Genomic DNA, 64,296 nt, shown 5'->3' on the forward strand with positions numbered 1-64,296 from the left:
ATGAAAAAGGTTGTTAGAGACTGGTAAAAATTTGCTGGGGGACTAAGGGGATAAGCCAGAAGTCCTGTGGCTGGACAGACGTTCCGTGAGATTACTGGAGGAGGGAGTACATTGATGCTACTCTGTGCAGAGAATAATTACTTATTGGGGAAGTTAGTTATTCTGTGGCCCAGAGCTCACGCAACTCGGCTGTAATCACATGGATGGCAGTGTGAAGCCATGTGATCGGAAACTGTTTCTTTATTTGACTTTGGAACAAAAAAAAAACAACTACCAGTCATAGGGGGAAAAAAATACACTGAAAGATGACTGTGTGCTTGACTCGGCAGTCTCAGAGTTGAAAAATGTGAGTATTAAGAGTATCTGGACAGCTGAAATGATTCAAGATAGCATAGTGCTGGCATTGCTAAGGCTCTGGTCTGAATGTGGGACGTCGGAATGCTGGGCAGTTGTGTCTGCTGCTGCCACATGATGCTGATCTGCTGTGTTCTAGGAAGGAGGCAGGAGGACAAACAGGAGTCATGACTCTGTTTCAAGCTCTTAATTTTTCATGACATTACAAAGTGGTTGAATAATTAGGCTTTCTTTCTGTCAGGTTGGAAAATGGAGTATCAACATACGAAATTGGCACTTTAGAATTTGTATTAAATGAGCTTGATTCCATACAGATTTTCCTTAGGAGAGTATTTTGTGCTTGAACTATTCGAAAGTAAAATTATTCATAAGTGGCACAGCTGATTCTTTCCTTACAGTGTGCTTTGAGACTTTACCAAGTTTTTACTTCTAAATTGGAGAGGGAAAACAAAATATCTTGTTTCAACTCATAGTGGGCTTTGTGTTTGTAATGGCTGTTGAACTGAACTAGTTTAACAAAGTATGTAGATAAACTTCTGTGTACTTAGAGAAGAAACTTTTAAAAGCTATTTAAACATGTAAACACAATTTGGTTTCCAAGTCAGATTTTCCAGTTAGTAGACTTAAATATGAGCCATAGATACTGTGTTTATTTTTTAATATTTTAAATGTATTTGTGGATAGATTACACAAGTGTGTGCCTGCAGATTGCCATAATTCTGCATGTAGTACTATGTCTGGGATCACTCAAAGCAAAATTTGTGTTCTGCTTTACTTTTTATTGGCCTTAAGACTAATTCTCATATTTCTGCTGTTAGAGAAACAAATATAGTAGAGATGCTCTTTTCAGACAGATTAAAATCTGGCAGGCTAGTACCATTATGGGGATACAGAGAACACTGCTTCTAGCTTATATTTGTGAACAGTCCATGTCAGAAGCTATAAATTGCTAGCGACTGTTCTGGTTTTGGTTTAAATTGTGTCTGTATCAAATAATATCATACACTCTTCTGTTGAAAAAGACAGTGTTTGGAAAGCCTAGAAACACAGCAATTTTCTGAGACAATTAAATTGATAGTTGTTTCAGGAAACTGGATCGGAAGCTGTCTAAGCGGCACCTGATTCATCCTTGTTCTTTTAAATCTTTCAGATCCACATATGAAAAATAATTCTAACAATAATTCCTCAGGGCTTGGTTTACAGCAGTTCTAAAGTTTTATGATTTCTTGTATTTTCATTTATAAAGATAATCCCCTTTAGCCTTTCCCTCAAGCATCAGTGTCAAAGTTGCATTTTTTTCTTTCTAATATTCTCCTCTCCGTGTGTGAACAAAATAACTTATGATGGATTCTCACTGTCTTGATGGTTAGAAAATGTAGTGGTGCAAATAGTAGCTGATTGCTAAATTATTCTTGCTACGCTTCAGAGAATGAGTTTGTCTTTTGACAGTCAGTAAATATGCAGAAAGAATAATGCAAAGACGCAATCCAGCATTTGTGACCAGCTGATAGCTGCAGAAGATTGTACAGCTTTGCTCTTGTTGCTTTAAAAATATATATCTCTTGATTCAACATGAAGTATGTAGAGGTCCTAGCATTAAAGAAAGAGTTAACATCACATTTAAGATACATAAGGGAAATTCTCTACTGCTTCATGTGGTAAGGGACATGGAATTCTTCGTGGTAGTAGGTCACTGTGTCAAATTACATGACTGACTTTAGAGGAATAGGTGCCTTTTTTATTCAATTAACAGCTTTTAGTCCAATCTAAATGTATGATGCATTCTAAACTAAAATAAATCTGCCTGTAAACATCTACTGAAAACTTTATAGTTAGCTTGAAGAGAAACCTAATAGAGACCTACAAAATACAAAATTTATTGCATGAAACCATTTCTTTCTAGATTTAAATATCTTGCAGAAATGAAAAGCCCAATGTCATGGAGCATATTCCAGATTTGAACTCCCCGTCTCTGTAATGGCATTAGCCCATCTGATGTCTGCTTAGTGCTTTGTTTTACTATACATCCCGATCTGAATAAAAGCAATGCATAACCAACTAAACAAAAAGGCTACCCAATCTAGCAAATACTTCTGTGGTTCTGTGGCCCTTACAGAGTTTAATAGGTTCTGCCAGTGTGAAATATACCAAATAATTGAAGCAGTTCTCTAATAAGGCCAAAAAGACTATGAAATCTGTTTTGTAACACATTTTAATGCACAGTCTGCATCATAATTTTTTAGTATCTATTGCTATAAGCAGAATCATAGAATTGTCAGGGTTGGAAGGGCCCTTAAAGATCATCTAGTTCCAACCCCCTCAACCATGGGCAGGACATCCCCCACTAGATCAGGCTGCTCAGAACCCCATCCAGCCTGGCCTTAAAAACTTCCAGGGATGGGGCTTCCACCACCTCTCTGGGCAACCTGTGCCAGGGTCTCACCACCCTCACAGTGAAGAACTTCTTCCTAACATCCAATCTGAACTGATCCATCTCCAGCTTCAATCCATTCCCTCTAGTCCTGTCACTACTCGACATCCTAAAAAGTTCCTCACCAGCTTTCTTGTGGCCTCCTTGAGATACTGGAAGGGAATACATTTTTAATCCTTCAATTAAAAAACAAAATAAAATTCCAAAAAGGGAAGATACCGCAAATTTTTAGTATGTTAGAAAGTGGAAGCCCTGAATTGTAGACTTATGAATAGATATTTTAGAATAGGCATGAAGTGATAAAATATATTTTTACAGCAGTTGATATATCATATATAAAACATTACAGTAAATATTTTACTGGACTTCGTGGTATTTCACTGAGAAACTGCTGATTGACATGAGTCTAAAGTGAACAGTTTCAAGAGGCATGTGTGGTAAGTTTCAAAATATTTTAACATGCAAAATCATATTATGATATGTTGTTTCAGACTATTAAGCAGTAACAAATAATTACCAATGGATAAATTCAGCACAATCATAGCATGCTTCAGTAGTTATAATAAACTGACTTTATTATTAATTACATGCCGTTTGACCACATTCGGAGTTTGGGGCTTTTTTGTTTCGGATGAATGTTGTGTAGAAATAAAGATTGAGAAACAAAGTGGAATCAGCCACTCAGAACACTAGGGTAAAAATGATATGTTGACCCTTCTGGGTTTTGTCTGATTACTTGCTCAATGAAGGCAGCCTAGTTCTAGATTTTATCTGTGAGTTTTTTAACGCTTTTAATGTTTGTGTTTGATCTTGCAGAGCCCTTTGATGGAACAAACACTGCTAGAGCTGTACATGAAAAACAGAAGTTTGATATGATCAGATGTGAATTTATGCAGGTAAAAAGTGCATCTCATTTAATTTTTCTGCTTGCTTTGGTTTTCAAAATAGTTACACAAGTACTAGTCATTGAACCTGCCTGTTTGCGATATTTGTGTTATGAATATCTATGCTTTGTACTATATAAATAATAGAAATCTGTCTTTGAAAATTTTTGTGGAAAATTGTTTAGTAAGAGTATTAATGTCTGCCATCAAGCATCAGGCTTGAGCTGAAACAGATACTTGAAATAGTAACCCCTTTGTCTTAGATTTTCTTGTGTGTATAGAATTCTAATGATGGTTAATAGCTTTAGAATTACAATTTCATCTTCATTCATCATTTCTTCATACATGAATTTGATTGACTGATAATAATGTTTTATACTTCTTGCTTTTTTACAAATATCACCGTAAACGGTTTTCTGCTGGTTTTTGACAACTGAATTAAATTGGTATTTTTCTTTAGGGAGGCCACACATAATTTTAGAACAACAGTGGTTCAGACTGGAGTTTTCACTGTGGCAGTCAGTAGAAGAGGCAAGGACACTTTGAAGCAAGCAAAGATTTAGGCCTTGCTAGGATGCAAAGGCATTTGCAGCTCAGATTCTAGTTTTCTGAGATCTCTGGCTGTTTGTAACGTGGTTATGACTAGGAATTAAGGCACAGAACTCGCTTCCAGCTTTAACCAGTCAGACTCCCCTGTTACATTGTCATTGGAGGCTCCCGATTACTCCAGTTAATCAAGTCCTTAAATAACTTGAGCACTTCTCCATCAAAAAGGAAAATGATGCCAGATACTTTTAATAGAACAAGTGCTACAAGATGTGGCCTTAGTCAGAAAAGGATAACTTCTTTGCCTTGTAATTCTGTTCAGAAATGTCAGTTTTCTTCTATTAGACCATGTTAGCATTCAAAATACTGAACTGTTTACATATTTTTGCATAAAATACTTGATTTTATGGATATTCTGTGAAATATCTTTTCAGAGTTTTCAGTTTAAAAATTGGTTTAAAACCTGTACTGTTTTCTGAAAAGCATAAAAGTAGCTGTTTGATTGGAGCTGCTGGAAGCCTATATACTAGCATGTTATGGCCCTGAAAAAATTTCCTCATTACTAAGAACCCTAAGGGTTGACAGTTGCTTAAAGCTGCAACTACTTATTAATATCTTTCCTTTATTTAAGAAGTGGAAGGAATCTGTTGGTTTCATTGCCCTTGAGAGATTATTCTTTCTGTGGTTTCCATTGCATGTTGTGGTTCATTGCATGTGGGAGGGTCATTGCCATTATTTGCATGTTTGTGGTCTAAAAATGTCACAAACTTGTCCTGAAAATCACTCTAGAATACAGAATAAAATTGAAGTAACTTATTTTAGAGATACATTTAAGCTCTGGTAACGTCAGAGGGTAACATATTGGGAGCTTTGACATGTGTGAATATGAGACAATTATTTTGCAGTCAGAATATCAATATAATGCTTAAATAATGTTGTCTCTCTACAGATACACCTTTTTTTTGAAAGGCTGTATCTTCCTTAATAATTCATTGCATTTTGTGTACATTTTGGATCTCTTTCTTCCCTTAAAAAAAAAAGAAAATAATCTCCAAATCCCTCTTTCAAGACGGGAAAAAGTACCAACCTTATTTTTCTGGATCTGAGACTTACTGTTTACAACATTATTTAAGCATGGCAAAGATTATTCAGGCTTTTAAAACCTTGTATTTTTTTCCCCAGTCTTGGCAGGTATTACGAGACAAGAAGGACCTGAACTATATATTACCTCTAAGAGCAGCCATATATAAAAGATAACCAATTTGGTTTAGTTTCTTCTGACCGGATTCTGCTGAATTAAAGAACAATATAAAAATAAAAAGCAGTTACCCTGTGGTTTTTTATGATGTTTTTCTCTGTAAACTTTTGTTAAGGAAATGTTTATAAGAAAGATTGCATATTTTATTATTGATATTTGTTGATACAGCTGTTAATTCAAAGTTACATTTTCTGGAAATTCTAGAAGAAACTCAAACAGCAAACCACAAGAATAAGTCATTTTAAGGCAAGTGTGGGAGTATACTGACTTGTTGTTTCCATAATCTGTGTAGTCATTAATTCAGACACATTTAACCATGAAACAAAGGTATTCAGAGTTCTAAACAGTGTATGAGTCTGACTGTGTCCTTAAGGCATTGCACACAATGCCTCCTTCTTAATGGACAGCCTGTGCTTCACATCTTCTTAATTGCTGTGAGCAATTTTGCTCAACTGGGCCCTTTCCAGTTTTATTCCCATTTTACATGGAACAATAAGAAACAATTTTTAAAATTTAAGCTAGATTATGGTCGATAATGTTCTGGATGTCAAGAACTGTAATATAAACTGGAATTTTCAAGTAGCAGTTCTACTGCAAAAAAGTTGAAATAAAAAAGGATGAATCCGTATGCGTAAATGCTTCCTATTCACACAGACTAGACAAGCTACTTTTCAGTACTTTCTTTAGCATATTTGAAATAGTAGTGATATCTGCTTTAAAAACAAAACAGAAAAACCCAGAACAAAACCAAAACACCTCACACCCCTACCACTGCTACAATAAGCTGGTCTTATTTTTCTGTAAATATTTGTAAATTGGTCAGCTACTGTAAATTGAGTTTAAATGAATAATCTTGAAAATCTTCCTAAAAAGCTGTTGTGGACCTTCTTTGGGACCTCTTGCAGCACAATTTTTGGCTCGTGTTTGTTATTGAAGACCAATTCATTGTTAAAACTGTACTTATCATTGAGCTCAAATTCATATTTTGTCTTCTTAAAAAGAAAGTGGAATAAAGTTTATATATGGAAAATACAGCTTATTTTTCCAGTGTATGTTGTTTTGTACTGCATATTTCAGATACTTCCTATAATTAAGTAGAAAAGGAAATGCCCTGTAAGGGTAAAGCCCCTGTTGAAAATGAAGCTTCTGTATGGGTGTTCTGCATTGCATCTGTGTACAGGTAAAAGTTTTGTCTATTACTGTCCCTGACAAGAATGAAAACTAATTACTATATAAAATAATTTCTTCTCGTGCAACTTTTAAGTTCTAATTTACTTGAAGTTCTAGAGTTTTGAAGTTCTGAGAGCTGTAAATGATTTGCCTGCTGTGAGGTTACTTTACTGCACACTTCCTCATGATCTAGACCATGTAAGATTTTGGCTTGCTTCTTAAAACAGCTTCCTTCTGCAATTTAAACAGTTTTAATCTGACTAAACATTCTCCCTCCATGTGTATGGTCCCCCTCACTGCCCTTCATCTTTATAAGATGGTAGAATTGGTCTCAGTGAAATATTCACTTTAACCTGCTTTATATAAAATCAAAGCATGTATTTTTAGTACAGGATGATGTCTGGGTTCAAAGATGGTTTACAAGCACTAGGTGGATTTTGAGGAGAGGGAAGAGCTGGGGTTTTTTTTAAAAAAGGAAAAAGTGCTGCTGGTCAATCTGTCTACAAAATTCAAATCTTTCACATGTAGGATAACTAAGAAGGGACACACATGTTCATACTTGGCAGAAAGGTATTTCAAGTGAGGTGCGTGTCTATATATGTTATGAGTTTGGATTGCGTCACCTACTGTGCCAATATACCTCACAAATTACTGCTTTATGTTTGAAACTGCTGCTTCCTAACTGTTTTTAAATATACGGTTAAAAAAAAGGGTGGTAGCTCTGTGCAACTGTAAAAATTGTCCCACCAACTCTGATCTTTCTGATACAAGCTAAGATCTTGTAACCAAATGGCCTGTGTCCTTCTAAAGAGTCCAGCTGTGTTTTTTCCTCAAGCTTGCACACTTCTTCTAAGCTAATTTATAATCAGAAATACCAAGTTGGGATGGTATTTTTCTCCAGTTGTTTGGGAACAAGCCCGTTTGTCTCATTCTCTCTAACTACAGAAAACTACCCAGTAATTCACTGTGTTAGCTAAACAGTGTGCAAGGTAGTATAGCTTGTAGCGAAGGAAGCTAGTGAGTAACCTGGCAAGAGCACAGAAAGTGGCAGTGCTCTCACATACTAAAAAGTAATCTGAGAGGTCTGGAAAACAAGTTTCACGTTGTATTATTCTCCTGTCGAGGCAAACGAGCAACATCACTTTCTGTAAGTGAACATAATGATATTTGTTAAATGATTGGTTGCAACTTCAGGTAAAATACCACAAAATAAATGGTTTAGGAAGAGTGAGTAGGAGCTGAACTTCAACTTTGGATTCAGTTCTACATAGTCTGAAGTTGTTCAGAGTTTTAATGACCTGGATTTTCATCTACTCTGGGCAGGTATCCAGAGCAAGAAATCCACTGATGGCTATCATAAATCTTAATGTTGGCGTGGAGCTATTTTTCCTCAACTTTAAAATGAAAAATTTCACACACCTATACTTTAGTGTACACCCTAGCAGGAATAGTTTTTTTTTCCCTGGGAGACCTTTGGTAAAAGGTGTTTTTCATGGCTGACCGACATTTCAACGTGTGTTCAAGATGCTGACTTCTCTGAGGCTTCTCACTACCATGAAATAAAAAAAGGTTTAGTTCAGCTCTAGAACTAGTTTTGACTAGTCATTTTGGCACTGAGCTTGCCTGTCATTTCTCACCTTATATAAAGTCAGAAACAACTAGTGTCTTGTCTAGAATTTTAGGAACTCTCTTTAGTCCTGTAGTAGTGCTTTTAATTTGCAGGCTCAGAGGTTTATGAGAGGACCAGAACTAGCATGGGCTGTATCCTATGAAACTTGGAGGTTTCTCATCTAGCTCACTTATTCTTGGTTCTCCTAAAATGTGATTGTGTAAGTGTACTCCTTTTACCTGCAAGTTTTCTGACAGCATGAGAGATTATTTTTAAGAAATCTCTTTAAAAGAATTCAGTGTAAAACAATTTTAAGACTCAAATAGTTGGGAGAGATTGACAGTCATGATAAAAGGATGTGAGATGATTTGTAGATAACCTGAAGTTAGCATTTGTGAATACTGTCCTAAATGCCTATTTGGAACCAATGCTTTACTTGAATATGGGTCACTGGACACAAGTCGTAGTATATTTGGTGTTAAATTTAAGTCCATCAGAGAATGTCACTCTTGATTTAATGGACTCTGTTTGCTCTGGGTTCTCTCACTTACATTTTGTGGTGGTTTTGTTACAATTTTCTTGTTGTCTCTAATCCTTACGTATTTTGATATAAATCTTTCCCTTATTGATTCGACGGACTACGATGCTTGCAGGAAGAGCACGATCAACGTACAGGTCAAATTAAGTTGTGAGAAGTACAGAAGGGAGGGTACTAGGTCTAGAAGTAATTTGAAGAGGTTCTGATAAAAGCCTTCGCTTTGCTGTGCTGAAGACTGAATCAAAACTTGTGCAATATAGGTATGCTTTATGTATAAGCATTTGTAGAAGATTGGAATGCTCTTGTTTTCCATCTGTTAAGAATGTGAAGTTCTCTACCTTACATTTTATAGTGCTGTTTACACACTGTCTCTGTGCTCATGATAAAACGTGGAGTTCAAGTTAGTATATGTTCCAAGTACACCTTTTCAAGAAATTGTGTTCTGACCCTGTAAATTGTGTACCTCCATGGCTAGGTCAAGAGAGGAAACAGGTTTTATCTGTACGTACTGTCTAGAAAATAATTCAAGTGAGTCTGGTAGTAGAATTTTAATTTAGCATCGCAGAGAAAGCTTGCACTCAGAAATACCTGCACTTAAAAGGAAGAGTTCACTGACTGATTTATAAACAACTATTTATTTGAGAAAAAAATAAAAAGAAAAGGAATTAGACTTACACTGTGTATAGTGTCTTGAAATAATGTGGAAGTTTTTTAAAAAGTCAATATTTCGGATGGTACACATTGGAAATACTTCCATTTTTGTCTGTAAAAAGCACTGCATTTTGTGTGAAATGCGGAATAATAAAGGGTAAACATGGCTTGACCTAAACCTTTACATGGTAATGTACTTTGTCTTTGCTTTAAACTAAAATTGATTCAAGTCTACTTAAAAAGGATATTAGAAGAGTCCTGTGATTTAACACATCAACAAACTTTGGGGTTCAGATATGTTGCCTATATTAACTACAGTGCATCTGATACCTGTTACAGTATGGTATTATTATTAAAGGCACATGTCTCGAGTCTCCCCTAGTAGCTGTATTTGATCTCTCTAGCTCAAATTTGAGGAGCTTCAGCTGTGCTCAAGGGTTGAACTTACTTTTGAACATACGGAACAGACCCTTTCTTGGGGCCGTCAGAGACCTCCTTCCGCTTCCTCTGTCCTGTCAGCCCCAAATTCTGTAGAGGTGGCTTGGGGGGGTCAATCAGGTCCCCAGCCCTGTCCCCTCTGCTGCTGACACCTCCTCAGCAGCAGCAGGGGGGTGCAGGCTGCCAGCAGCCGGAGAGATCGCCAGCGGGTTTTGCCACGTGTCCTGGCTCCTGGTTGGTGCTAGGACTTGGGGGTAGGACCAGCAGCCACCCTGTGCTGTAACTTCACTGCCTTCTATTTAAAGACTGCCCTGAGTCAGGAGAAGCGAGAGCTGCTGGGGATGACAGTTGCTTCAGGCAACCCTGGGGAGGACAGGGTCGGGGGTAAAAATCACCGGCGAGGGCCTGAGCTGGGAAGGGCATGGAGGGGTGCCGCGGCGCCGAGGGTGACAGGGCTTCTGAGACCTCATCCTTTGTAGAGGATGAGGAAGAAGAGGAGGAGGAGGAAGAGGAGGAGGAAGAAGAAGAAGAGGAGGAGGAGGAAGAGGAGGTGGCAGCTGTGGATCAGGAGGAAGCAGAGGAGCTGACTAACAGGTACGGCCTCCCCAGAGACTCACAGCTTTTGTGGGGGAGCTGGCAGCTCCAGCCAGCCCCAAGCACAAGCCCTGGGGCAGGTAGGATTGGGATTGGATTGTGGTTTGAGTGCTTTTCCCCCTTTAGTGCCCCATAAAAAAGAGGGGAGGGCTGTTAATAGGGTGTTTTTTGGACGGGTAGGGCTGTAATTAAGTTCTGTTGCAGTAAGTGCCTGCCTCAGGTTCCCTGAAAGCTGTTCTATTTAAAGATCCTCTGCCATCCCAGCTCAAGTGGCATCTCCCTCTGCTCCTCCCTCTCTGGCTGACTCTTTGTCACATATCGATCTTAAATGCTTTGCAGCTTTGCTTGTCAGGGAAAAAATGGTCAAAGATTATAATGGCGCATGGAAGTCTATTCCTTTTTACAGCCCTTTCTTCATTCCCGCTTTTCACTCCCTTTTCAGTCTCTTCTTCCCCCCAAAAAGGAAAAAAATGTTGTACCTGCTCACCTCCACTTGTTGCAGTTTGTGTGGCTGATTTTTGAGTTGGAATGCGGAGTATTTTATCCCTTCAATTATTTGTTCGTTTGTTTATTATTTTTCTTAATAACTCTGGCACAGAAACAGTTTGTTGTCCTAATACGCCACCAGGAAAATTACGAGCGAGGCAGTGGCCCGTTGCCCAACGCATGGCCCTGGTCCCGCACAGGACGCGGAGGCGTCTGCAACCTGACCCCTGGGGACAGGCTGCTCCACTGTGCCAGCACTGCTTGTTTCGAAAAGAGGCCATGAGGCCTGAGAGCTCCCCAGCACAGATTGGGTCGCAAGATTTCTTTATTGTCTTGAGTAAAGCCTATTGTGCTTGGGTGGACCCTGCAGAAAGAACCAAAAACATCGACAGTTTAAAGTATTTCCAGGAACCATTATTTTTAAGAAATTTGTGTCATTCCTAAAACCTCAGTGCTCTGGGGCCAGCCTGTGCTTGTAAACCACGCTGGGTGTATTACAGTTCAAAGTTACTTCCTGACATGCCTGGGGGTCGCTTGGAGAAAAAAAAATGGCAGAAGAGGCAGGGGCGAGCGAAGGCATGTTCTGTGCAGCCTAACTCACCCCGAGTGCTGTGGGGGCAAAAGCCAAGTATGGAAATGTGACCCAGGACTGCAGGAAAACCTCCTTGCAGAGGGCATGGTGTTATTTTTCAAAAAAAACAATTGGGAGGAGTGGGGCACCCTCAGTGGGTAACGCTGCTTTTCTCCAGAGAGAGATGTTGAGTTTTCAGTCCCATGCTGGCAGAGGGAAGGGTTACGAGTCAATAAACAGCACTTGCATATGGGTGTCATCCTACAAAAAAATCTGCCTAAATCAGTGGAGTGGAGCTACTCCCTTGCAGACAGGTGAAACACAACTGAGACTGGATATTTTTTAATGGAATCTGCAATTAAATGGCTAACAATAAAATTCAAATTAAAAAACTTAAGTAGGAATGGGTGACTTTTCCCTTAAAGGGAGGGAAGTCTGCGTAGCCTGACAGTTATTTACTGCTTGTGCTGGGAGGATGGCTTTTCCACAGGTGCCGGGTGGCAGCTCCTCACAGCTGGGTCTTGATCCTGACTGGCAGCCTCTGCAACACAAACTTTGGCATTGCATCGTACCAGCTAATTAAATCACAGCAACCGTTCTCTTTACCTCTCAGTTATATTAAGCATTGCAGAGTTTATCTCTATCCTTAACCATCTCACTAATAAAAGAGGTCAGAGCCTACTGGAGAGATTTGTAACAGCTGTGTTCAGTGGTAACTGAGTACATTTAAATCCATTTGATTAGATAGGTTAAAGGAGATGTAAAATTTTGAGCTTGGCACAGATATATTGCACCAAGTGCGCGGCAATGGAATACTAAAGTTAACTAAAACTGACTCTTTACTTACTTAAATTTTGTTGCTGCAAATGTCAGCACGATGGTGGAGGTCAAGGGCTTCTCCTGTGCTGAGTGCCTGGACAGAACTCCTGGGAGGTGCTGGCTAAGCCAGAACAGCGAGGCTGAGCCCCTGGTACATACTTACCCAGCCTGTAAGCTAACTACTTGTTGACAAACAGGTTTCCAAGCCCCTGTTGCAGAACAGATTTTTTGGGGAGTGGGGGTGTGTCTGTGTATGCTTTACAAACATTGCTTGGAGGGGGTGTAAGCAATATGCAAACTTGGCTGAAGACAGCCTGTCCTGGACCCTGCCATCGTATTTATTTTTATCAGCCCTCAGCTCTCTGCTGCTTTTGTCTTCCGCCTCTGCATGCAGTTTAACGGCACCTGGTCATGCAGCATTGCAGTCAGTGGGAAATTCCTCATTTCCACCTTTTAAGAGCACTAAATATCCTGACACCTACTTTGTTAGAGAGTTATTCCAGCAAGATGGCTGGCCCAAGGTCAGCAAGTGCCTGTGTGAAGGTAACAGAAGGGTCATTGTGCTCCTGCAGGGCACCAACCCCTGAGCCCTGACCGATCCACTCTGCTTCCATACTAGTCCCCTCTGCAGGAGCCACGGGTAACAAAATCCCAAAAGCTGCAGCAGAGCTTATGCCTTGCCCCAAAAGCATAATGCATGCGCATAAAAAGCAGAGAACTTTGGGTTCCATACTTCGTTACCCTTTTTAATGTAATCTTAAAATAATTTGGTTTCCTAACACAGGTTTTTATGCAAGTAATGAAACTAACATGCATCATAGATCCTATTATAAGGATGGGTTAAGGCATCCCTGTCGGCCTAAATAGCCCACTCATCTTCAGAGGGTTCATGCAATATTTTCTTGCCTTTGGGTGTTCTACTGTCTGAGATAGATAGATCGTGGCAGATGCTTTTTGCTTCTAGCTCCATGTAGAGTTGATCATCTAAAACAAAGAAAATAGTTTGAAAGCACCTATTATGTGTTTTAAGGCAAGCATGAGCATGAAGTTTATAGTTTTTTATTTTTGTGTTGGTATTAGTGAGAATTAAGTCTAGCTCTGGGAAAGTAATTTACTGGTTAACTGGTTTACATACCCACTGGAATATCTGTGTCTCTAACAACTGCCTGATGGGTGAGCTTCTCTGTCACAGTTCTGTCTCTTGGACCATTCCTGGCTGATTTCCTTTTGCTGTGGGAAGGTTTCTGGATGTGTCTGCATGCAGTGCTTACATAGAAATAGCCCTACAGCCAAGTTACACGTTTCCAGGTAGCTGGTTTGCCTGAAAGGGGCATGGGGCTCATTTTATCTGTTCACTTAGTGGTAACCTAAGACCACTGGTCTTAGAGTAAATGAAGACAAAGAGTTCTGGAATTTATTTATTTATTTACTGATTTAGAAATGAAGCAGTCCTTCCATGCGAAGATCACTGATGTGGATGCTTTAGAGCCAAGTCTAGCTTAGAGTGACTGGTGAAACAGATGAAAGTGAAAGCACAACAGAGAAGCGGACTGCCTGCCATGGCAGGGATGCTGCAGCATCCAGGAGAGTGGAGGAGTGGAATGACAGGAAATCGGTTAGTAGGAAAGAAGTGGGAAGGAGAGTGCTGGGCATTTGTCTTCACAAGGAAAAGTTTGGCATACTGTCTTCACATCAGAGAAAGACATAGGGAAAAGTCTTTGATTTTAGTTTCCAAGACGAGGCAGTGCCTGCCTTGGGCTGGTGTGGAAGGCTCTGGCAGGGCTGTTTGGCTGCAGGCACATGCGCTGGAAAGGTGAGCGTGTCAGGAAGTGGGGACTTTCTGTTGCCTCATGTGAGCTTTTTCAATTATGGTGGTCCAGAGGCTTGAGTGAAAAGGCACCGGCAGCAGCTGAGCAGGGTGAAATATCGTGGTGGCAGTGCTGCGGCAGGGGGCGGTGTAACCCCACCGCACATCTCAGCCCCTTGTAACCCCACCGCACATCCCAGCCCCTGCCAGCAGCTGCCACTGGACATGCTGTGTTTTGCCCTTTAGAGAGTGTTCAGTCCTTGATAAAGGCCTATGTTGCAGATTAGATCTAAAATAATACTCAGACTTCAAGAAATTCCCCATTAAGTCTCATTAAAGTGAATAAGCGACTGTCTAAAGGAAGTCTTCCATGCGGATCAAAGTGTTTGTTCCATAACTCTGCTCCCTCCAAAGCCTGTGCGATGGCGAATCTTGAATGCACAAGGCAGATCTCTGGAGCCTGGAGGTGTTGTGATTTCTCAAGCAGCATCTGAGGCTGTGACCATACCTGATGCCCGCAAGGCACCAGCACCACAGCAGGTTGTGTCCCTCCTCAGGGAAAGCGTCAGAAATGGAAGAAAATGTGTGAGAAGGGCACAGTCCTGGCTCCCAGCTACTCTTAGTAACAATCAGCTTTGAGGCAGCTTTTCAATAATTATTAGTCTGAATTTGGACATATGCATGGGCCACTGTGTTCCCAAAAGAGGCACCATAAACAGAGAAGGAAGTTAGCTGTAGGTTAAAAAGTGAAAGGCCTGGTTTAAAGTAGTGACTCTCTGTTTCTCCTAATTCTCTTACCGTGAAGAAGGAGATGAACAACTGATAGCCCTACGAAATGCAGAGCTATAGGCAGTGACCTTGCTGAGCATACTGACTGCTATAGAAGGAAAGGGAATGTGTGGTAAAGGCAGAGACTACAGGAATATACAGAACAAAAATACAAACACAAAAAAATTAAGTACTTCCTTCAACTGTGAAGGCAAGCTGGCCAGTGCCAGTTTCCACCTCCTCTGCGCTGTGCCTGCCGGGCTCAAATAGGAGACTTCAGGGAGTGGAAGATCTTGTCAGTGCAGGCTGCTGCCATAGCTTGACATCTCAGACATTTTACCTGGGTTGTTTTCAGCTTGTGAGGTGTGATGGAGCAAACAGCAACAAATTTTGATGATAGCAGGAGTGATAAGGTCCCATGTGAAGAGGATGAAGGCAGGCTCTGGAGGATTTTAGAAAGCCAAAGGGCTGGCTGTGCTTCTCTGCAAGAGTGGTAGGGTAGCACAGGTGGACAGACCTCACTCATCAGGTCTGAACAAAATTGCTTTGGCAGCTGGGGACGTCAAAGCTCTTCTCCAGTATGATACACGTGTGCCCAGTGTGCTGGTCAGGTCTAGAAATCTCTGAAATCACTGTGGACACAGCATGGAGGTCATAGAGACAAGCAGAGGGCTGTGAGAAGCAGAAAGAGGTGGTAAGAAAAATCTGGTTTTGAGCTATTAGGACAGGAAGCAGTTGTCAGTGTCTTCACAAATTATAAATTTGAGTCAACGTCCTAGCAGGGAAACAACAAACTGAAAGCACACATGCCAACAGCATTGGGTGTGAAATGGAAAAATGGCAGCACTGGCTTTTGTCCCTGAGTGTCAGTGGCTTCGTATCTGCATTTATGGAGCTGAAACACTGCAAACAACTTTTTGCAAAGGCAGACACTTCCTCTGAGTAGGGAAGGGCCTTTTAGCTACTGCTGTGCAGCATACAAATTGTATACAAAACTAGGGCAGCATTTGGAAGTATATTGGAAGAAAATGCTTGATTTCTGCGTCTTTCATTCTGGTCTTAAAAATATAAAGCACTTCGAAGGAATATGGACCGCGATTACAACTTTGGAAACATGACAATGATGTGAATAATTTAAGCTTTTTGCATAGCAGGGCAAGGACAGCCCATTCTCATTCACTAATACCAGCTGAAGTGGGAGTGCTGCTCTGCTCTGCATGGAATTTTATTTAATAACACCAGGGAGTGCAGAAAAATAGGTTTAAAAATATATAAGAGTGATTTAGAAGCTGAAAAATGTAAGAAAAAGCTCTTACTGTGGACTCAAATAAGACATGAAAACTTCCTTAGTACTATTGATCTTTTCTCTTTTCTCTTTTCTCTTTTCTCTTTTCTCTTTTCTCTTTTCTCTTTTCTCTTTTCTCTTTTCTCTTTTCTCTTTTCTCTTTTCTCTTTTCTCTTTTCTCTTTTCTCTTTTCTCTTTTCTCTTTTCTCTTTTCTCTTTTCTCTTTTCTCTTTTCTCTTTTCCTTTTCCTTTTCCTTTCTTTCTCTTTCTCTTTCTTTCTCTTTCTCTTTCTCTTTCTCTTTCTCTTTCTCTTTCTCTTTCTCTTTCTCTTTCTCTTTCTCTTTCTCTTTCTCTTTCTCTTTCTCTTTCTCTTTCTCTTTCTCTTTCTCTTTCTTTTTTTTTCTTTTTCTTTTTCTTTCTTTTTCTTGTTTAGCTATGCCCAAATCATCTTAATGCCAAGCCATGAAACTGGCAAAGGAAAAGCTAGCAGCAAAGTTGACATAACAGTCATTTGCTTTGAATCTTCTTCAAACCTTTATATTTTACTTTACTCTACTGAAGCCTCTTCCCTTGCCAACAGATACTCATCTTTTCTTTCTGTCAGCTACAAATACAATTTACCTGAATTAACTACTGTCTAGTCAAGAAATACTGTGGTTTAGTGTTTTGATTACCATTTCTATGGGATTTTTTGAAATAACTACTGTATCCATGAAAATACCTTTTTCTAAAAAAAATAAATAAAAATCTGTTACTTGCTTTTGTTATTCTTTACACTCTTATTTCTAATATTGTTTTGTTGGGTTTTTTTCTGAAGCTTCACAGAAAAGATTTCTCCAGCCTTTTTTCTTTTTTTTAACTGAGAGATTTGATTGCAGCATATGACAATGTATTTGATTACACGTCATAAGATTAAAAGTTAGCTTTATAAAACATTTTTATTTCATTTGAGGAGGGCTCAGTATACTTTTATTGTTGAATGTGTCCTAAATTACTTTGTTAAATATGTAGAAGGTTTTAGAGGATGGAACGTGTGGGAAGACTGTAACAAAACAGCAGATAGATTCCCTACTCCTTTGAGCATTGTATAATCATTTACACTTGGGCAAAGCAAGTATGGGTGCTATTAAAACACTGACAGTATCTCATAAGTCTTTAATGCAAGGTTTAAATTATACCGTGAGATAACCATGCACTGGAGGATAGCTCCAGAATGAGCTCAATCTCACACTGGAAAAACAAGGTCGGATCAAAGACTGTTTTTCCAGCATTCAAACACCTCTCTTTCATTGACCCAACCTTGCAACACGTGGCTTTACAGGAATTTATCTGGAATATGACTTTGCTTATGCTTCTGTTTCAAAATCTCTGCACACACAGTATTAGCTCAGTCAGCTGAGCATGGTGCTGATAACACTAAGAAGGCGGATTTGATTCCCGTTCGGTCCCCATGTGTTGCCTGATCTAATTGAGAGGCGTCCCTGCCCATGACAGAGAGGTTGGATTAAATGATCTCTAAGGTCCCTCCCAGCCTAGGCCATTCTATGATTTTTGCTTTAATGCAGAAGTTTAGATTTTACTGCAGTACTTTAATTTGTTGTGTGTTTTTACAGCTTTTCTTTTCTTTTGTTCTTTTATTTTTAGTTTAAAAGATCTTATCCAAAATGAAGATGTGAAACCCAAGCTGCAGTACATCATGACTAACCCTTCCTTTTCTATGATAACAGTTCAAAGTGAAGACAGTGGGATAACGTGGGAAACTAGTTCGAGCAGATGTTCAACTCCCTGGGCCTCAGAAACTAGTACAACTTCTGATCTTTACAGTATGGAAAGTTCACCAGTGGGTTCTCCTCCAGGAAAAGTAATCTTTATTATGGATGAAGGTAAGATAATACGGAAAAGGAAGCGCAAATCTTCAAATAGGATGCCAATGGCTACAAGCCTGAAGCGAGGCCAGGGCACTAAAAAACGTGACTCTTCTGGAATGCAGAGACAAGAACCAAGAGCTGTTCTACAAGATGTGCAGGCCTCTGTGTTGAACGTTGAACAGGTAGAAGCACAAGACACAGATGAGGAAATGTTGGGTGACAAAGAAGATCTAGAGAACATTGCAGAAGAGCCAGTAAAACGTGCTCCAATAAGATCAATATTTAGAGAGAGCAGACTGAGAAAAGTGGGGCCGATCCTTGGAGGACCAGTACAAGCTAGAATCCAGCTGTTCAACTCAATTTTTGGAGGGACTGAGCCAGTCCCTGAAACAGGGGAGAAAACCAGAATCCAGAGAAGTAGCTCAGTTTCAGGAGATTCTGAACATTTCCTTGAAACATCAGTAAAAGAAAGATTGCAGAAGTTCAGTTCACTTTCTGAAGGAACACACCCAAAACCTTTCCAGAGAGGCTTCAGTAGAAATCTTGAAACACCCTCAGAGAGAAGAAGGAAGCAAAGACAACAATCCACAGCACAAGCAACTCAAAGCTATTCTTCACCAACAACACTTCCTGAAAAACAGCTTGCTAATAAAGAGGATGTTTCGTATGAAAATATTAAACCCACTAAAATTAAAGATAAACCAGGCAGATTTTCAAGCTTTGGTGCAGAAACGACTCTTCAAGATGAAGAAATAAAAGACAGACAACCTCTTCTGGAGGCTCCAGATCAGGCATCAGTACATCCACTGAAGTCCTGCCCTCCTGAAGAAACTAGGAAGCAGCAAAGCTACTCACCTGTAGCCAAAACATTAATAACAGACCAAAGAGCCTCCATTTCATTGGAGCCTAATGATAAATCAGAGAAACAAGTGCAGCTTCCCTCAGCTGAAAATACAAACAAGAAACCAGACAAATCCCTGCTGACAGGATCAGATTATGTGACTGAACTAAAAGAGGACGAAATTCAGCCCAATGCTGCACCACAGTCTGTTTCAGCAGATTTTGTTAATGAATTAGACAGACAAAGTACCCAACCTATGTTGCCTGCAGCATCCATGTCAGAGCATCCTGAGAGGGAAGCTCAGAAGTCAGGAGTTCAGTCTTACTTACCTAGCTCTCCACCAGCCAAATCCAAATATTCCACTCTATCTGAAATAAGACAGGAAGACGTTGTTCCTCAGTCATTAGAAACTGCACAATCTGAGTCTGAACATATGCTTTTACCACATTCTGTAGAAGAAGCAGAGAAGCAAGAAACTGAGTGCCGCTCATCAACAACTGCACTGTCAGAAACTGAGTCTTCAGGTCTCTTGTATTCTGCTAAAAAAAAAAGGGATCAAAAGACCCTATCACCAGAAACCCAAAGTGTTCACTTAGCGAAGCAAGCAAAATCAAAACAAGACTTTTCCTCATCCCTTCAGGAAACAGAGGAGGAAGGAACTCAGCTAAATCCACCTATTCCTGAAAAGATAGATTCTAAATATTTTGGCATTTCATATCCTATTCACAAAGAAACAGAAAAAAATCAGAAAACTTCAGCTGTAAATAAAGCACTAGATTCCGAACACCCTGATTTTTCCATTGAACAAACCAAAGAAGCAGAGAGTGAACAAATGGAGGTGAAGCATCCAGACTTCTCATATTCCAGCAACAAAATTGGGGAATCAGAGAGAACACAGATGGAGACAGAGCATCTGGACTTTTCTTTTTCCAAGGAAGAAGTGGAGGAATTAGAAGATGCACAGGTAGAGATGGAGCATCCAGACTTTTCTTTTTCCAGGGAAGAAATGGAGGAACCAGAAAATGCACAACTGGAGGCCAAACATCCAGATTTTTCACATGCGAGGGAAGAAATGGAGGAATTGGAGAGTACACAGCTGGAGACCAAGCATCCAGATTTCTCATATTCCAAGGAAGAAACAGAGGAATCAGAGAGTGCAGAATTGGAGACAGAATACCCAGAATTACTTTTTTCCATGAAAGAAACAGTGGAATCAGAGAGGGCCCAAGTGGAGAAAGAGCATCTGGATTTTTCATACTCCAAGGAGGAAACAGAGGAACTGGAGAGTGCCCAGCTGGAGATAGAGCAGCCAGATCTCTCTTATTCCATGGAAGAAACAGAAGAATCAGAGAGTGCACAGCAGGAGATGGAGTACCCAGACTTTTCTTTTTCCAGGGAAGAAATAGAGGAATCAGAACACACACAGCTGGAGATAGAACATCCCGATTTCCCATATTCCAGCAACGAAACTGGAGAATCAGAAAGTGTACAGCTGCAGATGGAGCACCCAGATTTCACATATTCCAGAGAAGAAATGATGGAATCAGAGAGTGAACAGCTGGAGATGGGTCATCCAGACTTTTCTTTATCCAGGGAAGAAGTGGAGGAATTGGAAAATGCACAGCTGGAAATGGAACATCAGACGATTTTGTTTTCCAGGGAAGAAACAGAAGAACAAAAATCTGTTCCTTTTGAACTGGAACAGCCAGAGTCTTATTCTCCTGAGGAATCAGAGCAAGAAGAAACAGCACAGCTTGCACTGGTGCCTTCAGATTCATCACATTTGATGGCAGAAGCAGAGAAAGAAAACACAACAGAACTCCAGTTTGTAGATCAAGGTATAGTTGATTCCACCAGAAGAGCTGAGACACAGCAAACTGAGTATCTGGAAATAGCGCATTCAGATTTGCCATATCCCACAAATAAAGCAAACCAGGAAGAATTGGCACAAGCAGATTTGGATAGTTCTCTTATGTCACATTTTGATGAAAAAGTAGAGCAGCTGCAGCCTGTACAGCAGGATTCACAATGTAGAGGTAAGCTGTATTCCTGTGCCAAGGGAATGCAAGGAGAAACTGCTCTATTGCAGTCAGAACATACTGGAAGAAGACAGCAACGTAAAAGCTCACAGCTGAGGGTGGAAGAGCCAAAGGCGTCATATTCTGCTGGCAAAATAGAACAACAGGAAATATTGCAACCAAATTTGGAACAAGCAGATTCACCATATTCCCAGAGAGAAACAGCACAAGAAGCTGTACAAAAAGACTTAGAAGGTCTGGAACCATCATGTTTCATTCATGAAGAAGAGCAGCATGAAAATGTACAACTAGCTTCAGAAAATAGGGATTTCTCATTTACCACTGAAGGCGTAATGCAACAGGGAGTGAAGTCACAACCTTTGGAGCCCTCACATTCAGTTGATAGGGCAAAGCACTGGGAAATGGCAAAGGTGGAGCAGGAGGAGTCACTTCCCTCCTGTTCCTCTGCTGATAGTCGGAAACAGGAAACATCACCACTGGATGTGGCCCAGACAGATATATCATATTCTTTTGGCAGAATGGAACAACAAGATACAGTACAAAGAGAGCTGGAACAGCAGGAAACAGTCCAAGAGAAAGCTATGCAAATGGAAATGGAAAACTCAAATTTGTCAGAAACCTGGGAGAAAGAAGAGCCACTGGTCACAGACCAAGTTAATTTGGCAAAGCAAGAGAGAGCTCAGCTGGAGCTAGAAAATCCATCTTTGCCATACTCTTTTGGTGAAAAAATGCAAGAAGAAATGCAAACAGAACCAGCATATCCAGATGAGATATTTTGTGTAAGTACAGAAAAGCAGGAGGAAATGACACAACACAAATCAGAGCAACCGTTTCTCTCGCGTTTTACTGAGCAACAAGATATACCTCTGGAGCTGGAGCAAACAGTTTTGCCATCTTCTGGTGGAAAAGAAGCTCCACTGGAGATGGAAATGAGTTCAGAATATCCAGATTTCTCATATTCCTTTCATGAATGTGAACAACAAAAAAAGATGAAACATCCAACCTTACCATTTAGTTTTAAGCAACAAGAAACTGCACCACTGGTGATGGAACATCCAAATTTTTCAAGTCACAGTGATGAGGCAAAACCAGGCAACATTGCAGAGGAGGAGACAGGACATTCAGAGCTCTCATACTTCATGGGAGAACCACAGCAAGAGTCAGAGCATTTGGATTCACCAGGTACCCTGGGTGAAGTAGCACAAAGTCAAAGTATGGAAGTGGAACCTAAATACACAAATTTGTCATGTTCTGATGGCCAAAGAAACCAGCAAGAAATTTCACAATTGGATTCAAAATACCCAGATTTGTCATTTTCCTTTGGTAAAGTCAGAGAACAAGCAACTCAAGAGTTTGAGCCTAAACATCAAGAATTGCCTAAAGTGGCCAGAAAAAGAGCTTCTCCATCAATTGCACAAATAGAGTCAAGATATCCAGATTTGACATATTCCCTTGGCAAAGCAAATGAGCCAGAAATTGCAACATGGGAACTGAAGCATCCTGATTTGTCACATTCCACTGATGAGACAAACCAACAAGAAATAGTAGTGTTGGATCAGAAACATAGAAAAAATTCTGTTAGCAGAGAAAAGGAGCAGCAAACCACAAAAGAGAAGTTAGAGCTAGGAAAGTTACCATATTCTCCTGGTAAAACAGGGCAATTAAAACATGCCCAGGAGAACTTGGAACAGCCAGATTTGTCATTTTCAGTTGACAGGCCAGATGATGAAATGGCTCCAGCAGGGACAGAACACGCTGATGCGATATATCCTTTGGACAATGCAGAGGCGCCACAAAGAGTACAACAAGAAACTGAGGAAACTTACCATTTTGGAAAAGCAGAACAGAAAACAGTTCAAACAGAAATGGAAATTCCCCATTCTATGGGGACAGCAGAAGAAAAAGAAGAAAAACAAATGGCAGAACCAGGGCAGAGACATCCTGACTTGCCTTATTCTGTTTTCAAAGCAGGAGGACTGCAAGATGCACAGCCAAAACCTGAACACTCTGGTTTAGCAAGTTCTCTTGATCAAGTGCTGGCAGCAACCCAGCTGGGGTCATTCTACGGACATGATAAAATAGAGCAACTCCCACCTGCCCAGCTGGAGCTGGGCCACGCAGACTTGTCAACCCCAGCTCACAAAGTGGGGCAGCGAGGGATGGAAAGCACTGCCTTGGGACAGTCTGTCAGCAGAGCAGAGCATCCACAAGCTGCAGAAGAGAAACTAGGAGCTCCAGATGCATCATCTCTTAGTGGAAAAACAGAGAAAAGAGAAATGGAAACACCAGAGCCAAAGCATCCTGATTTATCATATTCCATTGATAAAACACAAACACAAGAAACTACACAACTGTTGGTAGGAAAACCAGATCTATCCTCTTGTCCAGGAAAAATAGAGCGAGCACAAACTGCTCAAGATGAGCAGACAGGCTTCCTGCATTCTTTCAAAAAAGCTGCACAAGGTGAGAAACGACAGTCAGAATTGGGACATTCACAGTTATCTTATTCTGTTAGTGAAGCAGAACAAGAAACTGAACATGTAAAATCAAACCATTCAGATCTATCTGCTGGGAGATTAGAACACCATGAAATCACACAATCAGGAGCAGAAGTAATGGATTCATTGTATTCAACTGGTGAAGCACAGCAACCTCAAATTGCTGGAGTGGATTTGGAGTATCCAGATTTATTGCATTCCACTGGCATAGTACAGCAGCAAGATAATATTCAACCAGAGCAGGAGCAGCCAGGTGATTTTTTGACATCTCTCATTAAAGAAGAACTATGGGAAGGTACAGGATTGCAGGCGGAACGCCCTGAGCTGCAGTGCTCAACAGAGAAAACAGAAGAGCTGCAAAGTTCCCAAGCAAAATCAGAATATGCAGACTTGTCATTCTCTGTTGACACGGCAGAACCTCATAAAACAACAGAGCCAGAGTTGAAAGAACATGATTTGTTGCATTCTTTTGACAAAACAAAGCCATCATGGGCTGCCCCACTGGAGTCTGAACATCTAGACATCTCAGATGCCGTGGGCAGAGTACCACATCTTTATTTGTCCACTTCTGTTAGTGAACAAAAACGAAGTGGACAATGGGAGGTCAAGTATAAGGGGGGAACCTATACATTACACGGAGAGGACACAGTATCACTGAAATTGGATCAGCCAGTGTTTTCAAGCTCACATAGCACAGCAGAGCAGCCAAATAAGGCTCCACTGGAAGTGGAATTCCCAGTCTTCTCTGGCAAAAAAGAGCAACAAGAAATGGAAAAACAAGAGTTGGAGCATTCAGATTTATCATATTCCACTCGTAAAATGCGGCAACAAGAAAGCACACAACTTGGGTCAGGACAACCAGATTTGTCATCTTGCCCTGGGAAGACAGAGCAACCACAAACTTTTCAAGTGGAAGCAGAGCATCGGGGCTTTCTGCATTTCACTGGCAAAACAGAACAACAAGGAACAGCACAACCAGTGGTTGAGCACCCAGAGCGGGAATCTCCCAGTTTATCATATTCCATTTGCAAAACACTGTCACAAGAAGCCACACAAATGGATCTGGGGCAACAGGATTTAAAGTATGTGCAAAGTGAACTGGAACGTACAGGTTCATTGTATTCTTCTGGCAAAAGAGAACAAGAAATGGTATTGCCAGAGTTGCGACAGCTGTCTTACCCACCTAGAGAAACAGAGGAATCTACATATCAGAAATCTAACTATCCAGTTGTGCCACATTCTACTGGTCAACAAGAGCACCAGGAAATTGAACAACTAGAGGTTGAACAAATGGACTTATCAGATTCAGCTGGCAAATCAGAACACTTACAACCTTCCCAAGAAGTGCTCCAACAGCCAGAGGTTTTGGAGGCCTTTAGCAAACTAGAGGAAAAGGGAATGGCCCAGACTGGATTTTTGCATTCCCTTGATGAAGAAATGCAGAAACCAGTTTCACAATTAGACTTAATGCAATCAGGCTTGTCACATTTTCTTGGCAAAAGAAAAACACAGGAAACTGCACAAACAGGGTTCTTGCCTTCTGATTTTTCATATTCCACAGGGGAAGCAGAGCAGTTGCAACCAGAACAACCAAAATCAAATAATCCAGATTTGTCCTCTTCTCTTGGCAAAGCAGAGAGTCATGGAATGAAATCAGCAGATTTATTGTACTCCTATGGCAAAGCAGAGCAGCCACAGACTGCTCAGCTGGAGCATCCAGAGACATCATATTTCACAAGTGAAATGGAGCAGAGGGATTGGGTAATTCATTAATTTGCAGTATTCTGTTGTTGAAACAGAGCAACCAGAAACACCTGTATCATATACCTTTGGCAGGACCGAGGAGCATGGAACTGCACAACCAGACTTGGAAAAATCATATTTATTAAGTCCAACTGACAAAGCAGAAAAGCATGAAATGGCCCCACTGAGAGGAGGACATTCGGAGAACCGGAACACTGTGGCTGCTTCGTCTCTAACTGTTCAGATGAAAACTGAACAAGATTTATCCTTTTCTACTGGGGAAGCAGAGAGCCAAAAAATTCAACAATATTCATCTTTTCCTGAACAAACAGTGACTGTACCTTTGAGCGTTTTACATTCTGTCTCTGAAGCAAAACCAGAAGGAAGTCCAAAGTCTTCACCTGTAACTGGAAATTTGTCTGCCAAGCACTTAGATTTATCTTACAACCGCTGTAAAACAGAGCAGTCAGAAAATACCCAGCCTGAATCAGGTTTCTTCTTTGCGAGACAAGAAGCAGAGAATGCAAAAAATGATTTACATTTGCCTGTGGCTGCACAGCCGGAGTCTGAACATACAGTTTTACCTGAAACAAAGAGAGAACAGACTCCACATTACTTCTACACAGCTACGCAATTAGAATCTGAACAGTTAAATTTACCAGGTTCTACAGATAAAGCAGAAATGCTAGAAAGTAAAGATTATTTAACTGTACCATCAGAACTGGAGTCTGAACCTTCAGTTCCATTTTATTCTGATGAAACGTGTGAGCAAGAAATTCCACCTTATTCAAAACCAGCCTCTGAGTATTTGGTTCCCACACGGTCCCTTTCTGAACAAGAAAAGCAAAGCATACAGCCACTTATTCCCCAGTCTGCACATTCAGAGTGTAAATATGTAATTCCACCACATAATGAAAAAGAATTGCAAAAAAATCAGCTCTATTCACCTAAACCGGCAAGCTTGAAGACAATGCAGTTGGGGAGTGTCTCTGTAACGCACACAGAAAGCCAAGCTGAGCAAGAATCTCAAGATCATTTCTTGGGCACAAAATATTTGTCATCAGAGCAGCTAAGAAGTCCCCCCAAATTCACTACCGAGCAGGGTAAGCAAGAAGTTCAGTCTAATGTGCAGGCAGTGCCAAGGTCAATGACCACAGAGTCAAAGGTGACTACTGTAGCAGAACAGCAAGCCATGTTGTCAGATTCATTTGTACCTTTTCATACATTGCCTGAAAAGTCAGTATCAGTGTCTTTCACTAATGATAAAGAGAAACAAAATATTCCATCATCTTTATCTGACGTAGAAGGCATAGCTGGAAAGAAATCCACCATAGTTTCTGGCATTTATACTGTGGGAGAGGGTAGACGTGAAACACAACGATATTTTGCAGATCAAAAGGATGCATCCTCAGAGCATCTGGGAGCTGTTTCATCCGGTCTTGTTTATGAAAATGTGACAGAAAAAACTCAGAATTATTCTTCAGCAGAGATCAAGTCTGTTAGCTCTAGTTCTGATGAAAAGCATAGTCAAGATAATCCATCTTTTGGGCTAGCTAGATGGCTCGCAGAAGAGGTGAAAGCTTGCTCAATTAGTCCAATAAGAGCTTCAGAAGTAGACAGGCAACTTTATCCAAATGAAACTTCTAATTTTGGTTCAAAAGAATTACCAGCCACAAGTTGCACAGAACCTACAGTTCATGGTGCTACAAAGAACAAAGAACAGATTTTTAGAGTTTCTGATACAGTGTCAAGTGATATTTCACACAGAGTGTCCCTGGGCACTAGTCACAAAATGCAAAAGTATGATTTACCATCTCTGGTAGGAGATAATCAAGGTCCAGACAAAGTTCCAAAGCCTGAAACTAGCACTGGAAACCCTACAAAAACGGAAACAATGCAACATCTGGAGGTATACAAAGCATCTGAAGTGCCTGAACATAACCTGAGAGGAGAAGAGAAAGAAATGGATGCGAGTACCGTCGAATACAGTCAGAATGCTCCAGAGACTCTTGAAGAAAAGGATCTATTTAATATAATTTCAGAGGGTTATGAAATACTCAATATTCATGCTCCTACACATATTTCTTCTGTTGATCAAGAAGAAAGTAAACACATGCCGGATAAACTAGAATACTTGGAAACAACTCCTTCATTTAAAAGGAAATTAACTGATGATGGCCATGGAGACCTAGCTTCAGGAACAACCACAAGATTTTCAGAAAGCTCAGTGATGGGAAAGCCTGCAAGCCCTGGACTAAAGGAATTGGTCAAAAATGATGACGTTGAGGAAACTGGAGAAACACAAGAAAATTCCATGTTGCCACAAAACCAAAATAATGCAGTGTTGGATGCTAATAATGGTATGACTGATATGGATTATTTTGAAAAATATACGTTGATTGATGACAAATCCCCAGTTAAGCCACATTTTGAAAGACCAAGTTCATTGTTTCCTGTGACAGAAGATCCCAATGAACCTATGGAGGAAGCTACACCTTTTAAAGAAAGCACTGAGGCAGACACTTTGGAAGAGGAGTTTTCCTTACTTGAGGATTTAGATGAAGTCTTTTACGGAACTGTGAAAGGAGAAAGCGAAGTGCAGTCCTGTGTAAATGCTCCAAATCCTTTACCTCTGCAGAAATCAGTTGATACTAGCAGTAAAAAGGTTACAAATGTAGATGATGAACGGAAGTCACCAGGGACCCCACTTTTTGATTCAGAAGAAGGAGTGCTAGAACGATCTCTGTTGTTCCCTACCACTGTTGCTGCAGTTAATCCAGAGCTTCTAGAGGAGCCACCTGCCTTGTCATTTTTATACAAAGACCTCTATGCAGAAGCAGTAGGAGAAAAGACAAAGGATGAGACTCCCTCTGATGAGGAAAGTGGTAATTCTAATGTGTCTTTCCCCAGTAGAAATTCAGACACAGATGATGGAACAGGAATATATTTTGAAAAATACATTCTTAAAGATGAAATTCCAAGTAAGGCCATAGGGCCCCAAAAGGATCAGATGCCAGAGGATGAGTCGTTTAGTGGAGGAATTTCAGTTCAGATTTCAGAGGACAAACACCAGCAGGAGCCTGGTGATGTTCAGCCTGTGAGAACTGAGGTTCTGCCAGAAAGGGGTGTTGTGGAGAGAAAGCAATTCCAAGTTGACAGTGACATTCAACAAACAATTTGTAAACCAATGCATGCCATTCCTTTTGGAAGCAGAGTAGTTCTTTCAGGTGCAAGAACTGATAACACTGAACAAGGAGAAGAAGAAAATGTACCTGTAGAAACAACTGAGGAGTTGCTAGAGCAATCAGGTAATCAAATGCAAAGTGAACTAGTGGAATGTCAGGGAGCTGCATATCAAGAAAGTGGTAACAAGCAGGAAGAACATGACATAGCAGCAGTTCCTCAAATGGAAAAATTTGTCCCGTATGTCAGGACTCATGTTGAAAACAGTGAAGATTACCAATATACTCAGGAAAATCTTTCCTGTGCCCCTAGTGTTCAGCGAGCAGAGAAGCCAGACTTGCAAAGAGAGGAGCAGCACCCTGCTGTTTATGAAGATCTCGCTGAGTCAATGGACTATGATGTGATTACACAAGAAGAGCTTTTGCAAGATGAAATATCATCTCAGTTAACACACGAGGAGCTATTATTTGAAGACAGGGATTCTTCTGAGCATGCTGGTGATAGTTATGAATTTGTTAATGAGCCGGAGCGAAGAACACCTGTCGAGCTTGAAGATTCAGGCTTTGTGGTGGCATATCCTGAAAAATCAGCAACAAACATTCCTCAGGTTGAGACTCCACAAAGAGAATTGAAGAAAGTGCAAACAGACACATATTGTTACCACTGCAGATGCCCAATATCTGCTATTGACAAGCTTTTTGGAGAACATAAAGACCACGATGTCACAACACTAGATGATGCTGCCGCTAAGATGAAGGTAAGAATAATTTGGGGTGAGGGAAGGAGCTGCTGAGACTAATTTCTCTGGATGTCTTGTGTTGTCAGGGAAGAGGCTGCAGAGGTCAGTCCAGAGGTTAGGTCACAGTATCTATAAAATAAAAACTATTCCTAAACATCTGTTAGAGGTCTTGAAGGGAAACTATCTTATTAAGGTATTCTCTGGAGTCCTAGGCTTGCTAAGCTGGTATTTTCATGTGTTCAGGAGTTTAAATGGCCTTGTTTATACATAGCTGTTACCAGACATTCCATCTTTCAGCCTTTTCACCTGTGTAATTTTGTTCTGGTTTGTATATGTAGGGGGGGAAATGGGAAAAATGTTGTTTCTATGAAAGGAAAACTTTAGTATCAGCATCTCATTTTACTTGACAAGGTACAGAAACCTTCATATGTGGGGGCCAGTATCATCATAAAGTGTTCCCTGCCCCAGTTCCATGTGTGGGTTGCTTGGAGACGATAGACAAGTTGCACTTCATATACTACACAGTTTCGTTGAAATGCCATCCCCATTTTATGTTCAGTTTATGTTCATCTGTTCCAACAGTATTTTAATTGTAATGCAGGCAAGAGTATAGCAAGTCCTACTTCTTCGCACTATCTCTGAAATGAACTACTCTAAAAGATAAATAAAAATGCCCTCTATTTCAGTAGCCAAGTTCTTTGCTGACAACACTACTGAAAATGCTTTAAGTTCTGAGGAAGCTATTCTTCATTAAAGTGCAGTTCTGCAAGTGAAAACAGTATGCATGTGCTTTCTTACTCTTCCTCTATCAGATTTGTTCATGTACAAGAATACAGAGTTCCTTTTTTTGGTAACCAACTATTTAATCTCATCTCAGTATCTGAAAGGTGAAGTCTCTTTCTTGACACGTTTGATTGATGATAATATGGATTTTGTGTAGTTTCCCTAATCGAGAAGGGCTTTTGTCACAGGTTTTCATGTTATTGTTATGTTAACTCATATGTAAAACAATTCAAAGTTGGAGGAATCAATGTGGCAGTTTCAAATATCTGTATTTACAAGCTATCTCCATGGTGTGCAGATGCATGACAGCAGAGTTGCTTTTTATATATGGCCATTCGTGCTTGACTTAGAAGTGATAATTAGCCACCAGTAAGTCAGTAACAAAGCCACAGAGCCCAGCCATCCCTTGAATGTACTTGCACTGCAATAAGTCAAGTTAAGCTACAAATAAACATTCCATGATATCACTCCCTGGCTGTGGAGCACAGACGCACAGCCAATATTAAATGTGGCCACAACACAGGCTTGGCTTCACATAATTTCTAGCACTCAGGTTACTCTGAAACAGCATTTGCATATTTCTTGTTACTTCTGTATAATTACTGAGAAAATATTTAGACAACAAAGTGCTTGTCATCTGGATTTTAACTGTAGGGCCATAACTTCACAGTAAATTATATGAGCTATGGATGGCATCTGTCAGATTTTATAGATTATCTTAACAAACGGAATTTTTCTTCTGAATTTGATGATCAACCCAAAATATTTATAAAGTGACCTTGCAGTTGTACAGGCAATGTGACATTTATAATTAATGGAAAGTCATGTTAGTTTTCAACAGATCTATCTTTAAAAGTTTGCCATGACAGGAAGCTCTTACCAAAGGAAGTTAACTTTCCTGTTAGATATATGCCAGCTAATTAAAACTAAGTATTTTTGTAAATCACAAATTACACCTGAGCAGATGTCCAGCTTGCTTTCACACAAGGTAAGACGGACTAAGAAGAAGTTGTGAAGCACCTGTTGTCCCTTGGACAACTTTTGTTTCCACATCTAATTAAACCTGTGATTTTAATGATTTCTGGTTTATACGAAATGTCTTTAAAATTCTGATTATGCATAATCTATTAGCCTCATAATTACTTGTGTTATCTTACTTTTTATGAACTTGTTCCTGTGATCTCTTGAGGACGCTCATGAGGCTCTGAGCACCCTGAGTAAAGCTGCACTGGAATTTGTGATGTTCAACAGTACTGACGCTCAGCACTTTGTCAAACTGAGCTCACTTGGTTTGGTTTGGGAACAGTTTTGTGGCTGTTCCCAGTTGCTATTTTTGTCCTTGTCATTGTAGCCAGGGTGATACGTGAACATAATTTAGCAATTGTTCCAATGATGGCTGATGGTAAAACAAGAATATTCACTTAAAATGAGTTGCGTGTAAAAGCTTTATAAATAACATGCTTATGCTAGTGAGACATTTTACATTTCAGGATCGGTTAAGTGAATTGCTGATAGCACTGGAAGAAAAGTCAATGAAGATTGAAGAGTTTGTGAGTGATATTGAGTCTCTCTTTAACACTGTTGAGGTAAGTCCACTGTTTTATCACACTAGGGTGTTTTCCTGTACAAAATTACTTCTAAGATATGCTTGCCTTGTTTTGTAGCATCATTTCTTCCACTGAAATGGGCTATTTTTCCAGTTCTTAAATTGACTACTCCCACTGGAAATTATTAACTTTAGGAGAAGAAAAAGATTACTTTTTTTTTGCACATTATTGCCAAGTGGAAAAACGTGACTGTCAAGCACTTAAAGAAAAAGTTCCCTTAATTTTGATTATGTTTATAAAAAGCTCATGCTGTGTCCTAATTTAGAATCCTGTATGAAACATCTAAAGAAGTTGCCCAATGTCTTAAGTTCTTAATGTCTAAGTTCTTGAACTTTGAGAACTGTAGTAATTTCAGTTGGAAGTATGGATTTTTAGCTATTTAGTAGTCAGACTTCCTGTCTCAGTGCTTAAATATAGAAGTTTAATTTTAAACACTAAAAGTAAAAAAAAAAAAAAATTCCATTGTTTTTAACGTATTTCTCTAGCATTATATCTCCCAGATGAGCTTTCTTACAGAAATGAAGTTTTCTTATTGTCAGTATGCCAGAAGGACTCTGGTGGATGGCTCATGTATGGGTAATTCGGAATTCTGTGTATTCATTAAATGTTGTAATTTTATTCTGCAAATCAATTTACATCTGTTTTTATTTTGCAGGAAAACTGTAAGAAAAATGCAGAGTTATTGGAAAAGCAGAATGAAGAGATGCTTAAGAAAGTGGTAGCACAGTATGATGAGAAATCAGAGAACTTTGAGGAAGTGAAGAAGATGAAAATGGAGTACTTGTATGAGCAGATGGTTAACTTCCAGCAAACTGTTGATTTAGCAAAGGAAACTTTAGAGACAACAGTAAAAGAAATGGAAGAACTTGATGGATTTTTTTTCCTAAATGTGAGTAAAAATTATTTTCATCCCATAGCTTTTATGATACTGGTTAGGAAAGCACTTAATGCTGTACTGAGGCTGAGAAGGACTTACCTTCCTTTTTTTTTTTTTTTTAAGATAAATAAATTCTACAAGCTCAGCTGTTTCACTCTGAAACTGCTAAATCATTTCTTTGTTGATATGAATGCTCAGAGAGAATTGCAAAGATTATGCACGGGATGGAATTGTGACATGCCATTAAGGTTGTTCTGGTTTGTATTACGAAGGGAAGGCTCAGAGACAGTTCAATAATTTATCTAGAATTAATTATCCACTAAGGAGTCAGAAATGTTACAGTAAAAGGTACTTTACTATATAAAAAAGAAAGGTGAAAGATGAAAGTGTAATAGAAAATTTTCCAGTGCAGAGCTGTAGTAGGGTTTTAATTTTTTTTTTTAAATAAGCAGACACAGGCAGTAGTTATTATACTCAAATTACTGAGTCTGTGATAAATGTTTACTGCTGAAAAAATATGAGTGATGTCCTGGGTTTAGCTAAAATCCCAGTCCTGTTTAGTGATTTTTACTTTTCCAGCTCAGTCTCTTCTAAAAGGCTGCACTTTCTGAAGTCAGCAACATGTTTTTGCAGACAGTGTGTGCTACCAGCAGTGATAACACCTGATGTTTGCAGTCACTGCCTGGGACTGGGATGCAGAAAAGCTCTTGCTTACACTTATTCCTACAGTGACCAAGGCCACTGCTGGCCCTTGTGTGCCACACTGGGGGTGCCGGGTAGTAAAAGGGGGTCACAAGGAGGTAAAAGGTTGCACCTCCGGGGGGTCATAGACAGGACAGGTGACCAACGGGAGTATTCCATCCCATATAGGTCATATTTAGTATAAATTGAGAGATCACGAGAGTTTTGTCCCTTTCCTGCAATGGCCGATGTCCAGGGAGGACCCCATCTGACCTCCTGCTTTTGATCCGGATCCTGAGTTCCCAAATCCAGCTCCCTGTATCCAGCTCCCGCCGCCACTGAGCCTGGGTCTTCCCCAGTGCCTCCTGCTCTGCAGCACCAGTGGGGATTGCTATTGAGGGAGGGAGTTGGGTTTGATATTGGGCTACTATCCATAGTTGTATATAGTTTTTACTTCTATCATTCCACTATTATTTCTTTTATTATTTCATTAAAACTATTCTAGTTTTTTCTTTTCTAACCTGTAAGTCTCTCTGCCTCATTCCCTTTTCCTTCCCATTTGGGCAGGGGGGAAGAGGGGGTTAGAGAGTGTCTGTCCATGTTAGTGGCTGGCCCAGCCCTAACCCATGACAAGTGACTGTGTGGTCCTTAGTTGTCATCCAGGGATAAACCATGACAATGAGCTAAGTTAGAAAGGTGCACTTGTTGTGCATGTCTGTAATGGTCCTTTCTGGATGTAAAATCATTCCTTGTGAGTCTCCATCACTGGAGTTACATAGCTCATACAGTCATCAGTCATTAACTGGTTTCAGAGGATCTTGTAGGTTAATCATTAATGGCCTGGGTCCTCCGAGATTGTCCTTATGCAGCAAGACTTTTCTGTGAGCGAGCTGTGGCACTTTCTCATCCACAGAAGTGTAACAGCAGTCTTGAAGAGGGGCCAATAACTTCCCATTATGGAATTAGCACATGGTCTGGAAGGCCATTTTATGATGATTCTGTGAAAGTATCCTGGGATGCAAGGAAGGAAAAGTTCAAATTACTCTATAAAGACTGATCATTCATGCAAAATGAAACAGCTTTTCAAATACAAGCCTCCAGCCCATATACCAGTAGTTATAGAAATGGTATAGTGGTATTTGGCTTTCTCCCCTGCTCCAAGCTATACAGTGTCTTGGTATCCTGCAAACAAGTGAATGCCATGGTAGATTGGCTATTTTGGGACAGACAAAAAATACAGCCTATTTTCCTGAACTCTGTGAGGTACTGAATCAGTGCCTTAGCAAAAAAGATAGCTCTGTAATCTGAAATTCTTTTGCAGGGTATGAAAATTTTTTAATTCCCTATCCCTTTCTGTTAGTGATAAAGGACAGGAAATTTTCTGTCCACATGCCAGGAAACGTCAACTACAGATTTCTGGAGCATGAAAGAAACTCACTTCATGAGTACAAATCTCACCCAATTCGTAGTCATAATAAGTTACAAAGGAGATTTCAGCCAGGATTCGGATTCAAGTGTTCTTAATGTGCAGGTGATTTCTTTCTATAAAAGCTTTGGTTTGAGAAAGTGTTTGACTGTGTTCCAGTCTTTAAACCTGGATATTGAATACTGGCCCCTCAGGAGCTTAAAAACAGATTTAAACTCTACTAGCCTGCTGAGCTAGAGCTTAGAAGTGGAATATTCTTAAGAAACCAAATTCTATGCTGGTGTGAATAAGCAGCATCCCAGACAACATCAAGTCAATAAAACTGTGTGCATTTTATGTCTGTGGAGAGTAGCAAGCCTGTAAGATGAGTGTCTTTTCAACATTTTCAGGGTTTTGAAAACTGTTAATACATTTCTTTTTTTTCCTCCTCTAGTCATCTAAAGAATTGAATAAAAGGTATATCAAGTATGGGTTAAGTGCACTGTAGTGAGTACTAGGTCTAGCATGCTGGATGCTTCATTTACTATTTGCAAGATTTGAAAACACACTGCTAATATTCGTAGTTACTTTTATAAACTTTGGAAATAATGAAATTAAGAAAAGAGGTTTTATACTTGTTGCCGTAACTGACTGGTTTGGAAATGCTTTGCACATTCTAATACATCAATTAAGCAAGTAACATTTTAAAATGCCAGCTCAATTCTACATCTCTACACAGACATTTTTAGACAGATGTTCTTTGCAGTTAGTATTATAAGCATATATACTAAAAACATGTTGATCCTGTTTCCCTCTCTTAGATGTTACTGGTACATTCTTTTTTCATTAGTCTGTTCTGTATTGCCTGGTCTCTGAAAGGTTATAATGCAAAGTGTCAGTTACATGGCTGGGGTTATTGGACTGTAAAAGAAAAAATGATATTGAGTAGCTTTCAAAAACTTACCAAGAGACTGTGGGGTGATGTTTTCCCATGTCTCTTCCTTGGCACTGCCTGATTCAATGTGTGTCAGAGGGCTGGTGCCTCATCACAGCTATATCCTGGCCTGCCTGCACATACCTGTAAATAAATCACAAACTGTTCTCTGTCATGTGTGATCTCCTCAAGGGAGTCATTTTGGTGAGACCCATCCTTTAGGAGAAAAATGTTCAACTATAAGCCCATATTCCCCCAATAAATTTTCCAAGGTGAACTACAAATATTCAGATAGGCTGGCTGCAGTCTCCTCCAGTCCCTAAACCTACTTTGTCCATACCACCACCTAAGTGCTTGAGCGTTGCACAGAGTGTATCTCACATACCCTTGTCAGTGCTGCCTAAGCCACCACAGGGACATGCGCACTGACGTGGACTGGGCTAGAACAATGGCACGAGGATTCCAGTTTGCAGTCAAATTACAATGGCAGGAGAGTGGTCTGAAGAGAATATGCCAAATATCAGTCTTCATAGTTGTTATTAATTGGAAGAATTAGGGCTATAAATTTGGACTTGACTGTTGCAAGTCAAAATGTGAAAGTCTGGCCATGTATCTGCGTGTAGTTTATTGCATACGAATAGGGTGGTTCAGTCAGACAAAACAGTTTTCCAAGGCTTTCTGTATACTTCAGTTGTTTGCTTATACACTAAACTTAATGTTTATTCTCTTTTGTGCATGGGTTTGGGTATTACTTTACTTTGATAATACCTAACTTGCTAAAACATTAAAAACAAGTCTATGTAACAACGCATGTTTTTCTCAAGAAAATATGTATTATACTGGTTGTGCTTTGTTAAGATTAATCATAATTAACTATTTTGATGTCTGAAAAAAAAAGAATGAGAAAAAGGTAAAATTCATTTGCCTTGAAAATAAATAATCTTTCATTTCCTTGAAGCTGTTTCTGACTCAGAATTAAAAAAAAAAAGTTGTTTTTTTCTCCTATGATGAACTCAGCAAGTATGAACTAATTAAGTGGGCTCTATCTTCCTTCCATACTTTTTTGCTTGCCACAAGCAGCTGCTTTACATCACATCTCTGGAGTCAGCTGCTGTAGTTTAGCTCTAAGGTTTGTAACCTTTAAAGGCAGCGTTAGTAAGCCCAAACCCCTGGGCTCTTTGGAGTCTTGCTGTGAACTTTATATCCTCACGTTCTCATGGGTCAAGTGTATGCGGACTGTGTATACTCTCACTGTGCTCCTGATCCGAAATCACAGCATGTTCAAAATCCAGGAAACAGCTTCTCCTTGCACGTTGTCCTCAAGTTCATGGGAAATATTTAAAGAAGCATACATCCCATGGTCTTTGTGTGTAGCCTTTGGAAAACTATGTGATGCCATGAGGGATTTATATGGACAGCTGTATGTTTTCTTCCAAACAGGTTACTTACTGCAATGGATACTACTCTCTCTTTAGAAAAGGTGCCCAGTGCTTTCTCACTGTTTGAGCACTATGCAGACAGTCCAGGACAAAGCAATCAACATCCCTTAAAACATGTGGCTGGTAAGAATCTCGGAATATCATCTTAAAAAAAGCTAACATATTGGCAATGTTTTGGAAATTTTAGGAAGCTAAAAACAGAATCTATGTGAGAAGTATAAATTTGCAAACCATGTAATTAGCAATCAGAGTTGAATGTAAAATGAAGTCTAATTGTGCACAAGTGTTTGGCTTATAGTAGGACATGAAGACGAGCAAAAGCGAGAGAAGCACTAAAGCAGGGGATTCTTGCATCATTTCAGTTATGTGTACCTCAAACTAGCAGAAGGTCTCTACTTGTAAATCTTCCAGGCCTTGAGAAATTGTAGGAAGGAACAGAAGAGGCAATCAAGGGTCTCTTGAGCTTCTTCCTTCGAGGGGCACAGCCTCAGCATCACTGCTGTGGGGAGGAGAGCAGAGACCTGGCTGAAGTCCCTCAGCTTGTGCCAAATGAACAGAGGCACCTGAAAAGCCCACATGAAGGGAAAGTGGGAGGAGCTTGTGCTTCAGAGGGCAACAGTGAAAATTACACATGATAAATGGGTTTGTTCACCTCTCTGTTATTTCATGTCCTCTAAAAAAACTGCCTGTGTGGGTTTTCTGCTCTGCCTGTACGTACACCTATAAACATTTTCTGGATCTGGACAGCTGTCAATGAAGAGTTTGTCAAAACGAATTTGTGCTGAAAGAAAATAGAAGTGAAAGCCTACACAAAATTTTATTTGGGATTGAATGCCTTGAGTACATCATTTATGACATACTGGAGGCAAATGTCAGACCCCTCAGATTCTTTTTTTTAACTGAAGCCATCTGATAAAATACATGTGAATTGACTGAATTTACTTTGTTTCTGCAGTGCACGTATTTTTCCTTCAGAAAGTATAGTATTTTATTAAACAATTTCGTAGAACTTTATATTCACTACTCCAGAAACATCTTTCCTTCAAAGCACCGTCCATTTCCAGATTTCCATATCCACTAGCAAGAAGCCCTTTTCTTTCAAATTCTTCCTCCTTTCATGTAAGCCACCCTCATTAACAAATGCATGAGCATAAAAACCCAGTGCAGTATGCCATTGAACTTATTGTAATGCAAGCTTTGCCACAGGAAGAGTGGGAATTATTTAAAAATTCAAAAATTTGTATTTCCAGAGCCTGCCATGGGTCCTGCCCTTTAATGCCAGAAGGCAAAGACTTTTGCTTATCGTGACAGTCTTCCATTAGAACCACAGAGCAATGTAACTGATCTCCTTCTTCAGGTTCATAAAGCCAAGGAAATGTTATTTAGCATTACATTGCAAAGGAGTAGATATCCATTAAAAATTTGAGATTGTTATTTTTTTTTCTCCAGGGGTTGTGGAGATTAGGTAGCATGAAGGAAAACCTGCCTTACGTGACAGCACTTCAATGAAAACTGACGTGATGAGAAAATCTCACACTTTCCTGTGGAAAAACATGATTTAGCCCAACTTGTGGTGCAAATACAGTTTCTTTGACTTAAATTTTCACTTTAAAAGGGACTGGCACTTTGATAATACATAAGTATTCTGTTCCTAAAGACAGTAGTTCAAGCTCTTACTTTGAAATTACTTCCTTTCAAAAGTTATTTCATATTATGCAAGAGGAAATCAGAAATCAAATGTCTCTCAGTGTTACTGTACTGAATTTTTATTTGTCTGAAGGGGGAACTTTTTTTTCCCTCAGAAGTTTCATTCATTAAACTAGCTTCTGTTCAGATTTGGCATAATAATAAATTTTGCAGTTGTGGGGTTTCTGTGTTCATAAATAGCAGTTTCTAGGCAACTTCCCAGCAAAAAAAAAAAAAAAAAAAGGCTGGTTTCCCCAGCGGTCCACTGAAAGGAAGTCTTTTCCTAAAGACAATCAGTTTTTAAATTGACCAACTCTAGATGCAGTCAAAAGATGAAATGTGGATTGGTTTTAGCAATGAGAAGGATAATTTTTCTCAATGAGAAGCAGATGTAACCCTACTGTACTGGTAACTCTCTGTATAAATCATAAGGGAAGAGCCAGCATCTGCATTTGCCTTGTTCATGCCACAGGGGATCATCATCATTACTGTGAAGATAACTGAAAAAAAGCAAAAGCTTTTTGCTGAGATTCTAAGAGAATTCATGCAATATGGAAATTTACTGAGTGAAGAAATAGAGCCATGTATTTTCATTCCCTGCAATCACTTTAACAATGAACATCTTTCAGGGCTTTTTTCTTCTTTCTTTCTTTCCTCTCCCTCTCTTTTAAGCCATAATCATAGAAGGGAACAGTATCTCGTCAGGGATGGAACTATGCTGATCAAGATACTAAGTTTATATAAAATTCAGGGAGCCTTAGAGGTCTTCAAAGCACCCTTTGTGAGGGATGCTTCTAGTTGTCCCCTGGGGTTCAGGTGCTTTGGCAGAGCTTGGGTTCACCTGTACACCAAGGATTCTCTGTCTACTGGGTCTGTGAAGAAAATGAACTTGTTAGGCAGGAGCTCATTGCTGTGCACCTGCAGTACGAGTTCCCCTCTGGGTAGAGGTGGCCTAAGGCTGCAGGGAACATCCTGCTCCCCAATGTGTTAGAATCTTCCTTTTCCTAAAGAACATCCCTGCTGCTGTCAGTGTCAATGGATTTGGCACAGTGTGTGAATCCCTTTCTGGTGTGGCAGGTCCTCTCCTCTGCCCACATTTCTGGGATCAACCATATACAGTTGCAAAAAAAAAGTTTGTGAACCTTTTGGAATTTTATGGTGTTCTGCGTTGATTTGTCGTAAAATGTGACCTAGCCATCATCTCAGTCAACAGTACCAAGTACAGAGGGACAATCACCTCCCTACTTCTGCTGGTCACACTCTTTTTGATACAGGCCAGGATGCTGTTGGCTTTCTTGGCCACCTGGGCACACTGCTGGCTCATATTCAGACACTTGTCTATTAGAACCCCCAGGTCCCTTTCTGCTAGACAGCTCTCCAGCCACAAGGAAAGTCACCCAAGCCTGTAGCATTGCAGGGAGTTGTTGTGGCCCAAGTGCAGGACCTGGCACTTGGCCTTGTTGAAGCTCATATTGCTATTGATTCCAAAGGTTCACTCACTTTTTTCACTAACATTGTGAATGTTGAATGAGTGTGGTCAGCAAAGACATGGAGGATCAGAATTACTTTCGTGTTATTATTTTAGGCACATTGCATTTGCCAATACTCTTGACTTAGATGATGACTAGATCACATTTTATGACAAATTAATGCTGAACACCATGAAATTGCAAAAGGTTCACATACTTCTTCTTGCAACTGTACATCTGTCTCTGGAGGAGGCTTTCTTCTGCAAGATCCCTCTTCCATCAGTGAACTATCCCAACACTCTTTGCTACAAATAAGTGCTTTCAGTCTCTACTTTCATGAGCATCCTCTTCGTATGGTGTCCTTTCCTTTGGTGCCTGTCTTGCAAGGAAAGGAAGGCAGTCACCCAAAGGAACCTGTGTTAGGCTGCAGGGTCTTCTGGCGTTTCTGGAGGGGTGGTCTGAAGTTACCAGGAATTTTTCAGGGTTTCATCAGCACGTGTGCCTCGAAGTGGAGCTCAGAACTGGAGAGCTCTCCTTGTCACTGAAGGGAACAAATCTTCAGGGGAAAGGAGAATGATCTCTAGAGCTGTGTGACAGCTCTGCCTGTCCAGGATTTCCACAGCCCTAGAAGCCTCCCTGCTGAATATTGGAAACAAACATGAATGCCATGCATGGCTGTTTGTTTCCTGGTGTTCTTCCCCATGGGTCAGGACCATCATGTGCATGTTTGTTTCCTGATGTACTTCCCTGTAGATCAGGACCGTCATGCAGGAGCTCAGCTGGGCACAGACCCATGCTTTGTGCTGGGTTCAGGTGGTGCCAGTGCTAGGACTGGATGTTATTTTGTCTACACTGCAAGGGAAATGGACCAATTCCAATGCCAAGCAATTACTTTTTTTTCTGTTCCTAGTTTAGGAGGACCTATTACTATAAAACTGCACTAGTATTCCATATTTCATGTACTTGCTGTACTTGTTCTGTGGAAATGAAAATAAGCATCTGAGTTGTCTCACAGATCTGTACGTAATTCAGCTGAAAATACAGGAGTGTGAATAACAATGGGAGACTTTTCTCTCAGTCCCACAGACACCAACTGTTGTACCTCAGGAACCAAACTCGGCAACCAGCACCTCCATTGCTATCTACTGGGCTGTGAACGACGGGGATGCCATTGACTGCTTCCAGGTCTACTGTATGGAGGAGCCACAAGCCGGCAAAGATGCAGGAGGTGCGTAAGGTCTTGCCTTCATGGTGGCAAGAGTCCTTTCTCCTCTGGTCTGGGGTCAGCAGAGGGGAAGCCAGGCTGCAGGGACGGTCCCCGGGTGCTGAACGAAGAGGGCGTGTGAAGACATGCATAGGACTAAGGGTGGGTAACAGTGGAGGGAAGCCTGAATTCAATTCCTCTTCTTCTCCTCCTCTTTGTCCCCCAAAACGTAAGATAAATATCATGGTCTGTAAAGTATAGGGAAGTGGTTTGCAGAGAAGTGGCAACATTGCTGTTGAGGTGCCCCTTTACGAAGTAGCCAGACCTCCAGAGCAGGTGTGTCCATGCTGCCCCATGTGTACTCATAAGGGCTGCTCCCAACAGGACAGGCTTCATTAGGTTTTTAGGGCCCATGTACTTCAGAAGTGTGGCCTAATAAAAAAAATTACAGGAAAAGATAATCAGTATTTCCACAGCATTTCCACATGCAGACAAAGATTTTTTTTTGAAATGAGATTAAAATATTTCAAATGTTATATATGAAATTGAGAAACAGAATTGAAATGCTCATTCGTTAAAAAGCTCAGACTGATCATAAAGTCACTCTAAGCAACTGGACTGCACAAATCCATGTGTGTATGTGAGTGTGTGCATGTGTATGTCTGTGCATGCTGGCGACTGCAAAGGCCTTTTCATAGTAACTGATTTATAGCTAAGGGCTATAAAGTCCTGCCATCAACGGGACTTGAGTGCATTCAATGCTGGGTCGTATCAGAAATTTCCTGTCAAAACTGTGTCAGAGCGAAATATGGAGATGTTGGCTAGGAACGCTTTCTGGATTTTTTTTAACTGACTGTCTTTTATATGTCAGTTGAGAGGTGTGGTTGTAGGTCCCACCAGTGCGATACCTGAGTGTGATGTCCCATGCTTGTGTGTGTTCCTCCTAGCTTTGGTGGAAGAGTACAGAGTGACAGTGAAGGAGAGCCACTGCATTTTGGAGGACCTGGAGCCAGATCACTGCTACAGCGTGTGGGTCATGGCTGTGAATGGCACAGGCTGTAGCTTACCCAGTGAAAAAGCCATTTTTAAAACAGGTATGTATGTATGTGTGTATGTATTTTGGCATTTGATTGTTACAGGCTTCAAGTCCTCAGACCTGCTCTAGGCCATAGCCTTACTGAAACTGAAAAAACTGCTTCCTTTAACCCATCCGGCACGTAGCATGCAACTCATACTTGTTCTGCTTTTTGCGAAGAGATAGTAGCATAGTTGCTTCTGGGAGGAAACTTGAAGGCATTCAGATTTGAAGATGTTTCCAGTCTCAGGCCTCATCACCGGGTCATTGGGACAACACATTCTGAATTTCTGTTCTGAGTGCACTACAATGCTCCAGGGAAGCTCTGGTAAAGCCACCCAGCTGTGCCCTGCTGCTGCTGCTGCTTCTCCTGTGGAAAATAGAGGTGACAGCTGCACTTTTTGTCTCTCTGTCATCCTACCAAATACATCTATGTTGCATTGACTTAAATTATTAACTTTTCAATGGAAAGTCTACTTTACTGAGGTTACATGCTGTGTCTAGCTCAGTGGGACACAAATCTCAGGTGTGACTGAGAGGCTCTGTTGCTGTTTAAGTGGTATAAATTAAGATGAGGAGACGAGTATTGTTTATGAGTTTCACTTGACTGATTAATTTTTCTGAGCTGTAATTTCTTTAATAATTTGTATTGACAAAACTATTGCTTCTTGAATTATGAGCAAAGTGAAACATCTTGTGTCTGAAGCCTTCTTGCCAGACAACTCTTTTAGTGCTACAGGATAAAAACAATCATTGTGTTCTTGCAGTGACAAAATATGGACAAGGGTACTTAATAATTTTGGAATGAAATAACTCTGTACAACTCTGAATGTATTGTTGAAATTACTTGGCAGCAACCACAGCTTCAAGCTTTTTGCTTAAAATTCACTAGACTTCAAATCTGTTCATAATTCTCCTTGATATTCAATTTGCTATTCATGTTTTAAGCAAAGATTATTTTCCAGAGAATTCAAAGTAAAAAGTCACTTTTTATGGCCTTAACAATGTAATTGTCACCATGGTGCATAATTCCTGCAAAATGGTCAAATAATAATGAGTTATTACCAGCCAATAAATCACAATTTAAAAGGATGTTCTCACTTCTCTGAAGCCATTATTTTTAAGAAATGTCTTTGCCTTTTGGCATCAGGCTCAGCAATTTTTTTTTCCCAAACCTAAAGCCTGCTAAAGAAGTTAGTTTTCTCAAGTCTTTGATGCCTTCCTTTGTCCTCTTTCTTTAAGAAAACACATAAACTAGACCAAATAACGGTGCATTAAATACCTTCCCTCAAGCTCCCTGTGGAGTCCTCTGACACCCAGATGGACTTGTAGGGACACTATCAAGCACTCATAGATGAAAAACCCCTGCAGTCCTTACACCAAAGGCAGAAAGATGAGCACCAGTAGTGGAAAAAAGTTCTTCAATGTGAACCTGGCTACTCTTGATAAAAAACTAGAATATTTTGATACTCTAAGTAGCATGATCAAGTCAAAAGCAAGAATTTAGAGTTAATTTTTAGTAGTTCAGATTAAAGTTGGCACATACAAGGAAATAATTTGATGATATATGCAGTTACGGGAACATACGTCTTAACAGTGTATCAAAGCTGTGCTTTTTCCAGGTGCTGGGAGCACCCACAAGGTTTCTCTGCTTTACCCTCGGAGGTGGCAGAGGGCCTGGTGAGTTGTGGGCAGGTGCTGCTGCAGCATTTCCCCAGCACCTCCTGTCTCCTGCTCCCCCACCATCCAAACTGACAGCTTGTCCTGCCCTCCCCTGGGAACATGCCATTTCCAAGCAGTATTTTCTGTGAGGCAATGATGCTGAAGGCACCAATTACGCTTTTACCCTTTCCCCTGCCCCTTCCCCGTCTGTCTCTGGCTAATCCCTGGATGAAGGCTCTTTGCAGCCCTAAAGACACAGGAGTGAATGTACCTTCTTCTGTTGTTCAAAACCTATGTGATTCTCACCCTGTATCTGAGGGACAGAGTTAAGAGTTTATCATTTTGTCTTTTTCTCTCGTTAGATAGAATCATAGAATGAGTTGGGAAAGACCTTTAAGACCATCAAGTCCAACCATTAACTAACTGTACCAGGCCCACTTCTAAACCATGCTCCTGAGCACCATATCTAGACAGCTTTTAAACACATCCAGATTGGCAATTCAACCACTCCTCTGGGCAGCCTCTTCCAGTCTCTGTTAACACTTTCAGTCTGGAAGGTTTTCCTAATGTCTAACCTAAAGCTCCTCTGACGTAACTTGAGGCCATTTCCTCATGTCCTATCAGTTGTAACCTGTGAGGGGAGACCAAAAACCACCTCTCTACAATCTCCTTTCATGAGTGCTTGAATATTGCAAGGAAATAATTTATATATTCTAACTGCAGTTAATTTGTTAACATCTCAGAAACCTAGTAACAACTTTTTCTGGTATGCTGACTCCATCTACTCTTTAGAGAGATAAATTTAAATAAAATGAAAAAAGCTTGATGTCTTGCGACACAGTTTGCACATACATAACTGTAGGTATGTGTGTCAGTTGCTGAATGCAGGTATTAGGGGATTTAGCCATTAATTTTTCATTCTTTAGGAAAAGATGCCCTTAAAAAGAGTCAATACTCAAATATGACCAAAGAGAATTAAGGGATTATTGCTAAGACAGCTATACAGATGTATTACCAGGTGAGAATCTATCCCACAGGTTCATTATTCTGCTGAAAACCTGGATTAGCTGTTTCTGTAGTAAAACTTCAAGTACATCTTAACCTGAGCTGCTGAGTGATTTTAACTAAACCAGGTAATTGATATGTACTTGTGGATGCTTTTATTTCCTTCTCTACTAATAACGAATTATTTTTCTTATAAACAGAATGCATCTGGAATGCCTGTTACAGTTCTTTAAGAAAATTTTGTCATAAAATTGTTCGATTTCTACTTTTGTCTTAGAACTCCTTTTTGGAACTTCATCTCTTTAAGAGCAAAATATCTTTCTATAACTTTTTTTAATTAATAACCTTTCTCTTAAGGATTGGTATTAAAACTTGTTATGAGTGTTTCAGCAATGTCTTCTAAGGTTCATTTACATTGCTATTCCCTGGAAAGGGAAAGACTAAGTGAATACAACTAATCCATTTTCAGCTTACGATGTCAGATGTTCACACAATAGCCTTTGATTACTTGCATTCAGTGCACTATTTTACACTCCATTTTCTGTCTTGCAGTTGGACCTGTAGATCTTAAACTGAGGCTCTAAAAATATAATTAAGGATATAATTAAGCAGAAAGTCAGCATCTCCCTGTCAATTCTGCAGCAGCACACTTTTTTTCTGATGCAGTGCACACAGGGACTGCTGAGGACAGAACTGAGTTGATGCAGGGAGAGCTGTAGGCAGTACTGCCTTGGTTCTCTGCTCCTTGAAGGTTGGCAGAAATTAGGAAAATGTGCTTGAGAAGAGTCACAACAAGCGTTCCAATGATGTTCAGAAATGCACAAATATTCACAGTGACTTTCCCAGAATGTTTTTTTTCCCCCCTATAATACAGCCCCTCTGCCACTGAAATATAAACAAGCAAAAGATCACTACTGAATAGGCAAAACTGACTGTCCTGTGGGGTTTTGGGAAGATAAGCCTTTCCCTCACAGCATCCCTCTCCAGCCCCTGGCTGCCTCCTCACACTATGGCTAATGTGTCCCTGTGTCCCCAGCACCTGCCATCCCTACCATCAAGGCTGAGGACTGCACAGTGTGTTGGGACACAGCCACTGTCCGCTGGTGTGCCACCTCAGCATCGGCCGAGTCCTTCACCCTGGAGTACTGCCGACAGCACTCGCCGGAAGGAGAGGGTCTCAGGTCAGTGCCACCGTTGCAAGAGCCACTCGGTCAGATTAGGCAGCAGCTGATGAACACCCCCCCAGACTGCAGGTCATCACCCAAGGGATTATTCTGCCTTCAACCACGCAAGGAAGATATCTGCTCCTGCGTGCTGAGTAACTTGTAGGATGGACGCTAATCTATGAGATTAGGCTGAGACGTAAAAATACTTCCTTTTTATTCTGCTTAACCGGGCAACCCTTTCCATTTGGGGCTGAAACCCTGGAGGCCTCTCTGCAATCAACCAGAAGTTGCAGGGCAGTGCTGGCTGAGGAAGGGTCACTGTCCTGCAGCAGTCCCAGCCCTGAGCAGGTCAGCGGAGGGCAGCTGAGCTGCATGGGAAGGAGCAGGATGGAGAAGCTTCTCCCAGCTCGCTCTCCGCTTTGTGGTGAACAAGATGGAGCTGGCCTAGGGCGTAGCAAGGGTGATCCGGGTGTTCCAGTAATACTGGTGACACATCTGCACTGTCTGGATGTGCAGGCAGATGCCTTCCAAACCTCAGCTGAGCTCAGCACTGCCCAGCTATTCAGGCATGCCACAGGGGTCAAACAGCAACCCAAAGAGCAGTTTTGAAATAGGGGGTGGTGTCTGCTTATGCCAGACCCTCTCTGGCTTCCCTTGCACTGAGTCTGTGCTGTGTAGAGAGGGCAAGGAGGGACATAGGCACCACGGGGCTGTGGAACCTTGCACTGCATTGAAATGCAGAGAAAGTTATATCATGCTTCCTATATGCTTGTGGATTTGGGGGGGTTGTTTCTTTGTTTGTTTGTTTTCTTGTTTAAAAACAGTAACAACAATATTCCAACAAAATACAGTTACAAGGGTCTGAGAAGCTTTGGAAGATGGGGGGTAGCCTGCTATATGGGACCCTGAAGAAAAGCCTCAGCCCAGTTGAGTTTTTCCTCTTCACCTTCTGGGAAGACTGATAGGGTCTTCACCCAGCGAGCCAGTTCACATCTTCATGGAGATGTGGCAGAAAGGGAGGAGCTTCGTACCCTGCAGGCAAAATTAGTTACACAGACTAAAGCATTCACAGATTTCTAGTAGACAGGTACAACAGTGGTATTGTGCATGCCTTGCTCCTCACAATAATAGGCTAAAAGTTGAAATACAAACCTTTGGCAGGAAGACCTTTTTTCATGCAGGAGCAGCGTGCTGCATTAGTACAAGAAGTCTTGCCCAGCTCTATTGCCTCTCAGAGGGCGGCCATGACCTCCTCATTTTCATACATATTTCATGAGGCCATCAGATCCCCGTCAACGAACAAAAGTTACTCTTGGTCAGGGATAATGTCGCCATTCCCAAAACTTGTGCTGTATGTTTGCCCTCAAGTTTCTTTGCTGTTAACTGGAATTGCCTCTTTTTTCTCAAAATTGAAAGAATTCTGTTTTCTGTAATCCGTGAATGAGGTGTTGATAACACCAAACAGTTTGCTTGTGGTGATAACTGTGGCAAAAAGCTGCCAGAACTGACCCTTTCCCTTTCTCAAGTAACCTTGTGCAAAATCTAACATGTTTATAATTATACTGAGTCACATTTGACTTTTTGGGCTCCCTGTGGGCAGAAGCTGGCCTTTTACTGTGACAAGTGTGAAAAATTCCCGCAGGACAAACCCATGAATTTTCTCAGAATTGCTGTAGTTTAAATTTCTCTCTTTGTAGAAGGACGCTGACCTGTTTTTACAGTGTCAAAGACCATCTTTTATTGCTTATTTTCCCTGAAAGCAATACCCCTCTTTCTTTTTCTTAAAACAACCCTATGAGATTAAACTGAAAAGCTTCTGTAATGGCACAAAATATTTCAGTGATGGAGAATTATTCTTTCAAGATTTCTATTTAATTTTTTTATGTAAAGCCAAGGAAAAAAGAGCCTGCTAGTAGATGGAGCAAACTGCCTGAAATACTCACATCCAGTGTCCCCAAGGTACAAATCAGGACTAGAAATCAATTCCTTATGTAGCTGATCTAGTGGGAAGCTGCCTTCTGGAAGTACCTGTAGGGAGATTAGAGTTCCTGTGTCGGCTACCCGTATCAAGTGGAACAAAACTGTGTCTGTTTGCAGACCTAGCATTTGGCCATGGAAATGCTATAGTCCCTTCTGATTTGCTCTCCTTGAAAGCTTGGAGTTTGTCCTTCCCAGTTTTCCTGAGCAACACTCATCTTGGGGACCAGCCAAATGTGGAGCCCTTTCACAGACGGCCTATGCCTTCCATGCTTGCAGCAGTCCTGAGGCTGAGTGATCTCCCAGTTCCCGGGTGGGAGTTCTCTCCTGTTTGTGCTCCTCAGCAACCCTGCAAGGTTCTCGCAGCTGCTGCTGGGACAACAGTATGAAAGCAAAGGTCAGGGAAAGACATCCAATGGAAGTCCTGGAGAAATGGGCATGGTCCCATCCCACAAAGCTACTTTCATAGATGTTGTTCTGGGAGCACACCCAAGGCAAGGGACAGCACAAAGGTGCAGACAGGGACGAATGCCCCCATCTAACAGCCGGAGACAAGTGTGGAGCCCCTCATCTGGCCCAGCCCTCTGAAGCCTTCAGCATGTCGTAAATCACAGGATGGTTGAGGTTGGAAGGGACCTTTGGAGGTCTTCTGGTCCAACAGTCCTGCTCAAGTAGGGCCACCTAGAGCCAGTTGCCTAGGCAGTTTTTGAATATCTCTGAGGAGGTACTTGGAGCAGTCCTGGAGCAGTCCCTGTTCCCCAGGGAGAGAATTTGAAGCACATCTGGAAATAAATCCTCATTAAAGTTTTCCTTCTAACCATGATAACAAAACCAAACCCCAAAAGATCTATATTTTCCTCTCTGGGTTGTCTGCCCTTGCCAATTTGCCACCTGAAGCATGTAGTTTCATATAAAATTCACAGAATCACAGAATGTTAGGGGTTGGAAGGGACCTCAAAATATCATCTAGTCCGGCCCCCACCTGCCAGAGCAGGATCACCTACAGTAGGTCACACAGGAACGTGTCCAGGCGGGTTTTGAATGTCTTCAGAGAAGGAGACTCCACAACCTCCCTGGGCAGCCTGTGCCAGGGCTCTGTCACCCTCACAGTTTTTCCTAATGTTTTTGTGGAACCTCCTATGTTCCAACTTGAATCCATTGCCCCTTGCCCTGTCATCAGACACTGCTGAAAAGAGCCTGGCACCATCCTTCTGACACTCCCTCTTGACATATGTATAAACATTAATGAGGTCACCCCTCAGTCTCCTCTTCTCCAAGCTGAAGAGACCCAGCTCCTTCAGCCTTTCCTCATCAGGGAGATGTTCCACTCCCTTCATCATCTCTGTGGCTCTGTGCTGGACTCTCTCAAGCAGTTCCCTGTCTCTCTTGAAATGAGGGGCCCAGAACTATTTAAGTCTTCTGCAACAATCAGTCCTTGGCCTTCTGCTGTGGTTTTAAAGATCCTTCCCAGGTTTATTCTTCTTCCATAATCTTTATGAGGCTTTGAAATGTTTCTTTCAGTTTCCAGAGCTCTGCTATTTTCTCGATGTTCAGATTCTTTGTGTTCAGAAGTCAATGGAGCTGTGGGTGGAGAATGGAAAACTGTGAGAAATGTAGTCCAGGGATTAGATGTGTGGGCTGTTCAGATGGAAACCATGTATCAAATCATGAGAAATCTGTAAGACTCAGGGAGGCAAAAATTAGTACGGTACATGGTGAGTTCATAATAGTGGAAGGGACTGAGTGTCATTCTTTATGCCAATGAGAGATCAGCACTGCTAGCAACTAAAATTTTCTGTTTACCTATAGAGTAGGTCTGATGCTGGAAAAAGGACGGCAAGCCTCCCTCCTGTTGCACTTCCCACACGACCAACTTGCCAGCTTAGGAAGCAAGGTGTGGAAAATAGGGAATCTTTCTCTCCTCTGGATGTGCTGGGCTTGCCATCTCAGATAGCAACAAGGACCGCTGTAGTTTGTGCTCTGGTGATCTAACCGCAAAACCAGCCAGTTCTGGGACACAGGAGATGAAAGGAAGCTTGTGGCACAGCTGAGAGCGAACTCAGAGCCAGTTGTTCTTTATTTTTGGGATCAAGAGTTTTTTCTGCTCATGGTGCATCCGTTCTGTGCGCTTCTACATGTATCTTGAGAAACTTGCATATTTTCCACATCAGTGGTACCAGCACAGGTCTGGAGGTGCTGTTTCAGTGGGATCTTGGAGGTGGAAATGACAATTATGGCACAGAGGGCGTTGTGAATCACTGCAAGGCGTGTAATTTACTGAGTTCATGCAATATTAAAAAATATCCTCTAGACGGTGTTTCCTTGAAATAGACAAGGGTGCTGATGAGAGAAACATGCATCAAAACACAGCATCAGATAGCCCTAAAACCAAGGATAGCAAAAATTTAACACACAATTGCTACCATAATATTCCTTGGCATTTTAATGGTGAAGAAACCTGTAACTCCTTTCTGGTCGGCTTTGAAATAGCATGTACTTGAAGTTTGGAGGCTGAGTTCTGAGACTTAAAGATTCCCCTTACAAAGAGAGGGATTAGGTAAAGATAGACAAAATATTCATTTTTAAGTGTTTCTTGAATTTCTATACATTTAATTTTATAACATGATACCAAGACATTGGGAGGACACTGCAAATATAATAGCATTTAGGATAAGGACCAGGATGCCTCATGCTTTGATAATAACATTAGAACATTTTCAATCATCTATGAAGTGGGCAGGTGTATTCAAAGTAGAAAATAGCTAGAACTCTACATGTTGTAGGTGGAATTCTCTTTCTTTCATGACCAAAATGACACAGTTCAATACTTAAAGTGAAGTTGAGGAAGATCTAGATGCCATGCTTGTTACAAGAACTCAGAAATGAAGGAGGCTTCTCCCAACACAGTAAGGAGGCATTTTCTCTTCCCTTCTCCTACGCGTCACTTGTATGCTGTGGGCTAAGCACTAGTCATACCTTCTTCTCATCCTTTCCTTTTTATCACTGATAGCAGGGTCAACTGAAACATGACAAACCACAGTGATTGCTAGAGAGTCCTCAGTATTTACTTTACCCCTTCACCTTATCCTCCAAACAGAAGGAGAGGTGATAGCAATACCTATTTCTTCTTTGCACTGAGCCTCTTGTGAGCTTGAACCTGGCCCAGAGTGTTGCAAATGAAATTCCTTCTTGTTGGCATATTCTGTTTCATTAGATCCAGCAGCGGGACTGTTTTTTAAGCCTTAATCGTAGCTAAATTTGATGAGCTCTTATTCTTAGTCAGCTTAAAGCTGACTAAAATAGATTACAAAGCAGAGAATGCTATTCGAAAATCTGATCACTGTTTTACCAACCAGATCCGCTTAATGTTCGGACTTAGAATTCTGTCTTGCTGTTACAACTGAAAAGAGGCATACTATTATCCTCAAATTTAAACATGCAACTAGATTCTGATTTGAAGAACTTCAGACTTGAAAGGGACTGGGATCTGAGCTTTGGATGACTGACTATATTCTGTAAAATCTCCTGTGAATATCCAAGCAGTGGGATCCAGACTCCAGAATATGAATACACCAGGTCTACTCATTACACCAGAATGTACCTGTCTACTTGGATTTAGAAATGGTTTTGTGTTTTATTAACTAATCATCAGTTAAATAGCACATAGTGAAAAAGAAGATCTCCTAATCTCTTTGAAAGGATACTGATTTACGTGGCATGTTCTAGAAGACAGAAGAAGGATCCATACAGAGGCTGTCAGTGTGTTCAAGACCTGTTGAAGTACATGTTGCCACAAACAGCTTCCAACAAATAGCTCAGCATATCCTGCCTTCATCTCACTTGTAACTGCCAAAACTTCTTCCTGGTGGTCTGTGCTTCAGATTCACATCAAAGGTGTCAGATTAGTGCTTCCAAGAAACAAAGTGGATGACACTTGTCTAGGAAACATGGACAAATTTCTTCAAATCTTAGATGCCCACTTCTTTTTCCCTGTCTCTGCTTCCATCCTAGTTTTCCTTACTGTCACTGGTTTTATATTTACCTCCTTACTCAGTTCCCATCTTGTATTTTTCAACTCATCTTTCCTTTTTCTATTGGTCCCTGTACTCAGACTAGCTTTTTCCCCCTTCAAGTCTGAAAATCTCAGGTTCTTGTCAGACAAGTCAGCAGGTTGCATCTCTTCCCTGAACCCTTCAGTAAGAACTGCGCAGCCTGCCGAATTCCCAGTGCCTTGCTGAAGTGCTCTCCTGGTCAGAGCTTTGGTTAGTCATGGGAATGAAGCAAATAGTGCAATTGGTTATATGTCTGGGCAACCCACTTCTGTTTACTGCATCAGTTTCAGCATTAAGGTGACACATTCCCCAAAGGTGGCATAGCCCTGCACTGATCACACAAGAGACCCAAATGTTCTGAAATTCTTTCAAACTGAAAAAAAAAACCAAAAAAACCCCACAACAAAGAAACACATTACAGAAGAACTCAGTGGCTTTTCTCAGAGCTTTCAATCACCTTTAATGACAGCTGTCAGCACAAAATACCTGCTACAGACTACTAAGGATGATGCACTAGTCTTCCCTCAGGGTGACATTCTCTTAGACATGGAGCTCTGTGTCGTGTTAGCAGGAATTCAGTGTGCGTAGGACTGTGGAATTTCACCTTTACGTGACAAATGCAGCCGAGGCAGGCATGTGAAAAATCCTGATGCATGAGCACTGATTATTCTTCAGATTATACTGCTCTCTGGTGGGACACATATGGAAAAACAGTCACTACAAATAAATAGCAAGGATCTGATCTAACTGCTTGCTTGACTGCCTTACCTCCTCTGGGGCCACGGTAATTAGTGCTGTGAAAGGTAATTTGTTTAATCTAGTTTCACATAAGAGAGATTACCTGCAGGAGGGAAACTGTCCACTCTAAAACCTGAGGTGAAAAGGAAGGTGCCTTGCCTGCTCTCAAAAAGCACATCTCTTGTTTGTGAGTTTAAGCACTTGCTTGAAGATTCCTATAAGCATTTCATGGAGGAAATTATCTATTTTATTCAGATGAATGGTTGTAAACTGCACGCATACAATGCAGTAGGTGTATAATACTGGGCAATAAGAAGGAGAATTAGGAACCAGTGTATGAGAATTTGTTAAGCTGGTCTTGAGAATATAGAAAATAAAATTGGAGTCTTTATAGCCATGCAAGGTACTTTCACTGGGACTTCAAAGCACCTGACAGTAGTGGGTGCTGACTCTCACTTTTTGGCAGTGAGTCGGGGACGTCAGTTTGAGGATGTGAGGGCGGGAGCTTCTGAGACACCACAAAGAGGAGACTTAGTCAAAACAGGCTGCTGTGCAAAAGTTCCCCTGTACTGCCTCACACAAAAGCAGCCTCTTACACTGCACGGCACATTCAGGGAGAGAGAGACAACACGTTGTTGATGAACGATTTGTGAGCAAGGAGTTCACAAGAAGTGAGTGGTTTCTGTGTGGTCTCACATAAGGGTATCCGTTCTTTTGGATCTGGAGCACGTGCCCAGGCAGTACAAACAAGACTTTTCTTAGGAAGCACATGAGACTCTGATTCTGTGCTGCTTGCATTTTATGTGATAACTTATTGTTGCAAAATGAACAGAAATGAGCATTACACTGCACTGAGTGAGAAGGTGGTACAGAAACAAAGGCAAAAATTTATCAGACGAAGTGAGGAGGATCCTTCAGGTAAAATGCTGAAACTCCTACACAACCCTTTTTTTTTTTTTTGTGAAAACGGTGTTTGCCTTTCTAATTTGGAGTTTCTGTATAGTGCCTGTTGTTTCAGTAATCAACAATACTGTTAGGTGGCTTAGCTGTTTGCATAAATTAGTCTTTCCTAGTTTGGATATCTGCATACATTTTCATGTATGAAAATCTTCAAAATTTGCAGATCTTTTGCTGGTATAAAGAGACCTGAACTGAAAGTATCCCTGGAGCCCAATGTGAACTATTTCTTCTACTTGAGGGCTGTCAACCCATTTGGGACAAGTGAACAAAGTGAAGCAGCTCTCATCTCAACTAAAGGTAGATCACCCTTTTTTGATGTTGGAACAATGGGATGGGGGTGCAAAGCAGCCAAAGATAGCATTTTCCTGTGGAAATCGTACATGAACTTTCTCATATAGGAATGAGTAAGTTCTTGATATAAAAGGTACTGTATTTTATCTGCTTAATATTAGTACAATCAGGGACTACACTTGAAGTTTGTACATTTATATCAGTGTAAATCTGATGTGACTTCAGAAGCAAAAGTATTAAATTCTGTCTGAGATTTGTAATAACTAAATATTCTTCAAAGATCTCAGTTTGAGTTTGGCAGAGTACATTCTGATAAAAGATGCAATAACCTTAAAAAAAGCTTCTCACAATTAAAACTTCTGGATTTTGGGTTTCAGAGATGAGGAAGCATGCAGAGCAATTTTAAAATGTAATAGAAATAATGGATTTAAACTTAAAGGTTTCCTGATAAAAAAAGTTTAGTTATGTACAGTTCTTCCAAACCAGCCTCAAAATTCAAATTTGCTATTTTAAAAAAGCAATTGATTGAAAACTGTTCAACCTTCTCAAAGACTGAGGACTTCTTTATCACCTAGCTACATTTTTGGATATTAGACTGCCACCCCATTGGACATAGCTTGGAAGATCCCTTGCATTTGCATTCAATTTTCTGTCACTCATACCTGCCAGCAGACACAGCTCTGTCCATCTAAGGTGGTAGTAATTGTTGCTTAACATTTTGATTCACTTCACGTTAACATTGCCAGCCTCTCAGAACTGGTGTTTCTTTGTCATGAATTGTACTAGGAACTCGATTTCGCCTGCTTAGTGACACAGCCCATCCTGCTTTGCAAATCTCCTCCAATGCAACTGTGATCTGCCTTCCCAAGAAAAACAAATTCACTGGGTGAGTAGCAGCATGACAAACATGACCACCCTGCGGAGTTCAGGATGAGTCCCTCACTCTTACTTCCGCCTCTGTGTAACTTTCACATGGCACTAGCTAAATTTGTAGAACAGAATCCTCTCAGCCATGCAGCCCCTGTACTTTGTGTGATTGACCCTCCTTTCAAGCATTGCAGTATCTCAGTAAAGCCAGTAACATCATTGATGTAAGTTGTGGGAAGAGCTCAGTGGTGCACTGAGGAAGCACCAGAGCCAAAGGCAGTGGTACCTGCTGGGACCACTAGGTTTGCCTCAGTCTATGGTCACTGCTTAATTCTTCAGAGCACTTCAGTCTCAGAGCAATTTGTTTCTACCGCAAGAAGGCCAGATTTGTAGGCTTATTTTTTAATATATTGTGGCTAGAAGTAATCCATATTTCATACTTTGCTCCTTTACTGAGGGCACTCTTGGTAATGTTCTCCAAAGCATCTGTGGCCTTGGAGAACTAGGTAATGTTCCTGGGATGTGTTTAGAATGGTTGTACCAGGCTAGGTCCATCCATTGCAAACATGATTTATTTTTTTTTTTTCATACTAATATAAATCCCAACACAAGCACAGGCCCACTTCTATAAGTTGTGCCAAACTGATATGGCTTCTTAAAAGCCATATCTTCAAAGGAAATGAGATATTACTTGTTTAAATACTTTTATTTACTGTCAGAGCTGAACACACAAAAGATGTTTATCACAGTATCTACTTAAGGCAGCCATACTTTCTCATCTGAACAAACTTAAATTTCATACAGAATCACAGAATGTTAGGGGTTGGAAGAGACCTCAAAAGATCGCCTAGTCCAGCCCCCCTGCCAGAGCAGGATCACCTACAGTAGATTGCGCAGGAACGCATCCAGACGGGGTTTGAATGTCTCCAGAGAAAGAGACTCCACAAGCTCCCTGGGCAGCCTGTGCCAGTGCTCTGTCACTCTCACAGGGAAAAAGTCTTTCCTCATGTTTTTGCTGAACTTCCTATGCTCCAACTTGCACCCATTGCCTCTTGTCCTAAATTTGAAGTCCATATTTTGTCTCCAAAGTCACCTTTTCCACCTTTTGCTAAATTCAGATAATTTAGGGTAAAGTTTTATGGTTTCTCTCCTTAAGATGAGTCCATCTCAATCAAAGATGAAATTACTCTCAGTAACAACATTCAAATCTTTGATAAAGTCCTACAGTTAGAAGAATGGAGTGCAATCCCCTAGTAATTTTAGACACTACTTCATGGCATGACTGTAAGAAATATCACAGTATGGTTGGTCTTTGAGTGTACCGTATGTAATATTGTGCACGCACTTTATTGTACATCTCTTCCATGAACAGGTTTCCTTCAGTCCTGGGTGAACTGCTGCCTGCTCGGGGACATCATTACTGGGAAATCATTGTCTCTGCCTGCAGAAACTACAGGATTGGGATTTGCTATGAGGGAATAACACAGAGCCGTGTCCTGGGGCTGAGTGATACCTCCTGGTGCATGCGATGCTGTCCTACACAAACCAGGTAAAGTTGAGTCAGTCTGGTTGCTTGGGAAGTTAGTTGTTCTTCACATAAATAAAGCTGGCCAGCTTTAAGGAGCATGAGAGCAGAAAGGATACACCTACTTTCTTTCCACAAATTTGAGTAATAAGAAAAGGACTACTACAGAAAAGCTTTAGACCTCTTCTTAATTAAAAAAAATATAAAGCACCCTAAAAATAAGAAATAATAAAAAATCTCAAACAGATTTGTTTACTACCCTTCACACAGAGAGTGCATAAAACTTAAAAACTAACTTGCCACTGCTTTGGCTTTCTGGGCTTATACCCTGAACCACTTCAAAAAATTCAAGCATATGTATTTATTTCCATAAATGCAGTCTTTTTAGAATCTATTTCCATCTGCAGATGTCAAGTATCCATAGGGAATGTCTTCTCCTGCCTTGTCCTTCACAGCAATAAGCACCCACCTGCAACTATGGCAAGACTGCAGGGTACTGAGGTTGTTTTCAGCAGGCTGGTGCTGGGCTGCTTGGAGATTTGTAAGGCATTACCCTGTTAATGGTGTAAAGGTGCTCTTGATCTAAACAAGCGTGATTCCTCACATGTGGGAAATCATATAGGTGGATGACCATAAATAGGTAGATGAAACATCGGATATGGAGAGGGTTTTGCCAAAGCACAGTTCGGGTTTATATACCCACATAGATATGTAATAAGAAAAAAACCAGACTAATATGATTATATCAAGTCTGATTTTATCCTGAGAGTCCAAAGATGCCCAGTGGAAGGGCTCATCAGCGTGCCATGCAGGGCTTTGGAGCACTGCCACATCCTCTTTGCTTACGTACTGAGCAAAATGCTATTACCACATGATGTGCTGCTACATGCAGCCACCTGTTAATATGTGGGAATTAAGTCATAGGTTATTTCTCGTAAATCATCATGAGGAGACTCACTGTATTCTGGTTTCCATTTCCTGCAGCTTTCTTTACAGATTTCTTCACACTGGTGCAATGAGCGATGTCCATGTGACAGGACAGCTGGCCAGGATTGGCATCCTGTTGGATTACAGTGGTGGCAGACTGTTGTTCTTCAATGCAGAGAGAGGACTGGTGCTGTTTGCTATCAGGCACAAATTCACTGATGCTGCTCACCCGGCCTTTGTCCTGGAGAAGGCTGGAGCACTTACCCTGCACACAGGCATGGAGCTGCCAGAGTTTGTGAAGCACAGCTAATCCCCTACTTCATACCCTCAGGAAAACTGACAATTAAATCATCAGTGGGCAAGGAGGGAAAGGGGGGCATCGGGTAGGGATGTCTAGTCTTCCCCAATGAATGCCACACACACAGCTCACCCCTACATCATCAGTACCTGTAGTTAGTGCTCAGCTGCGTAAATCACCTTGAGCCTGGAGAGAAAATCGACTCCTTCAGATCGAGCATGCATCTAGTTATATACACAAAAGGGGATAGTTATATACTTTTAAGGGGATAAAAAAAGTTTTGTTGGATATGAACATCAAGAGGGGGGGAAATGTACTTTCCCTGTGAAAATAATAACAGTGCTAGCTATCTTTTTAAAGTTAATTATAAACCTGTGTATAAAATAAATGCATCTCTCACTGCAATACATGAAAGCCATCATTTCATAATTTACCAGGACAGTTGGAACCTGAATCCAAGATTATATGTTTGAAAAATGGGCGAACATTTCAACAACTGAACCATTCCGCAGGTTAATACGTCTCGTGTTATTGTTTGCCAACTCTTTTTTCTAAATGTGCAAATGAAGAAAACTGGAAACTCAGAAATCTGTGTGTTTCCAAAACGAGTCCCAGACTAGTTTTCGTATCAGTCATGTAAAGTTTGAGTATGCAACGCCTACCTACCCTGCTCACTGCAGACTAACAGACAGCCACCTGACTGTGTCTGTAAATATCTGTGCCTGTAAATAGGTACTCATGAAACACATGTATGAAGAAACTTGATAGTAGTGGTAAAAGTCTTCCCTATGTTTTTCATCCTTGATTTATTGGCTAGGTGGTTCTGATATGAAGGGAAGGTTGCCAAATGGGACCTTAGTGAAGAGTCAAATTGCCAGCAAGTTTCTTGTGGATCACTCTTTTTCAATCGCTGCTTTTTATCTTTGCGCTTACCAGTTTGATGGTCCTAATTCCAGGCTTGTGGACATTTTCCTGCATCCGTCCTGCTCCCTCTTCTTATCGACGCTGGCACCAGTATCATACCAGCAAGGTGTTTCAGGGCCAACAAAACAGGCAAGATAAAAATGGCTGGTGCCAGCAAAGGAATAGGATGCTCATTTTCCCCTTTGGCTTTTTCAGACTCTTTTTACAAACACTTCACTCACTGGCGGTATCGCTGTCTTCTCACCACTGAACACACAAGTGCCAGTGGTACCAAACCCCAGTGAATGCTGGGGGGAAATTAGTCTTAGCACATACAGACAATGCTCTTCATACTGTGTGCCTGTTCTGGAGATTTCTGCCAGAGAGGATTAGACTGCCAGACTCACTTCTGAGGTCAGCTTGAAGGGCTGTACTCTCCAAAGCAGGTTTCAAGACTCTAATGGAGAGTGTTTGCTTCTGAAGAGAGGGCTTAAATGAGTTACAGGGAGGCTTCTGCTTTTTATGCTCAGAGGAGGTGCTTGCTGCTGCTGTTTTGTTTATGATTTAACACCACCAAGGCATGTGCTTGCTCCTTTAGCCTGCTGTATGCTTTGTGTCCCAGAGAAGCCATGCTCCACACTGTCATAGCACGCTCGGGCAGGGTGGTTGAGGCAAGATAAACAAGATCCTGTGACCATTTATTTTAAGCTAGAGCTCTTTTTGGCATTTCAATTAAAGAGTGCCAGTTCTGAGTTCCAGACGGGGAGAGGCGGGAATGATAAAGCAAGGTAGTGCCCTGTTGGCTTAAACAAATGTTTTGTAGAGGTGTGAAGGATGGTGAGAAAAAGGTCCAGGATTAACTGGGAAAGAAAGACAGAAAGGGTATTGAAGGTAACATTATCATAAAGGCTGAGGAGGAGGGGCAGGAGGTAGGCTGGAAACTCACAAAAAGCAGATGGTAATAAACTAAGAGGTAGGTCAGTGGTGTTGACAAGATGCATCCCCCAAGCTCCCACAGCCAGTGAGCTCACTGCAAGTCTGTCAGCAGAGCTTAATGTTGGGCTTGGAACTAAACCCAGCACTGCGGCAATTTTACCTGTGCTCCGCTCACCCTGGTCAATGCTGTCCCGAATGTGGGATTGCTTCACGGAAATCAATGTGATGTACTGCCAAGGGAACGGCCAGTGAGGAGGAGACAAAAATGACATGAAATTGTTTGAGTAGCTTTTCCAATGTAGGCAAGAAGCAATTGCACTCTCAAAGGCAACTTCATATTAGTAAAGAGCAGTTCTAATATCAAAAGTGAAAGCCTTGTCTGTTGCCACATGTTAGGGATGTCATTTTGGATGACCTGCACAACTAGAGTGCTGCATTGGGTGGCTACAAGCTCTTCAGAAGGGATAGGCAAGAAAGGAGAGGTAATGGGGTAGTTCTGTATGTTAGAGAGTGTTTTGATCGTCCAGAGATTTATGATGGTGATGATAAGGTCAAGTGCCTATGGGTAAGAGTCAGGAGGAAATCATTGTAGGAGCTTGTTGTAGACTGCTTAATCAGGACAAAGAGGCAGATGAAATATTCTATAAGCAGCTTGGAGAAATCACACAGTCACTAACACCTGTTATCATGCAGGGCCTCAACTTACTAGATGTCTGCTGGAAATACAACAGAATACAGGAGAAGAAACAGTCCAGGACATTTCTGGAGTGTGTGGAAGATACTTTCTGAGGGAGCTGATGAGGGAGATAGCTAGAGCAGGTGCCCTTCTGGATCTGCTTTTTGTCAAGAGAGAAGGACTTGTGGGTGATGTGGAGGCTGTCTTGGGCACAGTGATCACAAATTGATAGAGTTCTGAATTCTCAGAGTAAGAAGAGGAGGCAGCAGAGCTACCATCTTAGAATTCTGGAAGGCAGACTTTGGCCTGTTTAAGAATCTGGTTGACAGAGTCCCTTGGGAGGCTGTCCTGAGGGGCAAAGGAGTCCCAGAAGGCTGGACATTCTTCAGGAAAGAAATATTAAAGGCACAGGATCAGACTGTTCCCATGTGCTGAAAGATGAGCTGGTGGGAAAGAAGGCTGGCCTGGCTGAACAGACAGCTTTGGCTGGGACTCAGGAAAAAAAGGAGTGTTTATAACCTTTGGAAGAAGGGGCAGGCGACTCTGGAGGGCTACAAGGATGTCGTGAGTTTATGCAGGGAGAAAATGAAAAGGGCCAAACCCTAATGAAAAATTAGTTCTACTGCTTCTGTAAAAGGCAATAAAAATGTTGCTATAACTATATTAACAATGAAAAGAGGGATAAAGGGGCATCTCCATCCTTCACTGAATGCAGGGGGAAACATAGTGACAAAGCATGAGGGAAAGACTGAGGTACTTAACACCTTTTTTACCTCAGTCTTTAATAATAAGACCAGTTGTTCTCTAGGTACCCAGGCCGCTGAGCTGGAAAACATAGATTAAGAGGAGAATGAAGCCCTCATAATCCAAATGAAAATGTTCAGTAACCTGCTCATCCACTTAAACACACAAGCCTCTGGGGCCTGATGGGATCCACCCAAGAGTACTGAGGGAACTGGCAGAAATGCTCATCAAGCCGCTTCATTTACCACCAGTCCTGGCTGACTAGGGAGGTCCCCGTGGACTGGAGGTGAGTAACTATGATGCCTGTCTAGAGGAAGGGACAGAATGAGGATCTGGGAAACCACAGGCCTGTCAGTCTCACCTTGGTGCTGGGGCAGGTCATAGAGCATGTTGTCTTAGGTGACATCACACAGCATGTATAGGACAACCAGGTGACTGGGCCTAGCCAGTATGCATTTATGAAAAGCATGTCCTGCTTGATAAGCTGAATCTATTATGATGAGGTGACCCACTTAGTGGAGGAGGGAAAGGCTGTGGACATTGTTTACCTGGACTTCAGTAAAGCCTTTGACACCAGTTCACATAGCATTCTTCTGGTAAAACTGGATGCTCATGGACTGGACTGACACACACTTCACTAGGTCAAACACTGGCTGGATGGCTGGCCCAAAAGAGTGGCAACGAATGAAGTTAAATCCAGTTGGTGGCCAGTCACAAGTGGTGTTCCCCAGGGCTCAGGATTGGGGCCAATTCCGTTTAAGATGTTTGTCAATCATCTGCATGAGGGGATTGAGTGCACCCCCAGCAAGATCATGGACAACATGAAGCTGGACTGTTGATCTGCTGGAGGGTAGGGAGGCACTATAGGGGGATCTGGACAGGCTGGATCCATGGACTGAGGCCAATTGTATGAGGTTCAACAAGGCCAAGTGCCAGGTCCTGCACTTGAGTCACAACAACCCCAGGCAGCCTGGGCTTGGGCTTGGGGAGGAGTGGCTGGAAAGCTGCCCTGTGGAATAGGACCTGGGGATGTTGATGGACAGCCGGCTGAATACAAGCCAGCAAAGGAGTTCATCGGTAATTTCAGGTTTGTTTTAATCCTGGAAGTAAAAGGTGATGCCTAACACTGTAAGTATTGTTAATAAATATTTGGACTGATCTGAAACACATTGCACTGGAAGGAATGACTTCTACTCACTTCAGCAGGTTTTACATTAGGCTTATAACCCTTGTGCACTGAGATGCAAACAGAGGCCTGACTGTAAGAAGAGAAATATTAATTTCTTCTGTCAAAACAGTGCTGAACTGGAATATTACTAGTATCAGTACCATTGATGCACAAAGCTTGCTTAGGTCTTTCTGCTCCAAAGAGAGCTTAATTCTTCTGTGCAATGTCAGGGGGAGGAACTTGGCAATGCATCTGGAAAACGCAACGTGCATGGTGTGCGTGTGTGCATGCACAGCTTTTCTCTTGTGCTAGCTCTTTTTAAAAATTGAAATACCACTGCAGCATAACTGCTTGTACCGAAAATGTTCCAGTTATGCCTTGCTTTATAAATAGGTAAATTAATCCTCCACACGTTACTATTGTGGAACTTAACTGCATGTTATCACTAAGCCTGTTGTAAGACATAGACCCAGTATGGCACAGTACTCTGATACTGACTATGATATACATGTGAAATATGATTTCTACTAGCACTGCAGAGTTTTGAATAGGTGTATGAAGATGGATTTAAGAAAAAAAGGAAATTCTGAACCATCCTCATTTTAATTGAGTTTGTGTGGCAAGGTTTTGGGAGTACAGAGTCCACACGGGTGGCTCCTGTGAGAAGCTGCTGAACGTTTTCCCTACGTACAATAGAGCCAATGCCAGCCAGCTCCAAGACAGACCTGCTGTGAGCCAGGGCCAAGCCCATCAGCAATGGTGGTAATGCCTCTGCGATAACATATTTAAGAGGAGGGGGGAAAAATGTTACCACAGAATTGCAGCCAGAGAGGAGAGTGAGAATGCGTGTGATAAACAGCTCTGCAGACACCAGGGAGAGTGAAGAAGGAAGAGATGCTCCAGATGCTGGAGCAGAGATTCCCCTGGAGGTGTTTTGACCCTGGCCAGCAGTCAGGTGCTCACACAGCTGCTCCATCACCCCCACTTCTCTGCCAGACAGGGGAAGAAAATATATCAAAGGGTCCATGGTTTGAGATAAGGACAGGGAGATAACACGCATCTACTGTCCAGGGCAAAACAGACTTAATTTGAGGAAAATTAGTTAAATTTACTAAAGAACAAATCAGAGAAGAATAGTGAGAAATAAAAACAGATCTTAAAAAAAAACCACCTTCCCCCAATCCCTCCCTTCTTTTCAGGCTTAACTTCAATCCCAATTTTTCCACCTTCTCCTCTGAGCAGTGCAGGGAGACAGGGAATGGGGCTGAGGTCCAATGTCATTTCCACCACTTGTTCTTTCTCCAGGGGAGGACTCCTCACTCCTCCACTGAGCCACTGAGGGTTCTCTCTCAAGGGAGACAATCTTCACACTCTTTTCTCCAGTGTGAGTCCTCTGTTTTACATAAACAGCCCCAACATGAGTCTCTCTCCATGGGGTGCAGTCCTTCAGGGTAAACTGCTCCAGCTCAAGTCTCCCACAGCATTGCAAAAGCCCTATCAGCCAGCCTGCTCCAGTGTGGGCTTCTCTCTCTCCACGGGCTACAGGCTCTGGCAGCAGCTGGCCCTGCGCGGGCTTCCCATGGGGTCACAGCCCCCTTCAGGCACCCACCTGCTCCAGGGTGGGGTCCTCCACGGGCTGCAGCTGGACATCTACACCCTGTCACAGCCATGGGCTGCAGGGGACAGCCTGCTTCGCCATGGTCCTCACCACGGCCTGAGAGGACTCTCTGCTCGAGCGCCTGGAGCACGTCCCCCTCCCCTTCTCCACTGACCTTGGTGTCTTCACATATTCTCACTCCTCTGCCTCTCTGCCACTTGTTGTGTGGCACAGTTCTTTTTTCCCCCTGATTCTTAAATATGTTTTCACAGAGGTGTTCCTGTCCTTGGCCAGCGGCAGGTCCGTCTTTGGAGCTTGTAGCAACTCCTTGCAGAAGCCACCCTGACAAGACCAGAGAACTTTTCCAGGTGTTTAACAGCTGGAGCCCTGGAACTTAGTTCACCTCTCTCCTGAAGTTGCTGGTGCTCACGGGGTGCTATGGCAACCGTAAGGCGCAAAAAGTCTATGGCGAGAGGAGCCAGTCTGAAACCACTGCACGCTGGGATGGGGGCATGGAGCTCTAG

At 41.4% G+C, this 64,296-nt stretch overlaps 1 protein-coding gene across 1 annotated transcript; it reads left to right on the plus strand.

Moving 5' to 3' along the window:
* The first annotated feature begins 10,300 nt into the window (after nucleotides 1–10,300).
* CMYA5 (cardiomyopathy associated 5) lies at nucleotides 10,301–57,760 on the plus strand. The gene is given in 14 exon segments (XM_009869095.1): nucleotides 10,301–10,473; nucleotides 17,854–25,218; nucleotides 25,220–29,138; nucleotides 31,394–31,489; nucleotides 32,166–32,399; nucleotides 34,928–34,950; nucleotides 36,848–36,969; nucleotides 41,080–41,229; nucleotides 42,153–42,299; nucleotides 45,984–46,128; nucleotides 54,004–54,137; nucleotides 54,918–55,017; nucleotides 56,371–56,547; nucleotides 57,508–57,760. Coding segments are annotated over 14 exon segments (13,038 nt in total).
* The last annotated feature ends 6,536 nt before the right edge of the window (nucleotides 57,761–64,296 follow it).

The sequence above is a fragment of the Apaloderma vittatum genome, unplaced genomic scaffold (genome assembly GCF_000703405.1).
Source record: "Apaloderma vittatum isolate BGI_N311 unplaced genomic scaffold, ASM70340v1 scaffold5275, whole genome shotgun sequence".
NCBI classification, from domain to species: Eukaryota; Metazoa; Chordata; class Aves; order Trogoniformes; family Trogonidae; genus Apaloderma; species Apaloderma vittatum.